At 50.8% G+C, this 58,539-nt stretch overlaps 3 protein-coding genes across 4 annotated transcripts; 1 reads left to right on the top strand and 2 right to left on the bottom strand.

The window, feature by feature from the left end:
• The first annotated feature begins 8,871 nt into the window (after positions 1-8,871).
• On the top strand, positions 8,872-15,474 carry oprd1b (opioid receptor, delta 1b). The gene is given in 4 exon segments (XM_047043727.1): positions 8,872-9,509; positions 11,837-12,092; positions 12,094-12,193; positions 12,656-15,474. Coding segments are annotated over 4 exon segments (1,131 nt in total). The 5' UTR covers positions 8,872-9,264; the 3' UTR covers positions 13,186-15,474.
• Positions 15,475-21,087: 5,613 nt separating this feature from the next.
• Positions 21,088-28,669, bottom strand: rcc1 (regulator of chromosome condensation 1). 2 transcript variants are annotated; one of them, XM_047043313.1, is made up of 11 exons: positions 28,550-28,669; positions 27,792-27,892; positions 27,421-27,608; positions 26,923-27,102; positions 25,826-25,922; positions 24,861-24,983; positions 24,082-24,228; positions 23,630-23,749; positions 22,669-22,821; positions 21,728-21,928; positions 21,088-21,685 (listed from the first exon to the last, which is right to left on the bottom strand). In XM_047043313.1, exons 2-10 carry the CDS (start codon positions 27,877-27,879, stop codon positions 21,753-21,755), a joined length of 1,272 nt encoding a protein of 423 aa, XP_046899269.1. In that variant the 5' UTR covers positions 27,880-27,892; positions 28,550-28,669; the 3' UTR covers positions 21,088-21,685; positions 21,728-21,752. The 2 variants fall into 2 exon arrangements, with proteins under 2 accessions (XP_046899269.1, XP_046899260.1); XM_047043304.1 differs by having other exon boundaries at positions 21,088-21,928.
• Positions 28,670-29,035: 366 nt separating this feature from the next.
• phactr4b (phosphatase and actin regulator 4b) lies at positions 29,036-47,888 on the bottom strand. Its single transcript, XM_047038030.1, has 15 exons — positions 47,039-47,888; positions 45,708-45,878; positions 44,862-44,942; positions 40,278-40,606; positions 39,650-39,827; positions 37,826-38,143; positions 36,373-36,504; positions 34,436-34,964; positions 33,407-33,702; positions 32,558-32,750; positions 31,851-31,906; positions 31,286-31,347; positions 31,041-31,178; positions 30,816-30,892; positions 29,036-30,607 (listed from the first exon to the last, which is right to left on the bottom strand). Exons 1-15 carry the CDS (start codon positions 47,094-47,096, stop codon positions 30,592-30,594), a joined length of 2,634 nt encoding a protein of 877 aa, XP_046893986.1. The 5' UTR covers positions 47,097-47,888; the 3' UTR covers positions 29,036-30,591.
• Positions 47,889-58,539: the final 10,651 nt, after the last annotated feature.

Here is a 58,539-nt window from a genome sequence, read left to right as displayed (position 1 = left end):
GCTGGAGGATAGAGGAGAGGTTGGAGATGATGGAAGGACCTGGAGGATAGAGGAAAGGTTGGAGATGATGGAAGGAACTGGAGGATAGAGGAGAGGTTGGAGATGATGGAAGGACCTGGAGGATAGAGGAGAGGTCGGAGATGATGGAAGGACCTGGAGGATAGAGGAGAGGTTGGAGATGATGGAAGGAGCTGGAGGATAGAGGAAAGGTTGGAGATGATGGAAGGACCTGGAGGATAGAGGAGAGGTTGGAGATGATGGAAGGACCTGGAGGATAGAGGAGAGGTTGGAGATGATGGAAGCAGCTGGAGGATAGAGGAGAGGTTGGAGATGATGGAAGGAACTGGAGGATAGAGGAGAGGTTGGAGATGATGGAAGGAACTGGAGGATAGAGGAGAGGTTGGAGATGACGGAAGGAACTGGAGGATAGAGGAGAGGTTGGAGATGATGGAAGGACCTGGAGGATAGAGGAGAGCTTGGAGATGATGGAAGGAACTGAAGGATAGAGGTTGGAGATGATGGAAGGAGCTGGAGGATAGAGTAGAGGTTGGAGATGATGGAAGGACCTGGAGGATAGAGGAGAGAGTAGTAGGTGTCTCTCACCTCCGTCAGCAAGGCGTGACCAACCGAACCGTTCTTACACTGTCAAAACAGTTCTCACATCCTGTTTGAAACTCTGTTTGAACACAATATTAAAAGACAATCAAGGTCCGTTTGACAATAACGTCCCATGTACATTGCAGGTCTCTCTCTTTTCCAGAGAGGAGCCAGCTGATGGCTCTCTGCCACTCCAGCGAAGCGTGGGTATAATTAGCTCTGCAGAGTTACGTAAGCCCATCTTTTGGATTCTCTCATGCATGCACAGTGGTGGTTAACTGTTTACAGGGGGCGATGGCCACGGTAAGGGTGTGCATGTGCACGTGTGTCTGTGCACGTGCATGCTGTACATGTTGTGAATGTCTGTGTGTGTGCGTGCTTGCGTATGTGTGTGTGTATCTGAAAGCTTAAGTGGACTGCTCTTCGGTAGCTTCAGTTATTTTTTTCCGTCTATTTTCACACCTTTATGACAGCCATCACAGCAGAGTCAACACTCATTACTGCAGCCCCTCAGTGACCCTAGAGAGAGAGAGAGAGAGAGAGAGAGAGAGAGAGAGAGCGAGAGAGAGAGAGAGAGAGAGAGAGAGAGAGAGAGAGAGAAAGAGAGAGAGAGAGGCAGAGAGAGAGAAAGAGAGAGAGAGAGAGAGAGAGAGAGAGAGAGAGAGAGAGAGAGAGAGAGAGAGAGAGAGAGAGAGATGGAGAGACACAGAGAGAGAGACAGAGTATTGTATTAACAGTTGATATGAACAAAAGATAAATGTCAGCTCCATGCTGCAAAAACAGCCACAGGGCCAGTATATCAAAACACTTCCCTGCAGATCTCCTTGTGAAGCAAATCATGGTTCAAGAAGTTTACAACCAAGAATATTTGTTGGTTAAAGCATTTCACAAGTCACTCTAGGGGAGTCAGACAACAACACATGATCATGCTGCATGTTCCCACAATCCCACAACAATGGCAGAAAGTCAGTCTCCAGGGCTTCACATGAACAGTGAACATGAATGTTCCCTCTCCAACACACACCCACCCGTCTTCCCCTGCTCCACCTGTGATGAATCACAGTTGGCAACCTTGACAGAAATAGTGCGATGGACCAAGAGTCGAGAAGCTGAGAGTGCAAGGGTCAAGGACTCTGACTTGGGCACTACATAGTCAGCACCAGTGGATGAAAACGATGACTCACAGAATTTGCCGAAACGAGAGCACCCTGACAATACAGCTCTGGACAGCACTCATGAATCCTCCAAATCCTCTTGTAAGCTGTATTGTGCAACCATGAATGCCTGTCTCTCTGTCTCTCTTAAGTGGTGTTACCTCATCCAACTAGGCAGGGAAATTAACTGCAGTGAAGTTCCTACTGTATTGTATTGTTGATCGGTACAGGAAGCGTTCCTTTGTCCAGAGTTACTGTTGGCATAGAGGTGCTTGTTTCACAGCCTGCCAGTCAGCATCAACTACATTCAGCAACTCAAGACAAGAACAAAAAACTTAACTTGTTACCAACTCATCTATCCAACAACACATACACGGATACACAGATACACACACACACACACACTTTATCTCTGTCTCACCCACACCCACACACAGACTTCCTTTGTCTCACACACACAAATACCGCAACAGGGTCAATAACAATGGCGCACTGTTCTAGTAACAGAGATCACGTCACTTAAAACCTTCTTGTCTGTCGTCTTGACACAGTTTGTGCCGTACTGAAGATCACACCCATTAAGGACGTCGAAGAACTAATCAAGCACTGAACAGAGACAAATCAAAGGGCGGCTGCACAACTGATTACTGTTACACACTGAATGCTGCGGCACAAACCCACGCAACGTGTCAGAGGTTTGCTATTAGGGTACAGTCCACATGTTTTCTATCAAGAAGTGAGATCTTACTTGGAACGAGAGGACTGTAAAATGTAATAGGGTTCAAACTGGGGCATGATGAATGAGGTTGCTTTTATCAAATGAGTTGTGATTGCAACGGGAATCGGTGCATTTGATGTATACGTGTATAATATATCCTTTACATGAAGCCTAATAATCAGAGCAACCAAACAACGCTATCTGTAAGCAGTTGAGAACAGTAAATACATAGAGTACATGGACTTCAAGCAACCTTAAACATCCAGAATTACATCAGAAAAGGAAGTTGTCTTTCTCATGATCAGATGTGATCACAAGGAATCACAGGTAGACGGTGAGATTGGAACTGTCAGATGGAACTGGTTTCCTCCAGTTCTGAAGATAATAGCAGGTTCCCACTATTTCCGTCTCCAGAACACCCCAGCCACAGCTCTCTCCGTCCTGTTTGCTACAGGGAAAAGCAGACCTCATTTACGTAAAGACGTTTATGTATTTTTCAGATTGCGCTCATCTTCAGTGGTTGTGTCTGCAACGTCTCCAGTCCCTGAGTTTGTCTCTGTGTGTGTGAGTGTGTATGTGTGTGCGTGCGAGTCGCACCAAAACACGTTGGCACAGCAATCACTGTAATTTACTCAGTAATAACAGCTTAGGGACTGAATCCCAGTAGACTTCAATCTCTCACACTCTGCTGAAAGAATGTGTACCATGATTGGAGAAAACAGAGTTGTAAACAAACAAGTAAAACAAAAACAAATACTCAACATTCAGCGACTTTGATTGAGCATAAAACTTCAGATGGAATCTTCTACAATAAGCCAACAAGATTCAGTCTTTTATCTCATTGAGAGTTTCCCTTATGAACATCTTGACCATCAGGGATCGCAATCAGTCATGCCTCCTCGATTGAAGTCTTCCGGAACAAGCTGTAATCTTACATAATGAATAGTTATCAAGGCATGTTGATTCTCTTACCGCAGTAAATAATTCTGATAATTACCACATAATGTATGAGATAAGGATCTTACTTCCTTCCTAAAAATGGCTATAATAACGAAAGGAGAGTCAAATCAGTTTAAAGTGGTAATTTGCAGTGTTGACAATGGAGGGTTTCAAAAGATTGTTATTGATACTCTGCCACGTGCACGCATATACCCACGTGCGCACACACACACCCACACCCATACACACACCCACACACACACCGACACCCACACACACAAACACCCACCCACACACCCACACCCACACCCACACACACACACACACACACACAAACACACACACACACACAGTCTACAGGTCCCAGCCCATGATTGTCTCTCCTTTAACACCCTGCCGACCGAACAAACCAGAGTATTTGGTACACGTGACATCTTTTAGCAATTTGTCACATGGAGGTCCACAACTAATCAGGGTCTTCGCTACATGATGCATAAAAACAAGCCTTAAACAAAGAAGGCTTCCTCCGTTTCCCAGCCATAATGGATGACTGTCCTTCACTATCGCCCCTCATGCAGAATCAGGGCCGAGACAAAGGACACACACTGAAAAAGCACGCATAGAAATAATTCACAGTATAAGGAAATTGTTCTGTGAAGCATCACATTGTGAGACCCTGTACCGTACAACAATAACCATGCACAGTCTGTACCCTACAGTCACTAAATAAAACCATCATCGCCCCTCAGTGACAACAAGGTCACATCCGCAGGCAAAATAAACTTGCTTTCTTTAGCAGCCGGAAGAAAATATCTTGTTTTTCTTTACGAGTCAAGTACGGAATAAATCAAAAACGAATGAAACAAAAGACAAATATTTTACCTCATGAATGTTTTTGTCTTCTTTGCAAAGTGATTTGTATTTAGACCATATAACATCTTAAAAACTGTCCCTTGGGCTATAAAGTAGGCTTTATCTTACAAATAAAGGAATCCCCACCTGCACACTGGAGCGCGCGTATACACATAAGCAGAAATAGGCCTATTGTTATCTGACTCGTGGGGCTGATGTCTAGGATTGTATTTCAATGTTAAAGAAAGAAACTGAAATGATCCAGGGCTATGGATATATATTCCCTTCTGGTCAATTTCCAGTCCTCCGCAGGCTCTTGCGCTCAACCTTTTAAATCACATCCCGAAGTCCTTCGACGTCATTAATCACCTGCAATGGTGCAGGTCGTGGGTGACAGTTTCGTATGCTTTTCAGGGCTGTTAGTCATAAATCCACCATCCCTTCCTGTCCACCAGCTGGCCTCAAACACTGTTGACTAGCCAGCGGGGGTTTAGCAGTGTGACAGCTTCTGCCTTGCCCGCTCTGCGGCTGGGAGACATATACATGGTGACAGGCTACAGAGGGTTGATTCTTCAGCCAAGCTTCAAACTGACACCAAAATCATCAACTGTATCATGGTGTGTAAACGTCAGAAACATGTCCTGCCACATTCGCCGTTTCTCGCTCTGGCGTCGAGGGGCATTTGTGTGCGCACCATGGGGTAGCTTTGCACGGCTGTCTGATTTAGATTACAAACGTTTGTTTGGTTTGTCGGTATGCTCTCTCATTCTATCTTGGTGAACACAGGTGCTGGGATTGTTGAAACCAGGTCATGCAGTCGATTAAATGTCAAAATACAGAATGGTCTGATTTTCTCTGACCTTTCTGGGATTCAGGGGCGGTGTATAGGGGGGAAAAGTTAGGACGATGTTTGGGGCCCCTGACTGACAGGGGCCCCAAAAAAAGTCAAAACTCATGTGAAATTACATGTATTATATATCATATAAACCATCATCATTGACTATATATATATTTAAAATATAATAATACAATTAATGGTCTCTTTGTTTTTACTTGTGTTTGGCAATAAAAATTTTATATCTCCATTGACCAAAAAGTAAACATCCATATTGACCGAATGGTCTGTTCCTGCCTTAACGCACTAATCACTGACGGTGTGTAGTTGCAGTCAGTAGATGCGCTAGTCGCCAGAAATAGTGATCACAATGTCGCGTAGTAAACAGAAATCAGGTTTTCAAAAAAGGTCAGAGAAAAAAGATAGAGGAAAGGCAAATGAGAGGTTTTCAATCTGTAACCCAGTTTTTCACCAAGAAAGGTGGGTAGTCAGTAGTCTGTGGTATTAATTACTAATTATTAATTAGTTGGCTTATATGTCCATAGTAAAATAACTTAGCTAGTGACAGACTAGTGTTAGCCTACATTTCATCAACATTTAATCAGTACAGGGAAACGATTAGCAAGATATTCATAGTGAATCATTGTCCCGACTCCCTGCCCCTTTTAGCAGACTAAACAACAGATGAGTCAGCAGCACCTCAGTCTCCCCATAACTGTACCCCTCCCTGTCCCAGTGAAGAAGGTGAGCAACATTGTGTTAACAACATGCCAGTTAGCATCATTCAAGGGAGTCTATGGGGATTTCTATATATTTTTATATTTACTGTAAATATCACAGTATATACGTACATATCACATGCTTTGTGTACATCCTACAGAGCCAGGGCCCTCTCAGGTAGAGCTAGAAGGAAGAAGAAGTGTGGAAGCATAGGAATAAGGGAAAGACAGTTACAGTAAGGATGAGAGATGCATGGTGGAAGAAGACAGAAGTCATCAAAAGGATGTTGAGGAGGATGGGAGTCAGATGGCTGAGCGGTGAGGGAGTCGGGCTAGTAATCAGAAGGTTGCCGGATCAATTCCCCGCCATGCCAAATGACGTTGTGTCCTTGGGCAAAGCACTTCACCCTACTTGCCTCGGGGGGAATGTCCCTGTACTTACTGTAAGTCGCTCTGGATAAGAGCGTCTGCTAAATGACTAAATGTTGACCCAGGTTTGTGGCCAGCTGATTTGACTGACCGGGACAGGGAGGCTTTGGTGAGGATACTGGCCAGCAGAGATGATGATGATGTACACTTGCATGTACAAATCACCAGCAGTAAATACTGTGCTAGTACTCGTATTGAACTACAAGTTTCAAGCCTTTAATTTGAGTTATGTAAAGCTTTTGATAGGACAGTTAGGTCCCAGAGGGGGCCCAATTGGAGTTTGTTGTCCTGGGGCCAAAAACTCCTGGCGGCACCAGGAAGGGATTATTAGAATCAGACGTTTCACCAAAAAGAACTATTCCGTTGTAGAGAATAAAAACCAGGCAATGACACAAATAACCTAAATCAAGCTACTGTTAAAGTCAAAGTCTCCGGGAGCTGAACAAACACTTGCTGTCTCTCATTTCACCTACCTCCTAAATAAGAACAAGGCAAATCAAACAAGACAGGGAAACAATCAAATGTGAAAGTGTATGGTTTGGGGTTTTGTCACCAGATTTACTTGCTGCTGCTGCTGTCTGCCTTTCAGGAGGGCGGATTGCTTCTCTGCGTTCCTACTGGGTTGATGAGTGATGAGAGCAATCAGACGAGCCGTAGAAACAGATCATGAGTGAGCTGCCTTCAGGGCAAACAGCGTGAACACAGCCCAGCGGCATCATGCTCTCTGCAGCTGAACACTGGATTACACACAACACGTATTGCAATTCTCAAATCAGATCAGGAAAACGAGACAGCCCAATCATATGGTGGCAGATATAGGAATTGCAGTTGGTTTTGGCGACAGCGGCATTATTATATCAGACGGAGGCCCAGTTCTTTGCTCCCACACCAGAGCTCAGTCAGAATGTCTCACACTTTGACTATCTGCCGCTCTGGGCTGTCAGTGCCAAGCTATCTTGATCCGTACTGTCTTTTCTCGGCCGTCAAGGTTAATGCTCTCCCATTCCTCTGCCTCCATTTACCCCTATATAGCAGACTGACAGCTCTTTGTCGTAGTGAAAACTAATTTGGGGGGGGGGGGGGGGGGGGGGGGGGGAGAGGAAGAGGGGCGGATTAAGCTAAGGTGGTTCGGTTTATGAAACCCATTTTTCTTGTTGAGGAATTACGGTTCAACTTTTTTTTTTTGCACTGCACTGCACAGCTGGTGACAAGAGATGGTTTTCTGTCTTCACAGAGAAATTGGGGATCTTTCTAAACCCTTTTCCTGTTCTACATAGTAACAGGTAAGAGGAAGTTCACTAAGAAAGAATCTTAAATTACAAAACCCTGGTTGTAAAGACGACAGCAGGTGTTGCTAATCATTGCAGACTAAGACAAGTAAGCACTGGGGGGTGGTGCCGCTTGCGACACAATGTCGCTTTTTGCCTCTGCGTACACATGCTCTGCTTTATACCTCCAGCTGTTGTCTTTGTACGATGTCTTCATAAAGGTTGCATTGTGAATGGTTAAAACATATTGTTATTACTGAAAAATGGCACACCATTCTGATGAAAGTTGTAATCAGAGCGTATTCAGAATGGGTAATTGCATCTCAACTCACCTATCAAGACACTTGGCTACTTTCTGTACGGGGATTTTCTTGATTCAAGTTATAAACTCAAGGTTCCAATCACAAGGGCTGGTTAACTACTGTTTGTGTATTTCTGTGTGTAGGCCTATGTGTGTGTTTATGTGTGTGTGTCTGTTTCTGTATGTGTTAGTGTGTATCTATAGGTGTTTGCGTGTGTGCGCATGACCGTGACATCACACCAGCGGAAGGACCAGAAGAAGGATCTGTTTATCATTACCGTCCTTCTCAAGTATCCTCTGGAGCCAGGGTAGGGTCGTCTCGACCCCGCTAGGATTCATTACACAGCTTCAGGGTGGATCTCACAGGACCTTGAGCTCAGAGGTCGGATATGGAGGGTAGAGAGGTGGAGAGGGGAGAGAGACATAGGGAGAGAGAGAGAGAAAGAAAGGGGAGAGAGGTGGAAAGGGGGGGGGAGTGTAAGAAAGGGATAGACAGACGAAGAGAGAGCGAGACATCAGCCGTATTAAAGGTGATACAAAGCCATAGGAGGATCAGAATGGAGAAAATTACCATGCTGTGAATTGCTCAGGTGTCACATAAAAAAAGCTATTAAACGTTCAGATAGGCTGCCTCTGACTACAGCTCATTGCAAATGGCAATTAGTCACACGAGGCACAATAAGTTTTCAAAAGAACCATGGGGGGGTTGTTGAAAAGTTGACCATTGAACAAAACAATATCATCCAATGCACATAGCCTTGTGTGCCATCTAAAAGTCCATCATCATTATGAACTGACTGAAAGGTACGAATCAAATAAGCCTAAATACAGGTCTATTGGAGACCAAAAAGTGCGTCTTTAAAATGATCACGTGTCACGCTTCTTTTATTCAGTGCCAAAATGCAAGGATGACAACTTAATATGAAGAAATATTCATAATGCTGTCAAATGCTGTCAATGACTAAATGTAAATGACTAAATGTAAACAGTTGGTGTCTATGGTTACTGTGTTCCATTAGCTGTCAGTCGCAGAACTAGAGAGAGACTTGAGCAGACAAGCAAACCTACCCACGTCTCGCTTCGCGCACCAGTGCGTCTTTGTGGAGCCAGCAGCTATATCCATTTGCAGCACCAACCGCTTGCCTTGCCTTTACCTTCAGTGGCTTAGTACCAGTGATCTGGATACACCAAACTAATACAAATCAAAAAAGTTTGGGATGCGAATGCCTTTAACCGTATGCTATTGTTATTATTTTTATAATTGGTTCGACCTGAACCTAAACGTTTACTAGTTGGCAGTCGTGCGCGCTCTTGAAGCGATCAAAGCTTTGGTTTAGCACACCGCTGTTCCGTCTGCAATTGAATAGAGAACCTTTTTAATTTTAAATTACTACTACGCATTATACGAACTTTAATTGATTCATCAAAGTCGATACCCGATACCGAGAAGCAATGGAGTACCCAACACTTTCCGCGGCGGATTTCGCTGACCTGTATTCTGTTATCCCTTTTAATGTCTCATTTTTAGATGATGATTCCACCGGGCTCGTGTCATTATCTAAAGGCAACGGGACTGACGTTGCCACTAAAAAGGACAAAACAAGTGTTATTATCGCAATCTCGATAACAGCTCTTTATTCTCTCATATGTGTCGTGGGACTTCTCGGAAACATTCTCGTAATGTATGGAGTGGTAAGGTAAGCAACATTCTTTCATGGATCAATAGTTGAATGATCTCATCTTTTAACAAATAACTTATGCAAAGATATTTCGGACATTGCTTGTCAATGACATTTTTTAAATGTTTGCTTTGCCATTGACTACTCATAATCTTTCCTAGATTCGTTAAGAAGCTCTTAACGCTAAAATCTTCTTAGGAACGTTCTAAGAGCGCCCTAGAACGCTCTCAGAACGTTCCTAATAAGCTCTTAGCGTTAAGAGCTTCTTAACGAATCTGGGAAACCCGGTCAATTTAACTGTCTCAACTGTCTTCGAATAGCCCAGAGATGCATTGAAAATACACCCATGTATTCACAGACACACTCACACAGCCACGCATGCCCTCACAGACACACTGACACTTCCATCTACGCACACACACACACACTAACACGCACACACACACTAACACACACACACACTTTCTTGTGACATAACTTGCTGGATCAATATTCTAGCTCCAGCATGCCAGGCTCACATTTGAACAGGAAACAAGCTGGTTTGTGTTTTGTCCAAACGTAAAGACTACATTAGCAAGATGACTGTGCCCTTTTCCCCTCACCATCTCAGCAAATAGCGACACTTTTCCAAACAGGTTCAAGCCCCCTTTGGGAAATCTACTTGAAACTTAACCTCAATCTCAAGCTCTAAGAGAGCAGAGTTTTCCCCTTTGAAAGTCAATACAGAGTGAAGAGGCAACAAGACATCAGAAGATTGTTGTAATGTGTGTGGGCACAACACATTTCCTACTCTTTATGATCTAATTACGTAAAAAACACATTGTTACTGGAACTTATCCCAAATCTTATTCTTGATTTCTGAAGTGAAGTCAATTTTGAAATTCTCATAGATCCTCCGTATTTTCAACCATATTTTAATCCTCCCTCCTAAGTTTTGCATTACATTTTTTCAAACATTTGACTTCAGATGCAAATCTCTCGTCACACCTGTCCTTGATCCTGGATCTGTCACCAACGTCACAGGCTGAAGGGCTGGGGTCCTTCTGCAGATTCTGCTCTATTTGCTTCAAAGACTTTAAAACCCCATAAAACAAAACAGGACAAAAGCGCAGCCTTAACGCTAAAATCTTCTTAGGAACGTTCTAAGAGCGCCCTAGAACGCTCTCAGAACGTTCCTAATAAGCTCTTAGCGTTAAGAGCTTCTTAACGAATCTGGGAAACCCGGTCAATTTAACTGTCTCAACTGTCTTCGAATAGCCCAGAGATGCATTGAAAATACACCCATGTATTCACAGACACACTCACACAGCCACGCATGCCCTCACAGACACACTGACACTTCCATCTACGCACACACACACACACTAACACGCACACACACACTAACACACACACACACTTTCTTGTGACATAACTTGCTGGATCAATATTCTAGCTCCAGCATGCCAGGCTCACATTTGAACAGGAAACAAGCTGGTTTGTGTTTTGTCCAAACGTAAAGACTACATTAGCAAGATGACTGTGCCCTTTTCCCCTCACCATCTCAGCAAATAGCGACACTTTTCCAAACAGGTTCAAGCCCCCTTTGGGAAATCTACTTGAAACTTAACCTCAATCTCAAGCTCTAAGAGAGCAGAGTTTTCCCCTTTGAAAGTCAATACAGAGTGAAGAGGCAACAAGACATCAGAAGATTGTTGTAATGTGTGTGGGCACAACACATTTCCTACTCTTTATGATCTAATTACGTAAAAAACACATTGTTACTGGAACTTATCCCAAATCTTATTCTTGATTTCTGAAGTGAAGTCAATTTTGAAATTCTCATAGATCCTCCGTATTTTCAACCATATTTTAATCCTCCCTCCTAAGTTTTGCATTACATTTTTTCAAACATTTGACTTCAGATGCAAATCTCTCGTCACACCTGTCCTTGATCCTGGATCTGTCACCAACGTCACAGGCTGAAGGGCTGGGGTCCTTCTGCAGATTCTGCTCTATTTGCTTCAAAGACTTTAAAACCCCATAAAACAAAACAGGACAAAAGCGCAGCCTTAACTCCAATTACATTCTGAATAGCAAAAAACACAAGGTGACAAGTCAAAATCAATTAAAGACACACAAAAAGGGGTTGGCCCTGTTAGCTCATTGGATGAGTCTGCATATCATGTAGGCTGAGGCCTTATTGCAGTGGCTTGCGTTCAAATTGGGGTTTGGCCCTTTCCTGCATGTCTTCCCCTCTCTCTCCCTACTTTTCCTGTCACACTTCACTCAAAACATATCTAATAAAGTGTAATTAAGGCCCGAAAAACAAACAAACCAAACATCAGCCCTTCTCTGGTTTCCAGGTACACCAAGATGAAAACCGCCACCAACATCTACATCTTCAACCTGGCCCTGGCCGACGCCCTGGCCACCAGCACGCTGCCCTTCCAGAGCGCCAAGTACCTGATGAACACCTGGCCCTTTGGACAGCTCCTGTGCAAGGTGGTCATCGCCATCGACTACTACAACATGTTCACCAGTATCTTCACGCTGACCATGATGAGCGTGGACCGCTACATCGCCGTGTGCCACCCCGTCCGGGCGCTGGACTTCCGCACGCCCCGCCAAGGCCAAGCTCATCAACGTGTGCATCTGGATCCTCTCCTCCGCCATCGGAGTTCCCATCATGATCATGGCCGTTACCAAGGAGACGGAGAAAGGTGAGGGGGGAGTGGGCGACCGAGGGGGGGGGGAGGGAGGGGGGGGGGGGGGGGGGGGGACGGAGGGGGGGGGGGGGGAGGGAGGGGGGGGGGGGGGGGAGGGAGGGGGGGGGGGGAGGGGGGGGCCGCAGGGGTGAAGGGGTTTAACGCGCGCCATTGTTTCCTGGCTGTCGTGCCGTGGTTGTCCTCTCAGCTTTTGTGTCGTAGCCAGCGTGAACGACAACAAACGGCCCCTCTTCTCCTGTCGGGGACTAATGAGGCATTGGAAGATGCTGACGATCGTGTCGGTTTGTCCGTATGTGTCTGTGCTGCTGGTCGGCGAATTGTTTTTCCCCCCCTCCACCCCCCACCCTTCCTCCCTTCCCCTTGTACTCCCCCCCTCCCCTCTTCCTACCCCAACCTCCCCCGCCTCACCACTCCCCCTCCACCCCGACCCTTTCCCCTCACCCCCCACCCCCTCAGGCAACACCGTGTGCATGCTCGGGTTCCCCCAGCCCGACTGGTACTGGGACACGGTCACCAAGATGTGCGTGTTCCTCTTCGCCTTCGTGGTGCCCGTCCTGGTGATCACCATCTGCTACGGCCTGATGATCCTGCGGCTGAAGAGCGTCCGCCTGCTCTCCGGCTCCAAGGAGAAGGACAGGACCATGCGCCGCATCACCCGCATGGTCCTAGTGGTGGTGGCCGCCTTCATCGTCTGCTGGACGCCCATCCACATCTTCATCATCGTCAAGAACTTTGTGGAGATCGACGCCCGGAACCCTCTGGTGGTGGCCAGCTGGCACCTGTGCATCGCCCTGGGCTACACCAACAGCAGCCTCAACCCCGTCCTCTACGCCTTCCTGGACGAGAACTTCAAGAGGTGCTTCAGGGACTTCTGCCTGCCGTACCGTGCCCGCCTGGAGCAGAGCAGCTTCTCTAGGGCCCGCAACGCCACCAGGGAGCCCGCGTCCGTGTGCGCCCCCTCGAACTCAGTGAAGAAGCCGGTATGACTAGGCATGGAGCAGGTGCCTGGCGAGGCGCCGCCGCGGACGCTCCAGGACGACCTGCAGACTGAGGTGACTCAGGTATCCACCACGGAGTTCTGAGTGGATTTGGAACCTTCTTGAGGAGGGGGGGGACAACAAACCCCTAACGCGCTGTTGTCTGTCGACCTCATCTTTTCACATGCCACCGATCGCGGCTCGCGGCGTGCGGTGGGGATGGTGTTTCACCGCTGGCAGGAAGTGCCTGTGGGAAACTTTGGTGAATGTGTGGTATGGTGTGCCTGGTACCATGTGTGCAGGGGAGGGGCTAGATCATTTCAACTGGGGGGGCCAAGCTGGGGCCAGTTGTACTGTTAGAGGGGCCAGTTACGTTAAACATCATTGTTTTGTCTTGTTTTCTTCACTTCTTCACACAAAGCAAAATGCCATGTTTATAATTATTCACTCTACATGTAGGGGGGCCACAAGAGGGTCCAAGCTTGTTGTCACAGGGGCACTGGCCCCCCCTGCCACCCCCCCAGAACTGCCCCTGCATGTGCGCAGTCACTTGCGCTGGTGTTTATTTACCAAGCTGCAGTGATGGTTTGTGACAAGGAATCATAGACACTGAAATGTCGACATGTAGGAAGGAACAAGATGACAAAAGACATGGAGATGGTTCTTCTGTCGTCTTTGCTGAGATAGAAAAACATTCAGGTGAAATTGCTTTTTTATTTCAGTTTTGTCACTCAACAGTTCAGTTACAAGACAGACCTGAAAGACAGAACTCCAGCATGCGTGTGTGTGTGTCTATGTGCGTGCATGCGTGCACGTGTGATTGTGTGTTTGTGTGTGTGCTTGTGTGTTTATGTGCGTGCCTGTGTGTGTGCGTGTGTGTGTGAGCTGAGCGGCTCTGACAGCATGCATTCACTGCTTCCATCGCTGCACAGTTGACTCATCCTTCCCCCCCTGGCAGTCAGGCTGCCAAATTCTCCACCCAACACACACTGTACACAACAAAGTCACTTCAGACAGACTAACCAAGATGGCTCTTTCATCTTAACAATATACTTTGATTCGTTTCGAGCCTCTCTTTCAGTGATTTCTTCTAACTTGGGGACAGGAGCCAGTGAAGGGGACTTTTGACCTAAAGCATGGCCCCTGACAGGGCCCCACACAGCGACTCCCTAAAGCATGGCCCCTGACAGGGCCCCACACAGCGACTCCCTAAAGCATGGCCCCTGACAGGGCCCCACACAGCGACTCCCTAAAGCATGGCCCCTGACAGGGCCCCACACAGCGACTCCCTGAAGCATGGCCCCTGACAGGGCCCCACACAGCGACTCCCTAAAGCATGGCCCCTGACAGGGCCCCACACAGCGACTCCCTAAAGCATGGCCCCTGACAGGGCCCCACACAGCGACTCCCTAAAGCATGGCCCCTGACAGGGCCCCACACAGCGACTCCCTAAAGCATGGCCCCTGACAGGGCCCCACACAGCGACTCCCTGAAGCTCAGCAGTCAATGTCACCTCCGACCTGGACACCAGAGATGTTTAGTGTGGTGAACGTCTACTCCACAATTTTGTAAAAACGACAAAACGACTCGGAAATAGTGACATCGTTAAAAGCAGAAGGCATCCAGACTTTGTTTACCAGATTTCTCTCACCGGATCGTCTCTCATCATTTGTGTTCTTGTTCTGAAGTTAAACTTCAGTGTTTGATGCTGTGATCATGTGACATATTCTGTGCGATGTACTGTTGAGATATCTTAGCGATTCGCCTATAAATGTTGACTATATTTTCATACTGTAATGCCAGTAGTCATAAATATAATCTACAAACGCTATGAGTTTGCATCTTGAAAATGACCCACATGCTCCCTCTGAGACATATGTCTGCAATGAGGAGTGTGTCGAAAAGGGTGTTGCCTAGCAACGTCAGATGTGCACAGTGTGAAACAGAGCACCACCGTACTGCCTTACTGACATTGTTTTCTGTAGCTTTCAGCCAGTGAAAAGTGTTGTTGTGTTGGCTTCTTAGTTGATTTGATTTTGAACGTTAAATTTTGATGTGTCGGTTAAAAGCTTTTCATGATTTTACTGTAGTGGGTCCAGGCAGAGGGGTCAGTGTATTGTTACAATGCATACAGTATATATGAACATTGTATTTGGCTGTTAAAGGTTTTGTGAACTATATCTTTAAATTATTAATGTTTATACATATATGTCTGACTTAATATGTATTAATGTCTTAATTTAGATGACAATTTTATCCAGTGACATACAAGGGGATTTGAACCTGCAACATTTTAGTCTGCCGATAAATGCTCTACCACTGAGCTGTACCTATTGAAATGCTTAGTTGCAGATAAATGCATGTTGCAAACTGGCTTGGTGTGGTTTAACATCAGTAGTTTGTATAAAGTATTTAACAGGAGAAAACACAAAAAACGGACTTCACCAGCTAAGCGTTCACTTGTGAGTTCCTGTGCTCTTCAGAAGGATGTCCTTGCACCTCATATACATTGAAAAAACCTCAAAAGGCAGGAGACAGATTTCATCGAATCATTCCTTGAGAAAAATCCAACAAAGCAATGTTTCCCCCCCGGCCCCCCCCCCCCCCCCCCCCCCCCCCCAAAACGACATCACCAACCCCTACAGATTGCAACTCTTTCCTGTCTGTTCATCTCTAGTCTCCCTGATGCTATTCAGAAACTCCCTTGTGGACCCTTGTAATGGGCGTTACCATGGGGAACGAGTTGCTGATGACGTGTCGGGGCTGACATGGAAGCCTTCCACTGAACTACCGAGAGAACCTAAGGTCACGCCCATGAAATATAGATGGACCCGAATGGGGTAAGAGAACTTAAACTACTCAATGAATTTTTCATGGAGTAACGACTTTGCGCCGTAAAACACAGGTTGCTCGCGAAGAGAGTTAAGCCCGAGGCTCCAGAGATGAAATGCCATCTTCAGGAGTCCACACAGCTTCGCTTACGTTTGTGTTCTCTCTGTTGAATGGGGGCGCGACACACGTGTCTGCACATACACAACAGGGAACTTGGGAAATTGCGGCGGAGGCTTACGTTATTCTACATTATGCTAATGACGGACAAGTGCTTTACAGGGAATTAATGACATGCTTTCATGAGTTGCCCTTGCATCCTCAGGCGTGTGTTCACACACTGTGGAAGGCAGCTTTTCCTCCAGTTAGACGAGTACGTTGCCATAGCATCATCCAATACGAAGGGCTACTATCACTCGCATGAAGCACAAAAGAGGCATTCTGAATGGACAAACGACATCTCATCTCAACGATGAATTCCATCCACGGGTTCTCAAAGACCTGAGAGGCCTTGGGAGTGGACAGGTGAGAGGGAGAGAGAGAGAAAGAGAGAGACAGAGAGAGACAGAGAGAGAGAGAGAGAGAGAGAGAGAGAGGGAGAGTGATAGAGAGGGAGAGTGATAGAGAACGAGAGACGTTGAAAGAGAGAGCTAGAGAACCAGAGATTGAACCAAACGGAGCAAGATAGAGAGAGAGAACAAGATAGAGGGATATCATGCTCCTGAAGCATTCATAACAACTCTGAATATTGCAACGCCAGCGCTTCCCACGCGATGGCCTGCTCTGAACCTGTGACATCTCTGTTGTACTGACGCCGGGTCCTAACGGGACAGGATCCTCTGAGCCTCTCCTTCACGTCCCACAAAGGGGCAGATCTGTGAAGTGAACTGAGAAACTGACGGAGCCAGCGACAATCAATAATTAACGCTTGTAAAATCTGGTGGAAGTCTGAAAGTGCCCTTGAACACACAACAACAGATTCGTGGAGTTCCGCCAGGAGATCGTTTTTACTGATAAGTGCTCGCCTCAAGTGTTTACTGCATAGTGCCAGGGTTCATTTCCGAGAGTGTTTTAAAGGTTTCAGACGAGACCTCAGGTTCCATCCTGACAAGCAGCTGAAAGGGAGGATGTGTGGGGAGGGGGGATACCATCTGGCACAAGGTGCCATGAGAGCTTCATAGGGCTGGGGGTTTGCAAATACACAGCCTCTTCAGGCACAACCTCATTATCGCTCATCTGTTCTATTGGGCTCCACACTATGCAGTATTGTTGCCCTTTTGTGTTAACCCCACCCCCGCCACACACACACCTCAACCACCTCTTTAGGTGTCTATGATAGTGGACACTGCAACGCTTCCTCCATGAATATTCCCCATCTCGTCTCATTTCCAGCTGCCCTACATCAGCTGGGTCTCCAACGCAGGCTGCTCAGGCAGACTGGAAGGTCCATTAGCTTGGCGATGTGGCGCTGTCAGAGTCTCAGGAAAGCTTGTGACATATAATGAGCTTGGAGACTCTCTCTCGCTGCTAGTACCCTCCTGGTTTCCTGTACGGCTGTCCGATGCTGTGGGCGGCACAGTTTCACATACTCTCCTCTCCCTGAATCCTCTTGGGAAGAGCCATTCTGCGGTAATTACAGAGAAAATTCATGATTGCTGGAGGACCCGTTTGGAGTGAAGTGTAATATGTACTGTGGAGAAAGGTCATTTATTTCCCAAGAATGCTCTAGTGGAGTTGAGTTTCTGCATTCACTCACACGCGCACGCACGCAGAAGGACAAATATAACGGCAAAACAACCAAACATGCGCACGCAAACATGCAGGCATGGACACAAACAAACAAGAATGCACAGACACACACGCACGTACACACAGATATGCACTCACGCATGCACACAAATATGCTCACCCCCAAAAATGCACGCACACACACACACGCACACACAAACATGCACACACGCACGCTCCCTCAAAGGTAATGTTTGTTGGCTCCATGTAATCACTGACCGTTTTTGTACACAAGGCTCGAAATGTCCGATTAAAGGAAAACAGCACGGTGCGTCCATGGCTTCTCTCTGATGGGTGATTGAATCGCTCTTGACGCGGCCTGGCTCATTCCCATTACCTGACCTGTAACAAAGGCCATTACAGAGCCTGTGGTCTGATTCACTCCAGCACCCACACACTCTCTCTGCAGTTCAACTGTCCTCCAACAACAGCAATTGTACAAGGTAAAAACATACAGTGTGAATATACAGTGCTAGGACGAATACTGGTTCGGGCAGGAATTGCCGTGGGAGATGTCGCTTGTGACAGGTGTGGTGGGTGTTCAGACGTTCAGTTTGGTTTCAAGTGTTGGTGCGACAGTGGCGTTTTAGTCGCGAGCGCCTGTGGTGAAGCAGCGCAAATGCATATCCTCTCACGCACGGATGACTGAGTGCTTGTTAATTAAACACACGCACACACACGGAGGATCATTAACAAGGACATCTCAGAGCACATGCACGTTATCTGCCGAACACATCCTGATGGGAGTACAACGGCTGTCATACAGTATTGCTTCTGATTTTTAAACAAGAAATAGGCTAAACCCATGTGATTGATGAGCACAATCAACTTTGTAAAACTGGTAATGGAGAATGCAACCTGGACAGATGATCTCTCAGCCATCATCGCTGACGCCGCACTCCGGGGGCACCTCGTGATTCCAGTGAAAACTCCACTCGAGGACGTTGTCTTGATTATAATACCAGGGGGCCCGCACTCAACACAATTTGTAAATCACACGCATGATTTCATACGCGACGAGAGCGTGAATTAAGGAGAGCCCTAAGCCAGGGCGAGGGGAATTTGCCTTAAATGGACTAGGCTCTGAGTAAAGCTGATTGATTAATTCCGCTCTGTTTTATTACTGAGCATTTGGCTGACAATGTGGAGCTTTCGGCGCAATGCCGAATGCTGTCTCCTTGGTGATATGTTTTGGGACAGGGGATTATAACACGACAGACACCCAGAATTTGCTGGTAATGAAAGGGTTTAATCAATGAATTAGGGTCACAGATTCACGTCAAGATTGCACGTAAATACCTTTAATTAATAAATATGAATCTCCTCTGCCCAACATCTTGACGTGCAATTTGTTGGTGGCATGTTCAATTAACATGTTTAATGACTCAGCCCACTATCTAGACAGACTTTAATTGGTTTTCCTTTATCAAAACAATGAGTAAGTCGAATGAAACGCCGCACAATTTGTTGCACATGAGCCAAATACAAAGACAATTCGCTTTCACTCTGTTTGGATGCATTCATCTCCCAAAACACATCACCACAAAGCTGGCCTTACACAGCCTGTGATGCATTGTGTCAATCAAACAACCCTGACATTCTCTCCGTCGGCCATTACAACGGAAAAAAAGAGGGCGTGCATCTGCTCATCCATGAAGAGCTGGTAGGAGATGCTGAGAGAGACCTCCCTCCTCTGTAGGAGATGCTGGGAGAGAGACCTCCCTCCTCTGTAGGAGATGCTGGGAGAGACCTCCCTCCTCTGTAGGAGATGCTGGGAGAGAGAGACCTCCCTCCTCTGTAGGAGATGCTGGGAGAGAGACCTCCCTCCTCTGTAGGAGATGCTGGGAGAGAGAGACCTCCCTCCTCTGTAGGATATGCTGGGAGAGAGAGACCTCCCTCCTCTGTAGGAGATGCTGGGAGAGACCTCCCTCCTCTGTAGGAGATGCTGGGAGAGAGAGACCTCCCCCCTCTGTAGGAGATGCTGGGAGAGACCTCCCCCCTCTGTAGGAGATGCTGGGAGAGAGACCTCCCTCCTCTGTAGGAGATGCTGGGAGAGAGACCTCCCTCCTCTGTAGGAGATGCTGGGAGAGAGACCTCCCCCCTCTGTAGGAGATGCTGGGAGAGAGAGACCTCCCTCCTCTGTAGGAGATGCTGGGAGAGAGACCTCTCTCCTCTGTAGGAGATGCTGGTAGAGAGACCTCTCTCTGTAGGAGATGCTGGTAGAGAGACCTCACTCTGTAGGAGATGCTGGTAGAGAGAGACCTCCCTCCTCTGTAGGAGATGCTGGTAAAGAGACCTCCCTCCTCTGTAGGAGATGCTGGTAGAGAGAGACCTCCCTCCTCTGTGGGAGATGCTGGGAGAGAGAGACCTCCCTCCTCTGTAGGAGATGCCGGGAGAGAGAGACCTCCCTCCTCTGTAGGAGATGCTGGGAGAGACCTGCCTCCTCTGTAGGAGATGCTGGGAGAGAGACCTCCCTCCTCTGTAGGAGATGCTGGGAGAGAGAGACCTCCCTCCTCTGTGGGAGATGCTGGGAGAGAGAGACCTCCCTCCTCTGTAGGAGATGCTGGGAGAGAGAGACCTCCCTCCTCTGTAGGAGATGCTGGGAGAGAGACCTCCCTCCTCTGTAGGAGATGCTGGGAGAGAGACCTCCCTCCTCTGTAGGAGATGCTGGTAGAGAGACCTCCCCCCTCTGTAGGAGATGCTGGGAGAGAGACCTCCCTCCTCTGTAGGAGATGCTGGGAGACCTCCCTCCTCTGTAGGAGATGCTGGGAGAGAGACCTCCCTCCTCTGTAGGAGATGCTGGGAGAGAGACCTCACTCTGTAGGAGATGCTGGGAGAGAGAGACCTCACTCTTCTGTAGGAGATGCTGGGAGAGACCTCCCTCCTCTGCATCTTTATCATTTCAAAAGGAGCCGAGAGGGCTTGTTCATGCCCATCTCTCCTCCTCTGTAGTGCACTACAGCGAGATGAAAGAGGCCGAGTCCCGACGACGGAGATACTTCCTGCTCATCAACACGGGAAGCGAGTCGCTTTGAAGTGATCTATGGCGCTTCTTCCGTGCTATAATTAAACTTTCCAGAGTTGCGTTCAAGTTCTCCGTTACTGGCGGTCACTTGGCCAGCTCCAGCAGTTCATGATGACCAGAATAGGTATTTCTCGGTAACTACCTTCCTTGTAATCTCTTAATTTAGGATATCAAATCATAACAAGTAGCACCTGTCAGATGAAGCTCGTCACTGCAGGATTTAAACAGTATTAAACTCAACAAATAAGGAATATTATGGACGAAGAATGTAAACAAAGTTGGACTTTTAATTTCACATAAGCAAACAGTGTGATACAGTATGCGGTAAATTTTTGAACGAGTACAACCTAATGAGTGTGCAAGAGGTACAAGGAGCAGATTCAGGTCAAAATTGACAAAAACGTTTGTGGGGCTAATGCCAGAACGCTCTTCTGAACTTGTCAGAACTTTTATTGCTCTGAGGAATATGGAAATCTTTAAAAGACAGTGGACTCATTCATTAAAAAGCTAGTTGATCACTTTCCCTCATGTACATACAATCATACACACACACACAAAGATTTGTAATAAAAAGAAAAGAAAAAATCTAGATTTAAAAAAATAGTTTCTTTCTCGTGTATCATGATCAACTGAACAACATCTGAAGATGTTTAGGGTTTTTGTTAGAGCCGAGAGCTGTCGTAACTGGGAGCTAGTTTCAAACCTCGCTCTCAACAAGACCCAGTTCCCTCCAAGGCTTAGATCTGTGGAGTAAGTCACATCAGCTACCCCCCCCCCCCCCCCCCACCACCCCGCACGCAAGAACTCAACACAGCTGGTACACACCAAGGTCCCCCCACTACAGAACTCAACACAGCTGGTACACACCAAGGTCCCCCCACTACAGAACTCAACACAGCTGGTACACACCACTACAGGCTACAGGGGTGGATCATCAGCTCTCCTGCTCATCTCTGACCAGCAGGACAGTGTGCTGCCCCCCGCTGGACACGGCCAGCACTGCACGCTTCTCCAGCTGTTTCCCGGACATCTCCACGGGGCTCCACTCGTCGTCCTCCTCCCCCGTGCCGAGCTGCAGGTTGGTGCCCATGCCCCAGGAGTACACCGACCCTGCAGAACGCACATGGTCAACAACAATCACAACAACTTGTACTGAGTAGTGTGTGCGTACCGTGCTAAAAAGTAGTGTGTGTGCGTGTATTGTGTCAAAGTATCCTCCCTTATACAAAGAACACGCCATCCCCATCAACCGTTGACACCTGCAAACCCCAAAACATGCAACTTCCAGCCTCACACCTCCGTTCAGCTGCCCTGGAGACCCCAGACACAGGAAGTCTCACCTGCCCTGGAGACCCCAGACACAGGAAGTCTCACCTGTCCTGGAGACCCCAGACACAGGAAGTCTCACCTGCCCTGGAGACCCCAGACACAGGAAGTCTCACCTGCCCTGGAGACCCCAGACACAGGAAGTCTCACCTGTCCTGGAGACCCCAGACACAGGAAGTCTCACCTGTCCTGGAGACCCCAGACACAGGAAGTCTCACCTGTCCTGGAGACCCCAGACACAGGAAGTCTCACCTGTCCTGGAGACCCCAGACACAGGAAGTCTCACCTGCCCTGGAGACACCAGACACAGGAAGTCTCACCTGTCCTGGAGACCCCAGACACAGGAAGTCTCACCTGCCCTGGAGACACCAGATACAGGAAGTCTCACCTGCCCTGGAGACCCCAGACACAGGAAGTCTCACCTGCCCTGGAGACCCCAGACACAGGAAGTCTCACCTGCCCTGGAGACCCCAGACACAGGAAGTCTCACCTGCCCTGGAGACCCCAGACACAGGAAGTCTCACCTTGCTTGGTCACGGCGTAGCTGACGGAGGCACCGCATGCCACTCCCTGGGCGGGCCCGACGCCCGGCACCGGGGTGGGCTCGCTCTTCTCCTCTGCGCCCGCGCCCAGCCCCAGGCGGCCGTACTCCGCCCGGCCCAGGCTGTATGCCTGGCCTGCATCGACACACAAAATCAGGGAAACCCTCACTTTCAGTTCAGTTGTTCCAAATCAAAGTTCATAATCAAAAGCTCATTTGCAGCCGCCACATTCCAATTTCAGCTCACAAGACAGGTAGTTGTATGGTCAAAAGGCACAGTTCAACTTACGCAGGTCAAAACAAAACACATTTCCTTTTCTTAAAAATAAATAAATAATAATAAATATATTATTATTTCTTTGCCAAGTTCCACAGGGATACTAACAAGTTTGATTCCAAAACCAGGAATGAGGGAAAAGCTCTGGCTCAACTAGGTTAGCATGCTGTTAGTCAACAAGCCGGTCACGGCTGGGCAGGCTGTGGAGAGTCGGGCCTTGAGACTGACTTCATGCACTAATGTGACTCAGTAGGCTGGAGCTTTGATCTGGGGACAGGAATAGGAATAGCTCAGTTGTACAGCGTTTGGCTGCAGAAGAAGGAGGTTTCAGGTTCACATAGGGTGAATTTGGGTAATCTGGGACATTGGGTAATGTGGGACACCTAAACTCCAGACCGTTTTCTTCTCTGCTATGACAATGTCTAGTCCACTTTTACCCTCGGTAAAAGCATGGATGTTGCGTGACTCAAATCACAACACGTGATTGGTGTGGTGTCACAGAAAGGGGCAGGGCACGAGTTCATCAGGAAGCTCCGATGAGAAAATACATGCAAAAAACATCCTAGACTACCTGATTAACCCACATCCCCCCCCCTCCCAGTACATCGCTATGGATACAAGCGTGTGCTCTGTGAGAACGTGAAGTCATCTCCCAGCGTGTCCTCACCGTTGGAGTCGAGGCACAGCGTGTGGTGCTGGCCACCCGAGAGGCCCACCCAGGAGGTGGTGGAGTTCTTGAAGCAGGTCAGTTTCTCCGGAGCGAAGCACGTGTCCACGCTCTTTGTTCCTGGGAAAACGCAAGGGGCACGACGGGCTTTAGGAGGATTCGCACCGTGACGTCACGGCGACTGAACTCCTCCTCCTCGTTAAACAAGTGACACGAGAAGAAAGTCCGAGCGCGTGCGAGGAGGGAAGACAAAAGTGCCATGGACAGAAGGAAACTCAATTCTGTTTTAGTTCACTCATTTGACTGTTATTTTTTATTCGGCACTTGTCCTAGCTTTTTAGCCTTTATTTCTTTGTATACGTTATGTTTTGGACTCTATTGTTTGTATTTTCTCCTCTTATATCTCTCGTATCATGCCAGGCTCCATGTTTGCGTGAGTGCTCAGTGCTCACCCAGCTGGTGGTAATTGGACAGTCCAAAGCCGTAGACGTGGCCTTCTTTAGACACGGCGAAGGTGAAGTAGGCCCCGCAGAAGGCATCCGTGAAGTGAACTTTGACCCGGGACCGGACCTTCACCAACTGGGGTTCCAGCAGTCGGGCTTTAAAACGCCAGTCACACACACACACACACACAATTACATGGAAGAAACGGTGCCAATGTTCGAGCCAGCCCAGAAAAATCATGTATACTGCATGAATACTGTTCATTTTATATAAAATATTCTATTTGAGTAAATCGTATTTGTATTTTTACTGTTGCTTGCTTTTTCTACAGGTACACTTGCACTTAGAGATTCATGTTGTTGAATTGTAACTTGCTTAACTACATGCTCTTATGGTTCTTCCCTTTGGCACTTATTTTTGGGTTGTTCACAATGTGTGCTTTTGTTTTGGCTACCCGCAATGCTTTGGGGCTATCTTGTTGTTATTATCTGTGACCGATGCACTTTGTAAAGCTCTGTCTTGGAAGTCGCTTTGGATAAAAGCGTTTGCTCAATGAATAAACATACCGTATTTTATTGTGTGCATTTTACACACTTTCTCTTGTTTTTTTTTTTTAATTATTATGAATTGTGGTACTAGCTAACTGGACTCCTCGACATGCCTCTGCATATTGCCTCTCGGGATCAAATGAAGTGTATTTAGTTGAGGACTTGATGAGCAGCGCTGCTGTGTGGTCTCTGTGCCGAGCTGTGGTCGGAGGTTTGGTGAATCCTCCACTGATACTCACACAGCCCTTTCCTGCCTCCTCTGTTGGCAAAGAACTCCGGCACCCTTCCCAGCTGCCCCTGCTCGCCGCAGCCCGACGTGAAGAGGTCTCCCCCCAGCGTCAGCATCACCAGGTGGTCGTTACCTAGCGACGGGGTGGGGGGGGGGGGGGCAAACGAGGAAATGAACAAGGGGCACCTGAGGGGGGAGGGAGGCGAGGCTGTGATCTGGAGGGGTCCTCAGGGCCCCCTGTCCTGCATGTTCTAGATCAGTGGTTCTCAACCCTGTCCTCAGGGACCACCTGTCCTGCATGTTTTAGATGTTTCCCTGCTCCAACACACCTGATTCAAATAAAAGGGTCGTTATCTAGTTCTGTAGAAGCCTGGTAACGAACATGCATTTGAATCAGGTGTGTTGGAGCAGGGAAACATCTAAAACATGCAGGACAGGTGGTCCCTGAGGACAGGGTTGAGAACCACTGTTCTAGATGTTTCCCTGCTCCAACACACCTGATTCAAATAAATGGGTCGTTATCTAGCTCTGTAGTAGCCTGGTAACGAACATGCATTTGAAATCAGGTGTGTGGGAGCCCAGAAACATCTAAAGCAGAGGTCTTCAACCCTGGTCCTTAGGGACCCCCTGTCCTGCACATTTTAGATGTTTCCCTGCTCCAACACACCTGATTCAAATGAATGATCGTTGACAGGCTTCTGCATCACTAGATAACAATCCATTCATTTGAATCAGGTGTGTTGGAGCAGAGAAACATCTAAAACATGCAGGACAGTGGGTCCCTGAGGACCAGGGTTGAAGACCTCTGATCTAAAGCGTGCAGGACAGGGGGTCCCTGAGAACCAGGGTTGAAGACCTCTGTTTTAGATGTTTCCCTGCTCCAACACAGCTGATTCCAATGAATGGGATGTTATCAGCCTTCTGCTGAGCTTCATAAAGACCAGGTGTGGCGCTTGGGGTTGCAGAACATCTCACCTGAGACTATTTTCACCACAGGCTCTTTGATTGGGACCTTGACTGGCAGGGCACATCTCTTCATGGACTCCAACAGGCCAATGACCCCACTGTTATCCTGGCTCAGAACAACAAAGAACCAGATTAGCAGCTGTGGAACACTTGAGCCTCATTCAGCCAACACACAGCAAACACGGCTTGGTCTACAGCAGCAGGTCTTCAACCTGTCCTGCATGTTTAATGCTGGGTACACGCCACAGGAAAATCGGGACGATTTCGCCCCTTCCGACAATCCTCGGTAATGTCCCGACTATCATGATGGTTCTGCAGATTATTGGATCAGATGTTCCCTTGGTGTGAGGTGTGTTAAGCGTGACCGAATCTACTCAGAAGGACGTTGGAGGAGCCCCGATCGCGTATCGTAAATATTCAACATGTCAGAAATCCTGATGTGTGGGGGGAACCCCGAGGACAAATCCCGAAGTGATCACGTGAAACAAAACAATATCCAATCAGCAAGCAAGCTGAGAGAAGACGGAAACATAACGAACGCAGTCATGGCGCAGCGCAAAGTGAAATGGATTTGGACAGCAGAGATGGAGGATCAGCTTGTCCATTTGTGGCAACAGCAAACCCTTTTCCTTTCTTCCGTGAATTTTCAGTGAAAATCATTCTAAACACCATCATCGCAATTTCTTCCTTCATATCGTCCGCCATGCTTATTCTGAAGTCTCGAGAGATTTAGCAGATTTCCTGTGTTCAGTCGGGACAGGAGCAAAACGGTCCCATCTAGGGTTCCCCCCACACATCAGGGTTTCTGATTGGAAATGTGAAATATTTACGATCCGCGATCGGGGCGGCTCCGACGTTCTACCCAACAAGTTCAGTCACTTAACAAACCTCACACCAAGGGAAAATGTGATAAATAAAACTGTAGATAATCGGGACATAACCTAGGATTGTCGGGAGAGGGAAATCGGCCCCAAATCTGCCCGATTCTCTTATGGTGTGTACCCAACATAAACCGTACAGGACAGTGGGCCCTGAGGACCAGGGTGGCAGATCCCCGGTCCAGAGGACGTCATGCCAGGGGGCAGTGGTGGGGGCGTCTGACGTACCCTGAAGGAGCCCCAGAGGTACACGACGCCGTCCTCAGTGAGAGCGGCTGTGTGGCTGTCTCCCGCCGACACCTGCACCACCCTGTCCTCCAGCACCACCTTCCCCGGCACCGTCTCAGAACCCTCTTCGGACGTCTCCCGGCCTAGGGCTCCCTCGTCGTTACAGCCAAACGTGTAGACCTAGAGGGGAGGGAAGAGGGGGAGAGAAGACGGGAGGGAATAGGGGAGGGAGAGGGGGAGGGAGAGAGAAGAGGGGAGTGGGGGAGGGAGAGAGAAGAGGGGAGGGAGAGAGTGAGTGAAGAGGTGAGAGGGAGGGAAGAGAGAAGAGGTGAGAGGGAGGGAAGAGACAAGAGGGGAGAGGTAGGGAGAGAGGGAGGGAGATAAAGAAACAAGTCTGTCAAGAATGCCCTCCATGGAGCACCCTGATGGCTCACTGGGTAAGCGCGTGTACCAGGCAAATGGCTTAATGCAAAATGTACCCTCGTGTTGTTGACTTACGCTGCCCGTGTCGCTGACACAGACTGTGTGCATGCCTCCGGCTGCCACCTGCACCACCCCTTCGGGGAGGGGCACCAGAGCAGGCTTCTTCCTCTCCATGACATCCTCTCCCAGCCCCAACTGACCCACATCTCCCTGGCCCAGAACCAGGACCAGGCCCTTCTCCTGCCCATGGCTGCTGTGGGAGACTGTCACAACACACATAGCATACGCTGTATTCAGGGCAGGCCGAATGGGGACAAAGCTTTTATTTAGCCATCTCGGAAAAGAAACAAGGAGGGCAGTAACAAGAACGGCCGCCACGGGGCTATGTGGCGAGGAGGGTCTTTGCAGAACAGTGGCTGACGACGGGATTTTCAAGCCACTTTTACCTTTAGCTTTCTTGGGACTTTTTGCCGTCTTTGCAGATTCCTCTGGCTTGATATCCAACTGTCTCTTTGCGGTCTTCTTAGGAGGCATGGCTTGTACAGATCTGGCAAGAAAGAACATCAAACAAGATCAACAATAACATTCTGAGTAAAGACAATGCATGAGAAGGGTAGTGTCTTAGTTAGCCACTTGGCTAAAAGTACTTACTATACTGTACACTTTCTACTCAGTGGCTAGCTGAGGGTGGTTACTACAGCCAGAATATAATTATATCATAAGCAACTAGCGAGCTACACGTTGTCGACAAAGGGCAGTGAAGAGACAGACGTCAACAGATGCCACAACTTTTCCGTTTGTGACTCGACAGTCACAAGCAGAACACAGCTGTTCACGTCGACTGGCTACACATGTGGCCTTCTAGGCTTGTATGCTAACTACCTAACGGCATAACTTCCATCTTAAAACAATCCCACTAACGTAAACTAACCTGTTAGACAGGTAACTGTCGATAGTAAAGGTTACAAGTCGCCCACAAACAAACAGTATTAGCGAGCTATTTAATTTGCAAGCTAAAAGTTAACCAGAGCAGGCAAGAGCCTACAGGTAGTGCTACAATGCTAGCTAAACAGACATCCTTGTTAGCTAGCTAGCTAGCTACTGACACATGAATGAATTAAAAATTCGGTAAATCAAAATAAAGAAAACATTTTCAGAAGTGACACATTTTCCGATATAAAATAAATATTTTCTATGACGTTACCTTCACCGCAAACGATTCAATTTCGTAATAAATATCAGTCTCTTCAGCTACCTAGGCTAGCCGAACGGTCAATGTGTTGCTTACTGTACGGTGTTTCCCAGTCTGCACCACTTTCAACACGCGCCCTAGAAACGCGTACATTTTTAAAGAGACAGTAGCTGTCGCAGAGTCTGATATTTTAACAGGTTAGAAATACAAGCGAAAAGAAGGACACCTTGTCACGGCCAACCACTGTGATCAATTTCCAAAGTAAATTGCGTGGGAATATTGAAAATATGGTTGACGTTATGATTTTTCCTCAATGTATTCGTCACGAATTGCTAGTTCATGTTACCTACTAATTCCACCAGCAGATGTCAGAGCAGGCTTATACTGGAGGTCATAACAGATGCCATTAGCCGCTTGAATTAAATCACATGTAATTTGTTTAATCCTATCTACAGCTAATATCACAGGGGGCTTGTAAAAAAGTGGATGAGATCATCGTCGTATTTGAAGTAACTTTTATTCACAGTACTCTGAAGAAGACTTTGAACATAATGTGTAAGGTTTTTTAATTAGATCCGGGGGTGGCTATTTGCATCAAAAGATAAAATAAGTCAGTTTCTAAAACTCCACATTGAATTAAAAAAACAAAACTAAGTAATACAGAAAAGGCGTACTTTAGTATTCCCATTCTTGTAGTGTTCAACCGTACACTGATATTTTGTGCTTAAAAAAATAGCAACCTATAATACTTTTATTATATTTAAAATGTATTTTCAAATTATAGGAAGACGCAATATTCACAACAGTCAGTTAAATCTAAATGAATCTGTACATCATAGAACCCTGTAATCTACTGGCCTGAAAATAACACATGATAAAACACTCCTGCCGTTAAAAATGTTGTTGCCGAAATGGCTCCCTGTCAACCGTAAAATCACTAAATGGTGTTTTTATTTTATTTTTATATTTCATAATGGTGTGATCTACTGCCACTGCTCTGAGACTTTCTGCAACTTTTGCGACATAGAACTCCTAGTTATGATGCCAACAACCATAAACCTATCATTTAAAACTGCTACTCGTTGCATGGTTTGACCTATAAAGGGAAGTAGAAAAGAAGAATTAAAAAAAGTAAATAAAAAGGTTCTGCTTCAATTGCACTCGAATCTGAGTGTTGGTTCATGCAGCGAATTGCAGAAATCATTGATATGAAATACCAGCTTTCTATGTTAGGTATGAAAAACTGCTTACCAACCAGGGCAACTATCTCCTTGTTGACCTTTCCTATGACTAATTGAAGCTCAAATTATCACCCCACATTACAACCATAAATACAGGCAAAGCAAATCAAGAGCCATCACTTTTGCTGTGATCAAAATTACAATATAAAAATGTTTTGTGCATTACAGAGTGTTTTGTTATTAGACCTCTCCAAGTTTCATTCTAAGAAATTACATAAATCTATACACAAATACACAAATATCCCAGAGCAAACGTCGACCCCTGCTCTAAGTCTTCTTATCCTTCCGCTCTCTGCAGCTTTTAGAGTCTAACATCTATTATTACTGTGTTTATTATGGTCACCACCATCATTATAACTGTTATTATTACTGTTATGTTATAACAAGGGCTAGCTGTGCCATACAGAGTAGAAGCATGGAAGAAAAAGGCAACATAGAATGAGTCGGCCAGAGCTACAAATGGAACCAAGTCCCTGAGGGATACCACAAACATCAGCCCTCCAAGTTCAGGTCCTCCGCCAGCTCTCCACTCGGTTGGCACGTGGATCCCCCTGCTGTCTGGGAGGAGTACTGCATGTGTTCCTCAGCCCACGGGCCAGACAGGTGTGAGAGGGTGATGGAGGAGGGGTCCTCCTGTATGGAGTCTGTCCCAGGCTCGTCCCTGATTATCTGGACAGTACATTCAGAGAGATGAAAAGGCAGTCTGTTTCTGGAGCACCGAGACCCAGGTTCTCCTCCAGGGGCCTGAGTCTCAGAGGAGACTCTGCCAGCAGGCGGTTTAAGTGCTTCTCTTGCCAGTGTGGAGCATAGACACTAAGGCCGATGAAACCTACAAAATCGTAATAGAAACACACCAAACGGAACCAAAACGTTAAACCGATTCAAATGTTTAACGTTTTGTCAAAGGTGACTAATGTGAAGGACCGTAAACACAATGTCCGTCTTATGTAGGCTGGCGTATACAGTATGGTGAAGTGCTCACGGCATGCGAAGGTCATTCAAACAGCCCTATTCACTGTGCTATTAATAGGGATCACCTTGTATATATTCTACTCTCTTCGTGGACTTCCATTTCAGAGCTCTTGAACTCATTCAGTTCCTTCCGGATGGCAGCCTGCAAAAGACAAGCGAAACACGGCCTATGAACGGGCAGACCTGGAAGAGACTGACCGCAGTGTCTTCCAGACAAAGAACGCGCATTTCCAAGAAGGTCCAGTTGTATTCACCACGACACGAAGACGGTCGCCATGGTGACAGGTTACCTTATCGGCAGGCGTGAGCTTGGTCCAAGGTTTGTCGGCACGGCGATCGTAGTCGTGAGCGTTCGTGACCTCCACGTACTCATGGAAACGGAGGATCTTTCTGGCTTGTAGCTCAGCTACCGTGGGCCTCTGACTCAACTGGGATGGGAAGGACACGTAAGGGTTAGATCATCCAGAGTGGGAAAATGTGTACATACCAGTGTGTGTGTGTGCGTGTGTGTATAAATGTGTGTGTGTGTGTGTACCTTTCTGGTGAGTCTCCTCTTGATCTCTCGGACCTCTGCCTGTCTGTCTGCCGGATTCTTGGCTAGAGAGGGAAAACAGAGAGACCCTCAGAAACATGTCATCCAGCAAACACCAGACGTTCAACTGCAACACTTGAAATGAGACAATTCCGGTCTTTTCAGAAAGTTATGGCTGTACCGTGTCGGGATGTTCATTTGCAATAATATGCAAATAAGTCTCACTATTAATTGTTGGAAATTAAAGAGTACGTCGCTGCTGTTCTTATTCTTTTTATAATCCAGGTTGTTAAGAAGTGGCCTGAGGCTGGTGGAATTTGGCCTAATTTATATAAATAACAATAGTCCTCTGAGTGAGAGGAGAAGACCAACAGAGGTTTAGAAAGGGTTAGGTAAAACCTAGACAGAGGCAAGTACAGCAGGAAAAGTAAGACAGTAGAGTTGAGTAGAAGAAAGGAGGAAGGAAAGGAGGAAGGAACGGAGGGAGGGAGGGAGGGAGGGAAGGAAGGAAGGAAGGAGGGAGGGAGGGAGGGGGGGGGAGGGAGGGAAGGAGGGAGGGAGGACTTACGTTGAAGGATGTTCCTCTGCTCCAGCTCCTCAGCTGTGGGTCGCTGGCTGAGTCGCCTGGAGAATAAGACATGGATATATGATCATCATCATCCTCACCACATCATCATCCTCACCACATCATCATCATCATCACATCCTCACCACATCATCACATCATCATCCTCACAACATCATCATCATCCTCACATCATCATCATCCTCACCACATCATCATCATCATCATCACATCCTCACCACATCATCACATCATCATCCTCACCACATCATCATCATCATCACATCCTCACCACATCATCACATCATCATACTCACAACATCATCATCATCCTCACATCATCATCATCCTCACCACATCATCATCATCATCCTCACCACATCATCATCATCATCCTCACCACATCATCACATCATCATCCTCACAACATCATCATCATCCTCACATCATCATCATCCTCACCACATCATCATCATCATCCTCACCACATCATCATCATCATCACATCCTCAGCACATCATCACATCATCATCCTCACAACATCATCATCATCCTCACAACATCATCATCCTCACATCATCACATCCTCACCACATCATCACATCATCATCCTCACAACATCATCATCATCCTCACCACATCATCATCATCACATCATCATCCTCATCATCATCTCAACGCGTGTCAGCTTCTATCTGCACGTCCCACACCTGGTCAGCGCCGAGCCGATCTGAGTCCGGATGGCCTCCCACTGCTCCCTGCTCTGCCAGGTCAGCCCGGTCTGCCCTGGGGGGAGATCGGAGCGCGTCCGCCTCCCCTGGAGCTGCCTCTCTGGGGCGCAGGGCCGGCTGCTCAGCTTCAGGGCCAGGGTGTCCTTCCTCTTCACCCTGCTGGCCAGTGCACCTGAACACAGACCACACACACACAGGGTCAGGTGGAGTACAGACCACACACAGGGTCAGGTGGAGTACAGACCACACACAGGGTCAGGTGGAGTACAGACCACACACAGGGTCAGGTGGAGTACAGACCACACACAGGGTCAGGTGGAGTACAGACCACACACAGGGTCAGGTGGAGTACAGACCACACACAGGGTCAGGTGGAGTACAGACCACACACAGGGTCAGGTGGAGTACAGACCACACACAGGGTCAGGTGGAGTACAGACCACACACAGGGTCAGGTGGAGTACAGACCACACACAGGGTCAGGTGGAGTACAGACCACACACAGGGTCAGGTGGAGTACAGACCACACACAGGGTCAGGTGGAGTACAGACCACACACAGGGTCAGGTGGAGTACAGACCACACACAGGGTCAGGTGGAGTACAGACCACACACAGGGTCAGGTGGAGTACAGACCACACACAGGGTCAGGTGGAGTACAGACCACACACAGGGTCAGGTGGAGTACAGACCACACACAGGGTCAGGTGGAGTACAGACCACACACAGGGTCAGGTGGAGTACAGACCACACACAGGGTCAGGTGGAGTACAGACCACACACACACTTTTCAGTTCCAGATGCCCTCTCACTCTCAACACGACTTACTAGGAGGCGGCTCGTCCTCTTCATCCTCATCATCTTCCTCCTCATCTTTATAGAGCACCGGCCCATCCGAGTCACTGTCCTCCCCGTGCATGTCCCGCTCCTCCTCCTCCTCCTCTTCCTCCTCCTCTTCCTCCTCCTCCTCGCTGCTGTTGGGTCCCTCCGGGATCACGCTGATGTTGGGCTCTCCCACAATGCACCTGCGGCTGCGCGGCTCCAGCTCGGGCTGGGGGATCTCCCCTTCGTACTCGTCATCCTCCTCGTCATCCTCCTCCTCCTCCGAGTAGTCGTCCTCGGCCCTGAGGGAGAGAGGGAGGGCGGGGCGGAGGGAGGGAGGTCAGGGGAAACATGGAGGGAGTATCTGGGATACCCCTGCAGATCCTGCAGGGTCAACTGGCTTATGACGTGCTTAGGGTCGTCACAATCAGCAGATCTGCTATTGCCTTGTCATCTGGTCATGTGTTCTGTCTTGTTAGCCGCGCATATATGTGTTTGTTCCTGCTGAAACCCACCATGTTCTGATGGCGGTGAAAGATGTGGTGTCTGCCTGCCTAAAATAATGAACCTCTATCGGTTGTGTGTTATCTTGTTTTTCTCTATTCACCATAAACACCTCCCTTCTGACCTTCATGCCTCAGAGAAGCTTTGCTCGTTCCGCTGTGTGTCAGAATTGGCCATTTTTATGTAAAACTCTGCAATCATCCGATTACTTAGCCCTTAAAAACCTAGAACGGGGTCAACTTTCCTTCGTCACGGTGTCAAATTTATCTGATAGGTCTAGCTAGCCTCTGCCTCACTTACATTTGACATTCTAGTCATTTAGCAGACGCTCTTATCCAGAGCGACTTACAGTAAGTACAGGGACATTCCCCCCAAGGCAAGTAGGGTGAAGTGCCTCGCCCAAGGACACAACGTAATTTTTCACAGAATCGAACCAACAACCTTCGGATGAATAGCCCGATTCCCCTAACCGCTCAGCCACCTGCCTCCCCACATACGTGTAAGGAAGCGTTTCCCAGCGGCGCGACTCACAGTTTGAGGGGCTGGATGCTCACGGCCAGCGGGCGGCCGCGGTCTCCCTGGTACTCGGGCGGAGTGTCAAAGAGCAGGGTGTGAGCGCGCTGGGCCCCGTCTGGGTGAGGCTGGGCCGGGCCGGGGCTGGACAGGGCCCTCTGGATCATGATGTGGAGGGGGATGGGCGCGGGGCGCTGGTGGGGCTCGTGGGTGGGGCTGGGCGGGTCGAAGAGCATGGGTTGGGGGAGGGGGTGGGGGTAGGAGTGCTGGTGGATGAGGTGGTGGGGGTGGAGGTGCTGGCGGGGGGGGGACGGTGGGATGTGGGTGGGCAGGGGCGGGGACGGGGGGGGCGGGGGCAGCTGGAAGCCCAGCAGGGGGTGGCTGTGGTCCTCAGGGGAGGGCAGGGAGGAGGGGGACGCCGGCTGGGGGGCGCCGGGGATGTCGTCGGCGATGCGCTTGGTGACGGGCGTGGTCCTCTTAGGGGGCATCGGAGGCGAGGGCTTGAAGGGAACCAGGCTAGCCGCCCCGCCGGCTTGCGAGAGTTCTGCTGTGGAGGAGAAGAACCTATTAGTCCACGAGCACACAGACAAACACAAACACACGGATATGTCTGTCAGCGACTGTGATGTTAGCGTTGTGTACAGCGGAAAGCGGCCGGAGCGGTCAAATCTAGGTTTGTTCGGTCAAATCTAGATTCAGCCAGGTTCCAGCTGTAGAGCAGGAAAGAGTGGCATGCCTTTAATAGCTGCCCGCCATACCGTACAAGCCCATAGGACATGAGTGTGCACACATGACCAGATACATTCAAGCCCAGATCACTTGACCGAGTTCACATGAATGCATACATACACAAAACCCAGGTCACGTGACCGGGCCCATATGAATGCATAGCCTACCGGGCCATCGCATAACAGACCAGTGCCCCTGGTACGCAAGTACGCTCTGCATCGGCAGCCTCTCTCTCTCTCTCTCTCTCTCTCTCTCTCTCTCTCTCTCTCTCTCTCTCTCTCTCTCCTCTTTCACACACTCTCACACTCTCACACACACACCACCACACCAGTAGCCAGAAGCATGTCAGCACAGCATCTCAGCGCCGAGTGCAGAGTGTTCTAGGACGTGTCTGATGTCTGCGACCAGCTGATGACAGGATGGAATCTCTTGGTGACTGCATGCACACTCCCACATCCGTTAGCTAGATGGGGGGAGGGGGGTGGGGCGAGGGGAGAAGGTCTACTGACGTGACAAGTAAAGACAGAGAAGCAGGGTGGGGGGGGGGAGCAGGGGGGCGCGGTTGTGTCACAGCTTCAGCTGTTGACCGACTGACCGCCTGGCTTGAAGCGTGCAATAGACTGGATTGAATTGGATTATGACTTCCTCTCCAAACAGAGTCAAGCCCTTTATCCAGACCCCCCCCCCCCCACGCCCGCCCAGACCCCCCCACCCCCCCCACCGGAGCAGATGTTGTGTGGATTAGTCTGCATGGCCCAGCCAAGCCAACCCATCATGGCAGCCTCTCTGTCATTCCCATGCCAGAAGGTGCTCGCACACTATTATAGTGTTCAGCTGGACATGCACACACACACGCACACACACACACCGTGTACACTCATGTTTACATATTCACACACACACACACACACGTGTCTGTACACCCACCCACACACGCATGCATGTGTACGCATGCACACACACGCGCACACACACACACACAGTCTCATTCAAAGCCTATGGTGCTCGTCGTGGGCATGCAGCCTGTGGATGAAGGACCCCTCCCGGTGCACAGCCGGACACACAGCAAGACCCCCGCTCCAGCACTGCTTCAGGGCGGGGCCAAAACCCAGACCGGGAACGGAGGGGGGCGGGGCGGCGGAGTGGGGGGGGGGGGGGCATTCCAGGGCCAGGCTCACAGGGCCAGGCTCACAGGGCCAGGGCGATGCCAGCGGGCATCGTGTTACCTGAGCACAGGCCTCCGGGCCGCCGGCACAGGTAGACTGGCAGGGACAGGTAGACGTCATAGTCGCCCTCTCTCTTCCAGCAGGACCAGTAGAGGGGCAGCTGGCTGCTGTCTGACCCCTGGAGGGTGGAGGCTTGGGGGGGGGGGGGGGGGGGAAGCCGTCAGGTGCTCAACACAGTTTAATGGGACTTGCAGTGCCTTATGGGACTTGTAGTACCTTAAGGGACTTGTGGTGCCAGCCTAGGCTTTCCTTCCAGCTGTGTTCACTTCTTATATGACACTAGCTTCGGTCTACGTGGTCGAAGAATTTCAGGACCAGAATACATGATTTTCTTTCATACCGAAACATTGAAATGGTTTCAATTGTCTGTGAAAGAATCCTTGAATTTCCCGACAACGTGGCTTCACATATCACACATCAAGTCAAAGTAGGGCATCAGTGACAAGCCAAGGCCCCACCCTCCTGCCCACCGCGCTACACAGGCACGCAGGTTAGAAAGAGGCGCATCAAACGTGCCCCAGAGTTAACAGCCTATCACAGGCACTAATGAGGGCTGGCTGACAGCCAGCGGCACTGCCAGGGGAATGAACCCAACGCCCCCCGGGGAGAGAAGCCTCCAGAACAACAACAACAATAACAACCGCCTCGACCGCGACCACGGGCGCCGTGTCAGCGGCGCGCGCCCGAGCAGAAACACGCCACCAGAGAGGAGAGCTCCTGGGAGAGAGGAGCGGAGAAGCTGCTTCTAAAATAGTCCCGTCTTATTAAGCAATCAGCTGGGGAACAGCTGCACGAGCTGGAGATAACATCATTATCAGGAGGAGAGAGAGACAGACAGAGAGCGATGGAGAGAGAGAGAGAGACAGACAGAGAGACAGACAGAGAGAAAGAGAGAGAGAAATAGAGAGATGGAGAGAGCTGTAGGATAACATCATAAACAGGAAGAGAGAGACAGAGAGAGAGAGACGGACGGACGGACGGAGAGAGAGAGAGACAAAGAGACAGAGAGAGCGAGACAGAGAAAGAAAGAGAGAGAGAGAGAGAGAAAGAGAGAGAGAGAGAGAAAGCAGGAGCCAGACAGAAGTGAGAGATAGTTCCTCTGTGTGGGGGGGAGGGATATAATACATGTTGTTCTTTCCAGAAGCATCCATGTAGTACGCCGACGGAGCCTTAGATGTGGGCGCTGAGCTGCGAGCACACACACATGTGAACACAGCATGTCCTGTGCCAGATTAGTGTCCCAAGTGATGGGAACCCAACAAGCCTGGCAGTGAGGGAGTGTGTGTGTGTGTGTGAGTGTGCGACTGCGTGAGTGTGTGACTATGTGAGTGTGTGTAAGTGTGTGAGTGTATAAGTGATAAGTGAGTGATGCTGACAGTGCGGGGGAACTGCACATGCTCAGTTCCCCCACACTGTAGGCCGTCCAATAGGAGCAGCCGCTCCCGCTACTCACCCATCAAGGCCGCCGCCGCCGCGCTCCTGTTGGCCGGCTTGGGAGGGGGGAGGGGCGGCTGCTTGGCGGGGTGGGGGGCGGGGCTGGTCGCCAGGGACACGACGGCCGAGGTGTGGGGGCTGGCGCCGGCCGAGGGGGCTCCCCGCGCCGGCTTGGCCACGGCGGAGGGAGAGGGGGAGGGGTAGGTGGGCGTGAGGTGGTTGGGCGGGGCGCCGCCCGGGTCGGGGGCGGAGCTCACCAGCCACTTGGGGGGCATGACGGGCTGCTTGGGGGGTAGCGGCTCACGCAGGGTGTCCGGGTCGAAGTGGCCGTCCGACTCTGAGGAAGAGATGAGAGAGAGAGAGAGAGAGAGAGAGAGAGAGAGAGAGAGAGAGAGAGAGAGAGAGAGAGAGAGAGAGAGAGGAAAAGGTTTAAAAAAAAACACACAGAGCAGGAAGGAAGGGTGGGGGGAGGGGGGTGGGGGTGACCATGGTTACCATCCAGCGACGACAAGGAAGTCGAGGCTGCGCGGGTCTAATTATGTCACAAGACATCACAGGGCCACAAGAGTGCAGATGGAGAGGGGGTGACGTCGGCTTCCGAGCGCTGGAAAACCATCACTGCTGCTGCTGCTGATGATGATTCAGGGGAGATGTACGCCTGCTCGCCGCCATACTTTCCATTATTGAGCGAGAGCGAGGGAGACAGAGATGGCAGTCTTCGTTACGTGACGCACCTCCATTAAACTATAAATGTTTCAGTCTCAGCGTGAAGCTCAGATGGCTGTGCTGCCTCGCTGCCTCCCCCCCCCCCAGGCCCCTCCCTATGATCTGGCTTGTTTGAGATTTACACTATCAGGGGATCAGCTGTGAAAGTAAACAGAGCACGCGGCGGTAATTACCCCCCCCCCCCCCCCCCCCCCCCCACCCACCCACCCCCACGCCCCCCTCCTCCTCTTCTCTCTGGCACTCCCACGTCATTCCTCAAAGCCGATGTTTTAAGGTCCGTTTTATATATTTTTACTGACAAAGTTATTTTATCGTGGCGATGTCACACACACGCCTGGGAGGAAGTAGGACAGAGGAGGAGGAGGGAGGGAGGGAAGTGGGGAGGCAGGGAGGCAGGGAGGGAGGTGGGGGGGAGACTTTAAAACCAGGGTGCTGGAGAAGAGGCAGAAAAGAGGAAGAGAGAGCAGTAATGCACTGCCCAGTAAGATCTGAGAGCAGATGGAAAACAGTCTTCTCTTTCCAGAGTTAAGGGTTTAAGTGGTATCAATTATCTTGGCTCTTCAGCGCAGTTATGGTTGAGCTGACAGTATTAGCTTTAAGAGGGCAGTAACAGCTGCACTAATGGTGCCGCATTCATTAGGAGAGGAGGAAGGAAGAGGAGAGAGAAAGAGAGAAGAAGGAGCTATACTCTCCTGAAACAGAAAGAAAGAAAGAGGGAAGGATAAAGAGCGACAGAGGGAGACAGAAAGAGACAGAGAGAAGTAGAGAGAGAGAGAGAGAGAAAGAAAGAGAGAGAAAGAGAGAGACAGAGAGAGAGAGGAGAACTATTCTCTCCTGTACCGGAATAAGAAGCAGAGCTGGAGCAGGGCTCAGGGGAGAGGACAGGATCTATCTGTCTATATCTGACTGGGATGACAGGGGGATGAGAAGGAGAGGAAGAGAGGGGGAGGACACTCAAGGATGCACTAGAAGGACTAGAAGAGAGATGTCCCATCAGCTGAACACATAACGGACTCCAGAGCTAAAACTGACGGGCAGACTGCCCCCACAGAGAGAGGGCGAGAGAGGCAGAGGGCAGTGAGGAGGAAGAGAGGGAGGAAGGTCGTCTCTGGCTCACCTCGGCGCGCCCGGCCCTCCTCCGTAGACGCGTGACGAGGGAGGGTAGGCTTCCACTCGGCCTCCGCGGGCCGCGACCTCCGGCCGTCCTCAGACGGAGCTTTCTGCAGCCCTGGCCTCCGCTCCCCCTCGGGGTGGAGTCTGCCTCCGCGCCGCCCCTCCTCCGCCTGGCCCCGCCCCTGATTCTGGCCCCGCCCCTGGCTCTGGCCCCGCCCCTGGCCCTCTGTCTGGCCCCGCCCCTGAGTCTGGCCCCACCCCTGGTCCTCCACCTGACCCCTCCCCTGTGTCTGGCCACGCCCCTGCTCCTCCGCCTGACCCCACCCCTGTGTCTGGCCACGCCCCTGCTCCTCCGCCTGACCCCACCCCTGTGTCTGGCCACGCCCCTGCTCCTCCGCCTGACCCCTCCCCTGGGTCTGGCCACGCCCCTGCTCCTCCGCCTGACCCCTCCCCTGGGTCTGGCCCCGCCCCTGCTCCTCCGCCTGACCCCACCCCTGGGTCTGGCCCCGCCCCTGCTCCTCCGCCTGACCCCACCCCTGGGTCTGGCCACGCCCCTGCTCCTCCGCCTGACCCCACCCCTGGGTCTGGCCCCGCCCCTGGTCCTCCACCTGGCCCCGCCCCTGGTCCTCCACCTGGCCCCGCCCCTGCCAGGCCATGTTAGGCTTCCAGTCTGGATCTCCCTGGGGTCTGGACCCCTGCAGGCCGCCCCCTCTGGGCCCCGAGGCCCCACGGCGGTCTCCTTCTGGTGGGTATCGCCCCCTTCGGTCCTCCGGCTGGGGGAGCCAGGATGGGTTCATCCTGAAGTCTGCGCCTGGTCTACCCTGGTCCACTTGCCCTCTGCCTCCCTCTCCACCAACTCCACCTCCTCCCCCACTCCCCCCTCCTCCCCCACCTCCTCCGACAGGCAGGGTGTGGCCGTTCTTCACGTAGGGCTGCTTGGGGCTGGGTGCCTCCTCGGCTTCTGTCACAAACAAGGAGACACCAGATGAGACACGGCGGCACACAGAGCAGCAGGACACGCATGGGGGAGAAGATCTATAAACAAACACGGCTTGGAGTCATCGCAAAACAGGAAGTCATCAGGATGTGTTCGGATGCCTAATCTGCGGTTTGCGAACGGGGAGGTTAAGGAGCTGGACTGAGTGTTGCAGTGTGCTAGAATACATTCCCTGCACTCTGCATCACTGGCTGGGATCTGCCTGGCTGGGATGGAAAAGATGTGAGGGATGTGAGATGTGAGATGTGAGGGATGTGAGGGATGTGAGATGTGAGGGATGTGAGATGTGAGGGATGTGAGATGTGAGGGATGTGAGATGTGAGGGATGTGAGATGTGAGGGATGTGAGATGTGAGGGATGTGAGGGATGTGAGATGTGAGGGATGTGAGATGTGAGGGATGTGAGATGTGAGGGATGTGAGGGATGTGAGGGATGTGAGATGTGAGGGATGTGAGATGTGAGGGATGTGAGATGTGAGGGATGTGAGATGTGAGGGATGTGAGGGATGTGAGATGTGAGGGATGTGAGATGTGACGGGATGTGAGATGTGACGGGATGTGAGATGTGAGGGATGTGAGATGTGAGGGATGTGAGATGTGAGATGTGAGGGATGTGAGATGTGAGACGTGAGGGATGTGAGATGTGAGGGATGTGAGGGATGTGAGATGTGAGGGATGTGAGATGTGAGGGATGTGAGATGTGAGGGATGTGAGATGTAAGATGTGAGATGTGAGGGATGTGAGATGTGACGGGATGTGAGATGTGAGGGATATAAGATGTGAGATGTGAGGGATGTGAGATGTGAGGGATGTGAGATGTGACGGGATGTGAGATGTGAGATGTGAGGGATGTGAGATGTGAGGGATGTGAGATGTGAGATGTGAGATGTGAGGGATGTGAGATGTGAGGGATGTGAGATGTGAGGGATACGAGATGTGAGGGATGCGAGATGTGAGGGATGTGAGATGTGAGATGTGAGGGATGTGAGATGTGAAGGATGTGAGATGTAAGATGTGAGGGATGTGAGATGTGACGGGATGTGAGATGTGAGGGATATGAGATGTGAGATGTGAGATGTGAGGGATGTGAGATGTGACGGGATGTGAGATGTGACGGGATGTGAGATGTGAGGGATGTGAGATGTGAGGGATGTGAGATGTAAGATGTGAGATGTGAGGGATGTGAGATGTGAGATGTAAGATGTGAGGGATGTGAGATGTGACGGGAAGTGAGATGTGAGGGATTTGAGGGATGTGAGATGTGAGGGATGTGAGGGATGTGAGGGATGTGAGATGTGAGGGATGTGAGGGGTGTGAGGGATGTGAGATGTGAGGGATGTGAGGGATGTGAGATGTGAGGGATGTGAGATGTGAGATGTGAGGGATATGAGGGATGTGAGATGTGAGGGATGTGAGATGTGACGGGATGTGAGATGTGAGGGATATGAGATGTGAGATGTGAGGGATGTGAGATGTGACGGGATGTGAGATGTGAGGGATGTGAGATGTGAGGGATGTGATTTGTGAGATGTGAGGGATGTGAGATGTGAGATGTAAGATGTGAGGGATGTGAGGGGAAGTGAGATGTGAGGGATGTGAGGGATGTGAGATGTGAGGGATGTGAGGGATGTGAGATGTGAGGGATGTGAGATGTGAGGGATGTGAGGGATGTGAGATGTGAGGGATGTGAGGGATGTGAGATGTGAGGGATGTGAGATGTGAGGGATGTGAGATGTAAGATGTGAGATGTGAGGGATGTGAGATGTGACGGGGTGTGAGATGTGAGGGATGTGAGATGTGACGGGATGTGAGATGTGAGGGATGTGAGATGTGAGGGATGTGAGATGTGAGATGTGAGATGTGAGATGTAAGATGTGAGGGATGTGAGATGTGACGGAATGTGAGATGTGACGGGATGTGAGGGATGTGAGATGTGAGGGATGTGAGATGTGAGATGTAAGATGTGAGGGATGTGAGGGGAAGTGAGATGTGAGGGATGTGAGGGATGTGAGGGATGTGAGATGTGAGGGATGTGAGGGATGTGAGATGTGAGGGATGTGAGGGATGTGAGGGATGTGAGATGTGAGGGATGTGAGGGATGTGAGATGTGAGGGATGTGAGATGTGAGGGATGTGAGATGTAAGATGTGAGATGTGAGGGATGTGAGATGTGACGGGGTGTGAGATGTGAGGGATGTGAGATGTGACGGGATGTGAGATGTGAGGGATGTGAGATGTGAGGGATGTGAGATGTGAGATGTGAGATGTGAGGGATGTGAGATGTGAGGGATGTGAGATGTGACGGGATGTGAGATGTGACGGGATGTGAGATGTGAGGGATGTGAGATGTGAGGGATGTGAGATGTAAGATGTGAGATGTGAGGGATGTGAGATGTGAGATGTAAGATGTGAGGGATGTGAGATGTGACGGGAAGTGAGATGTGAGGGATTTGAGGGATGTGAGGGATGTGAGATGTGAGGGATGTGAGGGATGTGAGGGATGTGAGATGTGAGGGATGTGAGGGGTGTGAGGGATGTGAGATGTGAGGGATGTGAGATGTGAGGGATGTGAGATGTGAGGGATGTGAGATGTGAGGGATATGAGGGATGTGAGATGTGAGATGTGACGGGATGTGAGATGTGAGGGATATGAGATGTGAGATGTGAGGGATGTGAGATGTGACGGGATGTGAGATGTGAGGGATGTGAGATGTGAGGGATGTGATTTGTGAGATGTGAGGGATGTGAGATGTGAGATGTAAGATGTGAGGGATGTGAGGGGAAGTGAGATGTGAGGGATGTGAGGGATGTGAGGGATGTGAGATGTGAGGGATGTGAGATGTGAGGGATGTGAGATGTGAGGGATGTGAGGGATGTGAGGGATGTGAGATGTGAGGGATGTGAGATGTGAGGGATGTGAGATGTGAGGGATGTGAGATGTAAGATGTGAGATGTGAGGGATGTGAGATGTGACGGGGTGTGAGATGTGAGGGATGTGAGATGTGACGGGATGTGAGATGTGAGGGATGTGAGATGTGAGGGATGTGAGATGTGAGATGTGAGATGTAAGATGTGAGGAATGTGAGATGTGACGGGATGTGAGGGATGTGAGATGTGAGGGATGTGAGATGTGAGATGTAAGATGTGAGGGATGTGAGGGGAAGTGAGATGTGAGGGATGTGAGGGATGTGAGGGATGTGAGATGTGAGATGTGAGGGATGTGAGGGATGTGAGGGATGTGAGATGTGAGATGTGAGGGATGTGAGGGATGTGAGATGTGAGGGATGTGAGATGTGAGGGATGTGAGATGTAAGATGTGAGATGTGAGGGATGTGAGATGTGACGGGGTGTGAGATGTGAGGGATGTGAGATGTGACGGGATGTGAGATGTGAGGGATGTGAGATGTGAGGGATGTGAGATGTGAGATGTGAGATGTGAGGGATGTAAGATGTGAGGGATGTGAGATGTGACGGAATGTGAGATGTGACGGGATGTGAGGGATGTGAGATGTGAGGGATGTGAGATGTAAGATGTGAGGGATGTGAGATGTGACGGGAAGTGAGATGTGAGGGATGTGAGATGTGAGGGATGTGAGATGTGAGGGATGTGAGATGTGAGGGATGTGAGATGTGAGGGATGTGAGATGTGAGGGATGAGCAGAAGGAGGTGTCCTGTGTCTCAGTCTTGGGGAGGGGAAGCAAGGGCAGGGAAAAGGAGCTGCTCTAACTTTAATAAATAGGCCCCTGCAAGGGTAGCGCCAGCCCAGTGATTGAATACACACACGCACACACACACAGAGACACACATACAAAGAGACAAACACATACACACACACATAGACACACACGCACACAGCTAGCTGCAGGGCACATTTGTTCCACTTTCCCCGGCTCCCCAGAACAGCACGTCATTTTCCTTCTAAAATGAGAAGTTAATAAACTGAGAGAGTGATTATACGCCTCTGTCACAGAGCCTGTGGAACGGCAAGCTGTCCGTGCTGTGGCCTGGGCCATCTGGGCGGGTGCGATAGCTCTGCAGGGCTAGCAGGCTGTTAGCTGATGGATTCATTCACTAGACTCTTTGATCCAAAGCGACAGACGTGGGGGTGATCTGCGACCTCTAGACCCCCCTAGTCAAATTCTCTACCACTGAGCTGTACTCAAGCCCTGATGTCAAGGAGACCCACCGGGTGGAGATGGGAGAAGCTCAGGCGTCCTTACCATTCTCCTGCAGCTCCTTCAGGACCCCCTGCTCTATAAGCTCCTGCCTGGGCCGCCTCAAAGACATCTGTCTCTCCAGAACTGCCGTCAACACACAGAATTTAAGCCAGCGTGTTAAGCACCGAAATAATCATTGCAGTTGTTTTTTTCCTTCTCTCTCTCTCTCGTCACAGCACGATGAGGAGCTGCGTTTTTTGGAGTGTGTGGTATCGTGTTCATGACGACGAGGTCAAAGTGTACGTTTACAGATCTTCAATCAGCCGGGCGTTTTTTGTTTGTTTGTTTCTGAGAGAGACTGAGATGGTCGTCTTGTTTTTCAAGGCAGATGGGACACACTGGGAGGAGTCGCGAACAGGGTTTGAAATGACCTTAGGACTCTTGGAGGGTCCTCTAAACATGTCATCAAGAAACCTTTTCAAGACCTCCACCTTTTTTTATCTTATCCGTATCTTATCCAGATTTTGTTGTCATGAAATCTTATGTTTGGAATTTGAACATTTTCACATGACAAAAAAGTAGCCAACCAGATATTCGCTCCTAAAAATGATATCCAGCCCTACTTAAGTGTTAAATTATGAAAAACAATGATATGGTGGGGCCCTTCAAACAAAATACAAATCTTTAATGTACTATTGGGGGTTCCTATAGACTTCTACGGGGTCTCAGGTTCCTTTCTCATTTCAAACCCAGGCCATGACGGACATACTGTCACACCAGGAACAGGAGAACACACACTGAAGAAGGCAGTTTGATAGAAACTGGACGTGACGACACACAGAAACAGAGTTTGTTGGGGTTGTAAAAAAATCATCAACATTTTCCACAGGCTCAGCGACAGGAACTGACCTTCTGAAGTTTCCTTGAACTTCTCGCTGCTCTTCTTCTTCCTCCATTTCCAGGGCTTGAAGATCTTGCCCAGGGTGGAGAACTTGCCCTTGCGCTTGGCAGGAGGGGTGTCGTCCCCCGTAGTGGCCCCCTCGCCCCCCGGTGTGCTGTGCTGTTGGTCGACTTCATCATCTGGAAGCCAGGAGAGAACATGGAAGATGTAGGTAACAGAGCAGGAGCCTGAACAGACATCTGCGGGTCATGTCGTACAACCACTTCAACTGTAACACCAAAATCAACAAGTAAAATGTGTCTTCATCATAGTCATTTAATGCCACTGCTCTGTGTAAAAACACAGAACGTATGATGCCAGGTTATATAACATAACACAACAATGCGAACATGAGCAGTGCTAGGCCAGTGAGCACGGATAATAGGAGCTCCATGACAGGGCTTCCACCGCACTCTCCCCGGCCAGCCTGACACGTCTACGACCTGCCCATCCCAGGGCAGAGGAGGGCCAGCCTCATTAAGTCCTTTATTATGTTTAGCCCTCGGCTCCCGGGCACAATGTGTGCTTTGGCGGGTGGAGGCGGCGGGTGGGGGGGGGGGAGGTTCGCGTCCTCCTCCGCAGCTTCACAGTCAGCAGGAGGGCCCCTGGCTGGCTGGCTGGCCCCCGTCCATAGCTTCCCACAGTCAAGTGCTCACATTCCTGGCCCCGCGGGGAGACCAGTGGTGCAGGGGAGAAAGGTCTTATCAGCGCTGTCAAAGGCCTGCTCACAAGCACCCATGGGCCGGTTCATGGAGCAGTGGGATGCATACCTCCTGATTAGCCCCTCCCCTCCTTGACACAGCGGCGGGCCGCCCCAACCAATTATAAGAAAAAGCAGGGCGATCGCCTCTGAAATCTGCCTGGTCGGGGAAGAAGGAGTCTTTTGTCGGGGTGGCAGGTCCGGGGCTGGGTGATTGACAGGTTGAGCGACAGGCTGCTGAGCTCCCTGGAAGCCAGCCTGGGACTCTTGCTTACGCACACCAGGTCCTCAAAGTCAGAGGGCTTCGCGGTTCCGTAGACATAATATTTATCGGAAGAGAGAAAAAGGCTCGGGCGGAGAAACGAGCCGGCCGCCACAAACACAGGATGTCCTGGCGACAACATTGGCGACGCGAGCAGCTTCCCAAGAATGCCCATCATCCTAATGTACAAAACCCTGCCCGATTATTCCCTCCCAGGGTGACTAGTTACCATACCGAGACAAAGTACCGCTCATGGAGGAGTCGGATCATGCAGAGCGGATTGTGAAGGAAGGCAGAGAGGCTACAGCGTAGATCTAGAGCAGCTAGATCGTATATACCTGAGTGGGGTCTTGGGCTCCAGCTGCCGTGGTGGTGGGACTTGAGGCAGCATGCCATGAGGGTGCGAGGAGCGCTCAGCAACACCCACCCAGCCCCCCCTCCAAACTCTCCCGACCCCAGCAGATCCAACCGGCTGAAAGGCTTTTAGTTCCCTCCTCCTCCTCTCCTTCCTTCTAGGGTGGGCTTGCTTGACAGACCCCCCAGAGGGTTGACCTTGGCCCTCCCAGCCCAGAGCAGAAGCAGGCACCGAGGGGGTTAACGACACGGGTCGCAGCCTCACCGCACCGACACACGTCGTCCGGCCTCCCCCGGGGACACGCAAACAGGCAGGTCTGAGCAGGCGGACATGACATGCAGAGTCTGCGCTTCGACGCCCCGGTGCTGTGCGGGCCCCTCAGATCCCTGGTTCTCACGACAGGGCTTTAGCAGGGCAGCTTGAGTCTAGCGGTGGTCTGTCAGGGGCAAGGTGCTGCTCCGCCGGATCCTCTGAAGCAGGATGAGTCCTGTCAGAGCCAGGCTAACGTGCTCCGGAAGCACGTCGAGGACGGAGACACCAGCCAAGATGCTAGTTCACCCAACACAGCTGGAGGTAGCCAAGATGCTAGTTCACCCCACACAGCTGCAGGGAGACCTCGTCCTGGAGTCTGGCGGAAAGGTCACTGCGGTCAAATCCCATTTGTTTGCGTGGCGGGTGACTAGGAACGGGACGACCAGTGTCCCGGGCGAGCGGATAAAGACAAAGGCGGTAGTTCCATCTCAGAGAAGTGGTGCGGCCCGACGGAGCGCCCGACACTTCGGCTGCTCTCCTGTCCGTCTGAGGGGAACGGAGAGGAGGGGAGTGAGAGGGCACTCGGGAGCGGAGTGACTCGGACACAGAGAGAGAGAGAGCTACAGCCAGAACTAGAGAGAGGCGGTAGGGGTGGGGGTTGGTGTGTGTGTGTGTGGGGGGGGGGGGGGGGGGGGGAGCTGGGAAACATAGAGAGGAAATGGCACTCCACCCAGATCCTAACTGTGACAGAGAACAAAGACAACCTTGGGCCCTCACACTCAACAACACAGGCAGCACACTGGACTGGCCGCGGACACTGGAAACAGACTTTGTTCCAGGCCACAGGCTGTACAAACCAGTGCGACACACATTACAGTCTGAACAATCCACTACCTCTGACTTTTCAGTCTGTTAACTCGTCAGTATGTAAGGCGGCAACTCATTACACCACTAACTCCGACCCACTATATCATAACACAACTAACTCATTACACCACTAACTCATTACACCACTAACTCATTACACCACTAACTCAGACCCACTAACTCATTACACCACTAACTCATTACACCACTAACTCATGACACCACTAACTCATTACACCACTAACTCAGACCCACTAACTCATTACACCACTAACTCATTACACCACTAACTCATTACACCATTAACTCATTACACCACTAACTCATTACACCACTAACTCCGACCCACTAACTCATTACACCACTAACTCATTACACCACTAACTCATTACACCATTAACTCATTACACCACTAACTCATTACACCACTAAGTCCGACCCACTAACTCATTACACCACTAACTCATTACACCACTAACTCACGACCCACTAACTCATTACACCATTAGCTCCGACCCATTACCTTGTCACAGTGCTAACTATTCAGCCACTAACTCCTCACACCGCTAACTTATCATAACACTAACTCAATACGCTGCTAACCTGTTTAAAGATAACTAAACACACCGCTAAAGTATCACAGCTTCTCCTTGACGCAGCTCTAACTGTCTTCACACTGCTAACTTGTCACACTGCTAACTTGGCAGCCGTTAACTCATCACAACTCTTACTTGTCACACCGCTAACTTGTCACATGGCTAACTTTTCACACAGGTAACTCGGCAACTGCTAACTCATCGCAATCACAAATTCCTCAAAATGCTAACTCCTCACACCGCCAACTTGTGACACCACTAACTCTTTACAACGCTAAATCGGCTACAGCTAATCCTTTACAATGCTAACTCGGCTATAGCTAACGCTTTACAACGCTAACTAGGCAAACGATAACACACCACTAACTCATCCTACCGCACCCCAACTCATCACTCACTCCTCACAAAGATGAACTCATCTATTCCTCTGTGGAAATCAAAGCATGATAGCAATCTTCAAAAGTCCATTAACAGTTGCTCTGTGAAGCCAATCAAGTCTAGGCTGTAGGCTGAGATAGAGGTCTGGGCTGTAGGCTGAGATACAGGTCTGGGCTGTAGGCTGAGATACAGGTCTGGGCTGTAGGCTGAGATACAGGTCTGGGCTGTAGGCTGAGATAGAGGTCTGGGCTGTAGGCTGAGATAGAGGTCTGGGCTGTAGGCTGAGATAGAGGTCTGGGCTGTAGGCTGAGATAGAGGTCTGGGCTGTAGGCTGAGATAGAGGTCTGGGCTGTAGGCTGAGATAGAGGTCTGGGCTGTAGGCTGAGATACAGGTCTAGGCTGTAGGCTGAGATAGAGGTCTGGGCTGTAGGCTGAGATACAGGTCTGGGCTGTAGGCTGAGATAGAGGTCTGGGCTGTAGGCTAAGATGCGGGTCTAGGCTGTTTGTTTCTGACTATTTCGGTCAGAAACACAGTGCTTTCCCTTCTGTCAAATGCCGGTATTACATACCATGAAAGAACTTAAGGACAAGAGACTGGTTTGGAACACAACAAAGTGACTTCACAACCCTGAAGCGTTAAACGTAACAGGCACAAACTGTAATTCCATGAGACTGGATTGGAGCACTCCCAAATGCTAACAACCGTTCACACAGACAGACAATCCTATTGGGAGTAATCCCTTGGACAATGTGTTTCAATATCTCCCACATTACTGTGCAAACAGGGAGGCATGTGTGCTGATAATCTTTTTGTTTTGAGCATAGCACATCAGAAGGGTGCTCAAGACGAGGCCATCGTGCGCAAGCGCTCACACACACACACACACACACATGCACAGAGTTTAGATTCCTCAACCTGATCCCAGCGATTTAACATTCCCTGCTCAAGTAAGAAGGGGCAGAAAAAGGAAAGAGACCAACATTGTTGATTACGCAAGCCCCCCCCCCCTCTTCCCTCTCCTCTGCCCTCTACTTCTCTCAACATCTAGCGAGAGAGAGCAGGACAAACGACGTCCTAACAATGTCCGAAAGCGAGTGAATGAACACCGCAAGCCCTCATGTAACCAGAAGCCGCCCGATGTAGAGACAGCAGAGGTCCCTGTGGCCCCTGGGGGGCAACTCACCGCCGGGTCCGTCCTTCTGGTCCTGAGCCTGGGTCTCCAGAGGAAGGCTCTGTCCCATGATCGAGCCCCAGGGGGGCCTCTCTCACTGTCTCCCTCGCCCCCAGGAATGCGCACTCTTCTCTGGGCAAGGGGAGGTGCCACAGCCGCCCCACCGCTCGCTTCTTACGGCCTTCGGCGCAGGTCTCTCCTTCCTGGGTCACCTCTCGTCTAGTTAGCCAACCTTTCTGGTTTCTCCTCCCTGCTTCCTGAAGCTCCTCCCCTGGTTCCTCCCTCGTTCAGCCTCCTTAAGACTTTCCCGTTGCACTCTTCCTCGCTCACGCACCCCTCCCTCCCTCACTCCCAAGCTCCCTCCCTCCCTAACGCTTCTTGGCTCGGTGAGCAGGTCAACATTCACAGATGGATGCCTACCATTCCTGGAGGTTCCACCGGTGGTCTGCATTTAATTTGCGCGTGTGCGCACGCGTGCGTGCTTGCGTGTTTTGCAAATGTGTGTTAGAGAGAGAGAGACAGAGAGCTGGAGTCAGAAGCCGATGTGTGACGCGACACGACAGAACACAGAGAGCGTTTCCAGGTCAAAGGTTAAAAGATGCAGTGCCCTGCGCTGCGCTAAGTTCTTCCAAGTCCAGTGGATCCACCGAGCCTGTGGAGGGCTCCCTCGTACAGCAGGCAGGTGTGAGTGTGTTACAGGAACCAACAGGAAACACAAGGGGGGGGAGGGAAATCAGGCCACACACACACGCGCGCTCACAGTGTGCAGGTCGAAAAAGGAACCTATTTTAACCGCCACAGCGCCCATCTTCCCTAGATTTTCAATTTGTATTGTGTCCCTGTTGTGTGTTGTGTGTAGTGAGTGAGTCTCCTCTCGGCAGCTCAACAAAGGAAGGTTACAAGTAGAATGATGACGCTCAATAATGAATCTGTGGAAGCTTCTGGGGGAGGGGGGAGGGGGGGGATTCTGTCTGGCTACGTCAGCCGAGGATATGCAGATGAGAACATGAGGATGAGAACATGAGGATGAGAACATGAGGATGAGAACATGAGGAGGAGAACATGAGGATGAGAACATGAGGAGGAGAACATGAGGATGAGAACATGAGGATGAGAACATCAGGAGGAGAACGTGAGGATGTCGTAGCTGGCGTCTGCTCTGTGTTTACACTGACAGGTCAGCTTTAGGCCAGAGATCAGAGAAACAGCAGCCCGCCATGACAAACCACAGAAGAAGAACATGCAGTGATGCAGCCACGGTGAGTTACGCCGCTATTACATCAACGTCTTCAGGAGTAAGAATCCAGCACCAAAACAGCAGGACAAGCATCGGCCTCTTTCCGGTGAGTGGGGATGACAGTGGTGAGGATGACAGTGGTGAGGGATGACAGTGGTGGGGATGATAGTGGTTTGGATGACAGTGATGGGGGATGACAGTGGTGGGGATGACAGTGGTGAGGGATGACAGTGGTGGGGATGACAGTGGTGAGGGATGACAGTGGTGGGGATGACAGTGGTGAGGGATGACAGTGGTGGGGGATGACAGTGGTTTGGATGACAGTGGTGAGGGATGACTAGTGGTGGAGGATGAGAGTGGTTTGGATGACAGTGATGGGGGATGACAGTGGTGGGGATGACAGTGATGGGGGATGACAGTGGTGGGGATGACAGTGGTGAGGGATGACAGTGGTGGGGGATGACAGTGGTTTGGATGACAGTGGTGAGGGATGACTAGTGGTGGAGGATGATAGTGGTTTGGATGACAGTGATGGGGGATGACAGTGGTGGGGATGACAGTGGTGAGGGATGACAGTGGTGGGGATGACAGTGGTGAGGGATGACAGTGGTGGGGATGACAGTGGTGAGGGATGACAGTGGTGGGGGATGACAGTGGTTTGGATGACAGTGGTGAGGGATGACTAGTGGTGGAGGATGAGAGTGGTTTGGATGACAGTGATGGGGGATGACAGTGGTGGGGATGACAGTGATGGGGGATGACAGTGGTGGAGGATGATAGTGGTTTGGATGACAGTGGTGAGGGGTGACAGTGGTGGGGATGACAGTGATGGGGATGACAGTGGTGGTGGATGACAGTGGTGGAGGATGATAGTGGTTTGGATGACAGTGGTGAGGGGTGACAGTGGTGGGGATGACAGTGATGGGGATGACAGTGGTGGTGGATGACAGTGGTGGAGGATGATAGTGGTTTGGATGACAGTGGTGAGGGGTGACAGTGGTGAGGGATGACAGTGGTGGAGGATGACAGTGATGGAGGATGACAGTGATGGAGGATGACAGTGATGGAGGATGACAGTGGTGGAGGATGACAGTGATGGAGGATGACAGTGATGGAGGATGACAGTGGTGAGGGATGACAGTGGTGGGGATGACAGTGGTGGGGGACTGTTTCCCTGTCTAGGTGGGTGTTTCTCGTGCTGTGCACCTCTCCCCAAGGTTCTGGCTGCATCTCTCGCTGTTATCGGAATTTGAAAACAGCCAAGGAGGGATTAGAATGCCTCTTAAAGAAGCGCTTGTTTACCAAGCAGCTCTTTGGACAGAGAGAGAGAGAGAGACTGTGTAAAACTGCCTTTTCAAAGTGAGGGCAGTGAGGGGAGGAGGATAGGAGGGGAGGGAGGGAGGGGGGTGGATCGTAGTGTAAAAGCGTCAAAGAACAAAAAAAACCTCTGCTTCAGATTCCTGGAGGTTTAACGTTGCCCTTGCCGTCACTTACAAACACTGGCGACGAGACCATCTAAAGTCCTTTTCTCACTGCCCCACATACAGCCCCCCTGCCCCCTCCTGACACACACACACACACACGCACACAAACACACAAACAAACACACACAAACACCGGGCCTGCTTCCAGAGTGAGATGGGCCAATCAGCAGGCGCCCAGAACCTGTCGGCCTGACCTGGATAACAGACTGGGACAGGCCACTTCAGCCAGGAAAGCTAAGACACACACACACACACATACACACACACACACACACAGCGTCCCCATTCTCCACTGCCTTTGTGTGCGCTTGTGAATCCCTCCCCCCCACACACACAGACACACACACACGATGCAAAGCGGTTTCGACTGATCTTTAAGCTCACAGTGTTTGTATATCCACATTTGTGGAGTGGAGGAGTTTGTCCAGGAGGACGGTGGGATGAGATCTGGGGAGGGAGGGGGAGGGGGTGACAGCCACATGTCCTGTCTGTAGGGGGGGCTAGGGAGCACTAGGGTGCTCTGGTCCAGACTAACACCCAATACGACACCGGGCACTCCAAAACTGTGAAGAAGCCCTGATCAAACCACGACACACACACACACACAAAAGACAAACTTACCACGATTTTCCATTACAGAGTTTGAGCCGCAACCATCAACGGTTCCTGCAAGAAAACGACAAAAAAACGATGAGAAAGATGACCGACCAATCAGGATGCACTGTGTGTGTGGAGGGGAGAGCGGAGAACGTACACTGTAGAAGGTCATTGGGGTCGGGAGGTGGAGGTCCACTGCAGCAGGAGACTGGTTGTGGGGGCCCACGCCTCGATCTCAGCCTCTCTGGGCTCAACCCCTCGGTCCGGGAAAATACTGACCCAAACAAAGAGAGGGAGAGAGAGGGAGCGTGAGTGGACGAGAGAGAGGGGGAGAGAGACTGGGAGCGTGCGGGCGGGCGGGTAAGAGAAAGAAGAGAGTATGGAGAGGAGAGAGAGACAGAGAAGGAGAGGAGAGAGAGACAGAGAGAGAGAGCAGGAAAGTGAGCGACAGAGAGAGCGGAACAGAGAGAGGAGAGCGATAGGGCGAGAGACACACCGAAAGAGGAAGAGAGAGAGAGAGAGGGGCAGAGAGAGAGAGAGAGAGAGAGAGAGAGAGAGAGAGAGAGAGAGAGAGAGCGAGCAGCATGTGCCACAGACAGAGAGAGAGGACATCTGTCCAGGACCTGAGGCCCCAGCGCACCTTCCCTCCCCTCAGACGGACTGGGGTTGGGGCAGGGCACCTTCCCTCCCCTCAGACGGACTGGGGTTGGGGCAGGGCACCTTCCCTCCCCTCAGACGGACTGGGGTTGGGGCAGGGCACCTTCCCTCCCCTCAGACGGACTGGGGTTGGGGCAGGGCACCTTCCCTCCCCTCAGACGGACTGGGGTTGGGGCAGGGCACCTTCCCTCCCCTCAGACGGACTGGGGTTGGGGCAGGGCACCTTCCCTCCCCTCAGACGGACTGGGGTTGGGGCAGGGCACCTTCCCTCCCCTCAGACGGACTGGGGTTGGGGCAGGGCACCTTCCCTCCCCTCAGACGGACTGGGGTTGGGGCAGGGCACCTTCCCTCCCCTCAGACGGACTGGGGTTGGGGCAGGGCACCTTCCCTCCCCTCAGACGGACTGGGGTTGGGGCAGGGCACCTTCCCTCCCCTCAGACGGACTGGGGTTGGGGCAGGGCACCTTCCCTCCCCTCAGACGGACTGGGGTTGGGGCAGGGCACCTTCCCTCCCCTCAGACGGACTGGGGTTGGGGCAGGGCACCTTCCCTCCCCTCAGACGGACTGGGGTTGGGGCAGGGCACCTTCCCTCCCCTCAGACGGACTGGGGTTGGGGCAGGGCACCTTCCCTCCCCTCAGACGGACTGGGGTTGGGGCAGGGCACCTTCCCTCCCCTCAGACGGACTGGGGCTGGGGCAGGGCACCTTCCCTCCCCTCAGACGGACTGGGGTTGGGGCAGGGCACCTTCCCTCCCCTCAGACGGACTGGGGTTGGGGCAGGGCACCTTCCCTCCCCTCAGACGGACTGGGGTTGGGGCAGGGCACCTTCCCTCCCCTCAGACGGACTGGGGTTGGGGCAGGGAGAACACAGCAGACAGCAGAGGACACGTGCTCCAGGGAACGCACACATATCCAAGGTTGGTGCTAATGACCCCTGACCTGCGGACCCTATCACTGGCTCCTTAACAGCCAGTTCAGAGGCACGCACGCGCACTCTTCCACACCTCCACACGACGGCAGCGCTGCGTGTGCGAAGGTGTCACAGCCAGAGGGACCGTATTAAACGTTGAGACGGGGACAGGTTTGCAACTTATTTTTAGTGCTGCTAACTCGAGCAGATTTGCTGCAACAGGGTCTTTTTCAGGGACAATGAAGGGCAGGAATAGGTACAGGGCGAGAGAGAGAGAATGGGAGAGAGACTGTGTGCGTGAGTTTGTGTGTGTGGGGGTGTGTGCGTCTGTGTGTGTGTGTGTGTGGGGAGTGGTTTGACTGAGTAAACGTGTGAAAGAGCACAGTTGCCAGGTTGAGGTTAATGAGTATGCAAAGACACTGGTAGAGTGATGTGTTCTTGTGTGCAGCTGTGTTTATGTGCGTATTTGGTGTGTGTGTTTGTGTTTGTGTATGTGTGTGTGTTTGTGTATGAGTGTGTGTATGAACGCAGGTGTTATTTAGTCTATTTTGAGTGGGAGAAAAAAAAATCAACAATCTCACGCTACATTTCAAAATGTAGAGTCTGTCACCCCCCCTCCCAGTATCTCTCCACACACACACACACACACACACACTCCAGGGATGCAAACAAGGCTCTCCTGTGGGTTCTGAAGGCCATAGAGGCTGTGAGAGCAGGGTGAGGCCAGGCTGGGCCTCTACAGAGCTGACTGGGAGAGGCCAGGCTGGGCCTCTCTACAGAGCTGACTGTGAGAGGACAGACTGAGCCTCTACAGAGCTGACTGTGAGAGGACAGGCTGGGCCTCTACAGAGCTGGCAGAGTAAGGCCAGGCTGGGCCTCTACAGAGCTGACTGTGAGAGGACAGGCTGGGCCTCTACAGAGCTGACTGTGAGAGGACAGGCTGGGCCTCTACAGAGCTGGCAGAGTAAGGCCAGGCTGGGCCTCTACAGAGCTGACTGTGAGAGGACAGACTGGGCCTCTACAGAGCTGGCAGAGTAAGGCCAGGCTGGGCCTCTACAGAGCTGACTGTGAGAGGACAGGCTGGGCCTCTACAGAGCTGGCAGAGTAAGGCCAGGCTGGGCCTCTACAGAGCTGACTGTGAGAGGACAGGCTGGGCCTCTACAGAGCTGGCAGAGTAAGGCCAGGCTGGGCATCTACAGAGCTGACTGTGAGAGGACAGGCTGGGCCTCTACAGAGCTGACTGTGAGAGGACATGCTGGGCCTCTACAGAGCTGAGAGGACAGGCTGGGTCATGCTCTGGGAGTCCCTATCGACAGGACTAATAATACACCCCGCCATCAATGTCCCAACCACACGCTTTATCTGCCCTGGACACACACACACACACAGCACTGCTGCCTTGGTCTCTCTCTCTCTCACACACACACACACACTGCCCCCACTGTGGTGCTTGTGGTGTGATCAAACACACACACGGGCATCTGAATGCTTTTGGACATGTTCTCAGTTCCTCTTGGAACCACACTGAACTTCCCCGTCAAATAAAGAAGCTTTAACAAACACTGTCAGCCCGCCCAGACAATGACACATGGGTTCTCTAACACACACACACAGACACACACACACACAGACACACACACACACAGACACACACACACACACATCTGCAAGGTTAACCATATGTTCCTCACACTCCAGCTCAGAGTCACTCACCCTGCTGGGTGAGTGATAGCATCCTCTGGAGCAGGAGCACTGCACCCCAAGTGTGTGTCTGTGTGTGTTTGTGTGTGTGTGTGTGTGTATGCGTTTGTGTGTGTGTGTGTGTTTCCATCAACAACTTCTGTCGTGCCATCCTCTCTCATTGGACAGCACTTGAATCAATCAGTTGCACCGAAGCACACGACACCCTAACCCCTCCAACACGCACGCACTTTCTCTCTCTCTCCCTCCTCCTTCCTCACCCTCCAAACGGAGCGCGTGAAAAAAGGGACGTCAATGGCCCAGTTCCCTTCTGGGAGCTTAACCCCTGCTGGAACACACTCCTGCACACACAAGGGCAGCGGGCGAGAAGTCACGCCCTCATCTCTCTTCCCCCCTCTCTCTCTCTCTGAAGACCAGCCCGGGGTTATGAAGCTCTCAAGAGCTCGGCCCGAACGCAATTCTCAGCCCTGACGGTGCCCTGACACACACTTGCGACCTTTTCTGTCACTGCACCAGTCACCAAGTGAGAATGACAAACACACACACACAGACAGATGGAGGCCCTGGCACGCCTCTTAGTGACAGAACAATCTGCCAATCAGATTGGGAGCAGCAAACAGGAAGGCGGAGTCGTGGTTGGATGGCGGGGCGGGGTGTTCGGAGGCAAGCTGGTCGGCGCAGTCCGCATTCACGTGTTCCGGTTTCTTTCGTGCGCAGGATGAAGTGATTCTTCTTCTTGATGCCCCCCCGCCTACCTACGGTTGTGCTGCCCTTCTAAGCCTGGCCCCTCCACCAGTGACCCACCCACCCACGACCCCCACCCTACCCTTAACCATACCCTACCCCTACCCACCGCTGCCCCTACCCCACCTCTACCCGCCACTACCCCACTCTTAACCATGCCCCCGCCTACACCTCCATCCCTCCTCCACCCCTTCCCCCACCTTTCCTTGCCCAGGAAGAGTCCCCCTCACCCTAACCCAGATTCAGCAGCCGAGGACCCTCTCTGACCGGAACCGTTGAAGCGTCACCACCGCGTAACACAGCTCGGAGAGCTCTCCCTCCCTGGCTCCCTCCTAGCTAGCGCTGATTCAATTAGAGCGCGAGCGGAAGCGGGAGCAGCTGGCTTGGGTCGGCCATCTTTAAATAGCAGCCTGCTTCTTCACAGAAGGGCTCCGGTCTGGGCGCTAACGCTAGGCAGCAAAGTGGGGAAAATCGTTATCTGCACACTTCCAACAGCCAACAACGCACTCGGCCCAGAGCAGTTCTACTACTACACACACACACACTGCAACCTACATCAGTTGCTAACACTCAGAAGCAGAACCAGGTGGAGCACTCCAGTATGAAATACTCACTGGAGTCCACTCCAGAAGGGCATCCGGCAGGACTATCTACCCCAGCGAAGGTGCTCGCGCCCTGGGTGCACAGCGGCCAGCCTGCAGCCTCTCCTTCCGATCCTCGCTCCTCTCCGTTCCGCTCGCCTCTCCCCAATGCGCGGGCGACGGCGTCTGCTCCCATTCAGGGCAGGCTGCACGTCATTCAGCCCTGCCCCAGAAACAGCTCCGCTCGCTCACCACAGGGACCTGTGGCCCACTTTTCACGAGGAGCCCCAAAAACGCTCCTCTCCTACCA

The sequence above is a fragment of the Hypomesus transpacificus genome, chromosome 2 (genome assembly GCF_021917145.1).
Source record: "Hypomesus transpacificus isolate Combined female chromosome 2, fHypTra1, whole genome shotgun sequence".
Lineage (NCBI taxonomy): Eukaryota > Metazoa > Chordata > Actinopteri > Osmeriformes > Osmeridae > Hypomesus > Hypomesus transpacificus.
Note: the sequence above shows the minus strand (reverse complement) of the source record. Positions and strands in the feature narration are given on the sequence as shown.

Coding starts and splice junctions, on each gene's coding strand:
- rcc1 (XM_047043304.1), bottom strand. CDS start 27,879: ATGCCTCCTAAGAAGACCGCAAAGAGACAGTTGGATATCAAGCCAGAG. Junction 27,103..27,420: donor GTGTCAGCGACACGGGCAGC/GTAAGTCAACAA, acceptor CCTCCCCTCTAG/GTCTACACGTTTGGCTGTAA. Junction 24,229..24,860: donor AGGAGGCAGGAAAGGGCTGT/GTGAGTATCAGT, acceptor GGCGTTTTAAAG/CCCGACTGCTGGAACCCCAG.
- phactr4b (XM_047038030.1), bottom strand. CDS start 47,096: ATGGCATGCTGCCTCAAGTCCCACCACCACGGCAGCTGGAGCCCAAGA. Junction 33,703..34,435: donor AGCATCCAGCCCCTCAAACT/GTGAGTCGCGCC, acceptor TCTCTCCCTCAG/GGCCGAGGACGACTACTCGG. Junction 31,907..32,557: donor ATCGGCTCGGCGCTGACCAG/GTGTGGGACGTG, acceptor CTTATTCTCCAG/GCGACTCAGCCAGCGACCCA.